Source organism: Alnus glutinosa, chromosome 12 (assembly GCF_958979055.1).
Source record: "Alnus glutinosa chromosome 12, dhAlnGlut1.1, whole genome shotgun sequence".
Classification (NCBI taxonomy): Eukaryota; Viridiplantae; Streptophyta; class Magnoliopsida; order Fagales; family Betulaceae; genus Alnus; species Alnus glutinosa.
The window spans coordinates 1023989-1084936 of record NC_084897.1 but is presented as its reverse complement, the minus strand read 5'-3'; the positions used below and the strand labels follow the sequence as shown (position 1 = coordinate 1084936).

Sequence of the window (60948 nt, the reverse complement as noted above, 5' to 3'; positions counted from 1 at the left end):
ATTTTCGATTTTAAAGGCTAAACTGCGATTTTATCAAATGCTTAATTGCGTTTTAAAAATCATTTTTTTTCAAATCATACGTTTTAAAACTGTTATTTTAAATCGCACTTTTTGAAATCGCAAACCCAAACGGACCCTCAAATAGATATGCAGGTTCGAAAAGGAAATTCTTTTGAGAAAAGAAGTGGCACTAATATTTTGCTCGCTATTAATCAGGTAACCACAGTAGAATTATATTGCACTACGGTTTCCAACAAAAGATAAAAACAATTCTATAGGGGTCATACCATGAGAAAGAAAAATTTGAAGAATTATTCTCAAACTACAGGTAACAAAGACAAAGTCTGCAAGGGAAACCATAAACATGGCAGAACAGGTTATACTAAACAGGGAAGCAAAATCCAGAACATCAGAAAAATGTTTCTGCAGTTGTTGCTACCTGAAACTCATAGCCAAGCACATCTATGCCTGCAATTACATAGATAAAAGAAACAGAAATGAACCAAAAAGAAAGAAACAAAAAAAAAAAAGGTCAAGGTATTTACAAAAGCTGAAATATGCTAAGGAAGCAATGTCATATACTAGAGCATGACTAACCTTGTTGGCAATATTGTTTGAGAGCCAGTCAAGTCCTTCATAGAGCCCTTCACCAGATGTGGCACATGTGCTCTGGATATACCTGAAATATATGGTGTACATGGTGAATCACTGCAGAGGAGGAGAGAGAGGGAGAGAGAAGCTAAAACATTTCTTACCAGTGGCGTTGACGGAGGGAGTGAAGGCCGAGCTTATCAGTTATCTCAGCAGCATTCATGGCGTTTGGAAGATCTTGCTTGTTTGCAAACACTAGCAGCACGGCATCCCTCAACTCATCCTGACAAAGCAACAAAGAATAATACTATCAGAGAAGACCATATAAAGCAACATTTGATGTCCATCTAAAAGGTGCAACTTCTCTTAAAGTTACTTTTACATCCTGCTCATAAGCACTGATGGTAAGAAATTCCAAAGCTTTCTCATACCTCATTTAACATCCTGTGCAGCTCATCCCTAGCTTCAGCTACACGGTCACGGTCGTTGCTATCAACCACAAATATGAGTCCTTGGGTATTTTGGAAGTAATGTCTCCACAAAGGACGGATCTGGAAGGACAAAACAAAAAATCACCCACTAGATTATTTGAGAACAACAAAGTTACACAGGAATTTAATCGATTATGATGGAATCTGATACATCTCAACATTCAGATTATGTGATCTAGAGAGGTCTGACTTCCATTATAGTATATCTGCATTTTTATGATTAGCAATATTAAATAAGAAAACAATACAAGGAAAGCAAGAAGGAGAGCAAACACCCTGCCTATTATTGATAAAAAGGCTTGCAAAGATGCATTGAAGTGTAAGCCAAATTATGTATCAGTTTCCACTTAAAAAGCCCAGAGAGAGAGGAACAATCCTACATTGTATCTTTTCTTATAGTTTAGCTCTTAGCAAAATGTCAAGTGCAAAAGTGTCCCAAATAATCAGCACCAGCCTGAAGGAAGTAATCAAACCAGCACTAGACCATACATAAGCACTCCTTTTTCAAGCTAATTAAACGATCATCTCTAAAAATGAGATATACTCAAAAAGTCACTGTCGATCTGTACACAGAAAAATTCTTTACAAAGAAAGAGAATGGGAAGTAATATGAAAAACCTCTTTATAAAGTCTACATACCTTGTCCTGGCCACCAACATCCCAGACAGTGAAGCTGATATTCTTATATTCCACAGTCTCCACATTAAATCCTGATAAATAATACATCACTTTTGCTTGTAAGAACAATGTAACACAGGAACTACTTTTAAAACGATCAAGTTAGATAAGTTATAAAATGCCTGCACGATAACAGTAGCAATCATGAAATTCAATATGCCAGCCAACAATTTAATGGGGACAGTAAAGACTTTGTAGAGCGTCATAATCAACTCAATGCAAAAAAGCATTATCCTTCCCCATAATAAGATTTTTTTTTTTTTTTCTTTTTCCGATAAGTAAAAACTTGCCTTCCCCAGAAAAAAGATTAATTTGCCGAAGAACACAGATTCATTTAAACAGGGAAAAAAAAAACCATCCCATCTCCGTTGCTAGATGTACTTTACCAAAAAAGTTATTACTACAATTGCAATACTGCTATTACTCACAAAACTAGTTTCCACCTCGAATGGCCTGAAATGAAGTTAAGTTTATGTTTGAAATCACAACCGCCATCAAAGTTCGACAAGAGAAAGCTCAAGTCCTTTCTGTATATGAAATCTTACAACCGAAATCACAATGAAAATCCCACGGTAGGCAGTTGAAAAAGAAAATTGAATTTAACTCCACTGATCAATAAATTCACCTCATTGATTTACTGATGTTCGAACTTACCAATGGTAGGAATTGTGGTGACTATCTCTCCCAGCTTGAGCTTGTAGAGAATGGTGGTCTTACCAGCGGCATCGAGACCCACCATGAGTATACGCATCTCTTTCTTAGCAAACAGACGACTGAAAAGCTTGGTGAAAGACAGCCCCATTTTTTTCTCCCGTTATTCTATATCCAGGCAACAAGAACCCAGAAAGCACATTGTTTAGAAAATGCAATACTTATCAGTTCTTAACCAAATAATGTACACCCATGAGCATGACTGATCAAGTGTAAACATTTGCGCGTGTGGTTAAATGTGATCACGAGAGTGGACGGTTGATATAGTATAATTGGATCAAGAGCTAAAGTACGAAGAGTGAAGATTGTGCATGGGAGATTTGGGCCTATTCAAGGGGGACGCGAGCCCCCCTCCCGCCCCCCTCTATCTCCGCCACTGGATCCAACGGCGGAGAAACTGAATCTCATGTAAATGACAGCTAGAATATCAAAATGGTACATAAATTTGAAAGAAAAAAGATGTATCAAACTGTATAATTCCAATCATGTAGCGAGAGATCCAAAGGGATTTACAGAAATTCAATTCACGAATAAATTATAGAAATAATAGATCGAGGAATTTTTTTTTTCAGAAAACAAAGCTACCATAAGACAATCACATCAATGGCGAAGATCTGAAAGAAAAATTTCTAGAAAGAAACGAATTTCAACGACTTGCCTGAGGACGGTAACAGAGATCTATCCCTCTCTCTTGCTGTAAAGGAAAGGAGGTGTCCTTCGCAACAATGCTGGCAGAGGAAACGAGCGACGTGTTTATTTATAGAAAACTGCGAGAGTGAGTTTCAAATTCGTTTCCACGCTGTTTTTTATTTATTTATTTATTATTATTATTTTGGGAGTTTAATGTCCCTTTTTGTTTACGATTTTAAGACGTGTAAGTTAAAAATAGCAATTTTAAAACTTTTTATTTGAAAATATAATTTTTAAAAATACAGTTAAATAATTGGTAAAATAGAGTTTAATTTTTAAAATTGTGTGTGAGTGTGTGTTTTTTTTTTTTTTTTTAATTTTTTAAATGTACAATTTGTCTGCGATTTGAAAATTCATATTTTTCTATATTTTTAAATTGCAATTTTTAAAATGTACACTCCCAAACATATATTTTTTGTGATTCGGTTTAAAATCGTAATTTTGATCAGCAAAATTGCGAGTAATTCTATAATAAGATGGCTTTAAAAATCACCATTAAGCGTGTGATTGATCAAATAGTGATTTTGATAAAATGATAATTTTAAAAATCACCTTATTTTTTTTATGGACACTTATATAACATTTAGAATTACTCTGTCAAATGCACTCTAATAAGCAACGATGTCATATTAGACTATCAGCTTTGATTGTTAACGTATTGGATATATATATAAAAATGTATAATAGCTTTTATTAAAAAAACAAAATTTGATGTGATATAAAAGTGAATATATTTTTTAATGGGTATTTATTTAATAGGATTTTAATTTGAAAATATATTTTGTATAAAGTGCACGTAAACTTTTACAATTTTTTTTTGTTTCACTCATGGACCATGGTTTGGACTTAAACCATTGGAATTAAGCATCACGGACAAAGATCCTCTCCATTTCATGTAATATTGAGGATATAATTGTCTTTTTACATTTTTATAAAATATGAGAAGACAACTACCCCTCACTTTTAAACTAAATGAAGAGAATCCTTTCCATTTGATCCAAATTCCGATTGACCGCCACTCGCTTTTCCTTCTGGACTCTTTCCGTACTCCTTTACAATTGCAAGATTTTCCAAATGAAGCTTGATAACAAAGCAAGCAATGGCTTACCGATTACTGTTCTTTTACTGAATGTTTAGTTGAGAGACAGAGAGAGAGAGGGAGAGAGAGAGAGAGAGAGAGGAAGACGAAAAGCAACAAGACTGGTCTTTCCTTTTAACTTTTATTCTTCACAAGAGAACGCTTAGAAACCAGAAGTAGCATTATCTTCTTAGCTCTGAAGGAGCAGGGAGGAATGGGTTGGGGTTGTTTAGAGCAGGTTGCAGGAGGAGGAGGGCTTAGATGCTAAATCTGCACTGCTCATTTCAACTCTAAAGATCATGCAGCCGGTGACATGTCGGCTAGCCCTCCGGCCATCCTCTCTGCCTTCTCTCCGCGCTCACCTGGAAATCACGTATACTAAGATTAGTATACAAATAAGGAAATATAATGTATTTCAAAAAATTTGGTCATCCAAAGTACAATGAGTTACCAGTTCGAACTCTTATCAGGTCCGAGACAGGCACCACTGCACATTCAATGGAAAACCATTACTAGTTTGATAAGAAAAGCTGAACCCAGAAAACACCTTCCACACCCCACCAAAAAAATAAAAGCAAATGGCCAACATTATGATTATAGTACATGAGCAACAAATAACTTGATTATATAAACGAAACTCAAGTACAGGTATCTGGGTTTTACTCTCTAGTAGTGGCCAGCCTCAAACAGCATGGCTTAATTGCCTACCACCCTGGACTGTACAAGTCACTTTTGATAAGTCTTTGATGAAGTAATTTGATTCAAAAGGTTTCAATTGATGAGATAATTCTGGTGCAGCTAAATTATCTGATAAGTAGGCATGTTAAAGTTCTACTACATTCCCCATTAGCCAACTGTCTGACTTTCATAAGTGTAAAATTAACCCAATTCTATTCATAAAAAAAAAAAAAAATAAAAAAAAAAATAAAAAAAATCACCCCACTTCTCACTGTTTTCACTTTTTGGTTCAAAGCATTTAGATCTTTCCTAAAAGCATATGTATCAACTTCACTAATTGAAGGAAACATGTTTCACCGAGCATTTAGATCTTTCCTTAGTAGTACTTTCTTTTTTTTTTCTTTTTTCTTTTTTTTCCATATTCATTCCTAGTTTATTTGTAGCTAGTGCAGTGCTCATGTCAAAAGTGGCACGGCTTCTGATTTCTGCAACAATGTTCGTTCCCACAAAGAATTGCAGAAATCCTCAGCAAGACAAGAAATCTAGCAATATCAATAAAATAATTTTATTTTGTCTGTCAATGTGTGTGCTTTCTTTCTCCAGTGGTTTAATAGAAGGCTTCAGATTAAGTGAAGCACTACCATGAGAGGTGTCCCTAAGAAAATGCAACTGTCATTCATCTGGAGAATTACAGTTCACCAAATCAGAACCAATTCCCTAAAGCTGCGAATGTGATCTAGTGTAATTTTGTACATCTGGTAATCCCTAACACCAAATAGAGGCAATGTACAATATTATGAAAATCCCTAAAATAACTTTATATTAATAACCTAACAAGAAAGAAAATAAAATAAAGCTGCATAAAAACCAACAAAGGTTTAATTTTCCATCAACCTGCTTGTATATTTAGACTCATATATTAGCCTTAAAGCTTAAAATAAATAAATAAATAAATAAATAAATAAAGGAGTCCAAATCTACTCACCAGAACTAACAAAGAAATTTGAAATCTTACCGAAAATTTTGCCATCGCCAATCTCTCCGGTCCTTGCCTCCTTTATTATCTTGTCTATTACTGCTTCAACCTAAGAGAGGATGGCATCCAGATACTAATTAGCAACATTATAGCGGCAAAATATACCATGAATTTTTTCCCTTACTGGGCAGCAATGTCGCAAATAGTTAACTTATTTGCTAGAGAAATAATGGTTTAGTTTCTAATTCATACAACAGACATACCACTTAGACTCCTCATACCTGATCTTTGCTCACCACAATTTCCATTTTAACTTTAGCAACAAAGTTGTCTTCAGAAAATTCAGAGCCTGCAAAGCAATAACAAGAAATGAAAAAGAGCAAAATACAACCTTCACAACTATATAAGAAAGAGCAGATAAAAAGGTAAGCACAACTAACTGCAAGAAAATTTTGTTTGGCACCAAGAGAGAGAGAGAGTGAAAAAACAACAACAAAAAGAATATTAAATGCGAAGGAAAAATCCATATCAAAGTATAACTAATCGGTTAATGAACCACATAACTGTTTTAAATCTGATGGATTGCAAGTATGCATTGCGAATGAAGGAGGGGGTGCAAAATTGAGAAAATGTATTTTCTTTGTAAGAGAAAAATCAAAATCAACTAATCTAATTAGTACATAATATTTAGCCATAGTAAATCAAGAGCTCAACATTTCTAAACAACACACTTACCGCCCTGCCTTTCTGCTGAACCACCTTGAGCACCAAAGCCCCGAACATCAGATACTGTAACACCACGAATTCCCATCTTCAACAGGGCCTTTATTTTTCAGAAGGAAAAAAAATGAATATTATTTCCACATCATCTAATTAAGTAGCTTAGTCAAATTCATGGTTTGGAGAAGTTCATTAAGTAGAGAAAAATTGTAAAGCAGAATATAGGCCAAAGCTGTGATAAAATGGTAAAGGCATCTCTCCTTTCATAACTTTAGCATTAATGCATATATGATAGTTTGAGGAATTTCAGAAATGAATGAAATAGTATACATCAAAATGGTGGCCAAAGGCATCAGTCTATAGCACTAGGGTTAGGGTAAGGTATCGTTGATGAAAATAAGATGTATATAGCAACAGGGTGGAAAGTCATTAATACTGTCCTTTACTTACCATTGAAATAACTATCACGTACGGATGTTATAGTTGACTACCAAATAGTTCTTGTCTTTTACCAACCGCTGCCTCCTTCAACCCTTTCATATATTGTTGTTACGTGTTACAATAACAAAGGGCAAAAATTTCGGGTGCATCATGTGAGGTCACAGTTATGAAACTTTTATGCAACTTCGAGAATAGACAAACTGATTCTGTTACAAAACAGGGATTAAATTGAGTTTGTCGTGACATAAACCGACATTATAGTTTGTTCGGCTGATATAGAATGTTTGGGAAAGTCCAAATTTCGTCACACTAAAGTAGGATGCAGTTCCCAAAAATGGTTAAGAAGATCCAAGGGAAGTAATCTGCCCCCTATATTTTTAATGATTTTGTCGTTGCGCCATTCTTGGCAGGCCAGATGGTGGTAATCTTGACTTAATCAGCATCCTGCCTCGACTCTAAGGCAGTGGCACTGAACTTGGCCTACAGCTTCAAAATCTGGACAAGGGTAACAACAGCCTATATTTGGTTCTTTTCACATGTTGTGACTTGGTTCTTTTCACATGTTGTGACAAGACAAGCTGGTAAATGACCACAAAATTTAGAGGGTCAATAAAACAAGGGTTTTGCCTGAGATGGAAGATGTCTTGATTAAGAAAATTATCCATAAATTCTCTTCATACTTTGGCACCCTTTATCTTGTGATCTCCAACTGACAACTTTCAACTCAATGCCGTCACTTCATTCTCTACTCATCTCATGGTGTCACAGTGACACCCCATTCAGGCCACAGTGTCCGGTGGACCCTCCCCTCACCATTTGCATGTAAGTTTTGTAGCTTGGGAATTTACTTTAACAAAAATTCATTAACACAAGGTACCACTGACCTTCACTACATAAGATTTTGGAGCTTTTAAAATTTATATTGCACAGAAATGCATATATGAAAACATTCATGAATCTCTAGTCTCTACTGAATTTGGTCATGGCAGTAATAAATTCCATACATGCAAATGCTATTGAGTATTTTAGAAATTGACTACAACCTAAGAAAAGAGTCTTGTAATTACTACTTAGAGGTTAAACATATCTCAGATATCAATTTCGCAACTAATGACGGATACCTTAATTGCATATTTTCTAAACTTTCCAACATAACCCAAAAAAAGCAACGCAAAATCTATCTCCAATCACACATAGTCATGGTCAAGTTTCATTAACTCTTACCGAAGAAACCTTCGGGATTCGCCAGGGCCTATTTCGTCCCAAATTCAGCAGCAAAACAAAGATAATGAAAACAGAGTTAGGCATGGCAAACTCAATGAGGTCATTTCAACAAAAAAAAAAAACAAAAAGAAAGAAGAAAAAACCATGACTATATTGATCTAGAAAACATTGCTAAAACATGCATGCAGGCTTACTAAGCCATACACACACAAAAAGCATATAATCAATCACATGCACGAAACAAAAAACACAGAAAATGAAGCGGGTTGAGAAATACACGCACCTCAGAATAGCTTCCACTTTGTAAAACTTCGAGTCGGGGAGATAATCTAAAAGCAAAGCAAGAGTAAAAATATCAACACTTTGAGACACCCAACTAATAATTCACTAAATTTGTAATCTTTATCCAACACCCATGAATATATTTCCCCAAAAAAGACGGCAAAGAGTGTCAGACACACCAGGAGAGCTCTGGGCTCTGATGATGGGCACAATTGAGGCATTCCTGGTGTGCTTCAGGGTCACATTGAGCTGAGAAGGGAGGTGGGAGCCTCCGAACTTGGGGCGAAGGATCGAGGAGGCGAAGTCCGTGAGAGGGAGGTCTTTGAAGTGGGCATGGAGGGGACCAAGCGCGCGAGGTTTCGCCATTGTAGCCATGGTTGTTGGTGAATCAGTAGCCAGCAGGAGCAAAAGGGGTCAGGTACTGCTCATGCGGCCTCGCAGTTAACGCTACGGGGCTTTTATTGGGAAAAAAAGTTTGGAGTATTGGATCAGCTTGGAAATCACGCATGGAGGACGCTTGGGAGTCTATGAGGGTGGGGGATCATGGCTGATTCAGCGCTGATCTGCTCCCTCCATGCTCAATTTGGCCCATCACACTGGGAAAAAGCCCAATTACAGCTTATATAGACGTAGACATGAAATTGAGAAAGAGTAATAATACAGCTTTTCATACTCATTTCAAATGGATTTTTTATATTAATAATTTTAAAAAAAATAAAATAAAAACCTCTTAGAACGCGTCACGTCAATTGATGTGAAATGAGTATAAAAAATGAGTATGAATAGTAATACTATTCATCGAGAAAATAGGAGAATTATCTTTACGAGTAATATTACTCTTCACGCTCATTTTACCTTGACTAATGTGTTTAAGTGATTTTTTTATGTCAGCTACCCAAAAAAAAAAAAAGAACTCACTTAAAATACGCAACGCCAACCAAATAATGATAAACACAAATTTTATTATATCTAAACCTACATGATTATTTATTTTATTTTATTTTTTAAAAAAAATGTTTTGCTTGTTTGACTATATGATTTTGATGCCTCATCAAACTTTATAATAAAAACAATGTTGGCTAAACATTGTAGTGAAAGGGCAAGGAGTCAAGGACCATATGCTATCATACATTCGACATTGGATTTTATTATAATCAGTTTATAATTTTTATTATAACATCTTATAAAACTAATGTGGTGGTCCATGTGACCCTTATGGCCTTATTATTTTAGTTACAATCAATTTTAATTGTTTAGTAACTAACATAATAAGTTTTATATTAATTTGTACAAAATTTCTAGAAAAAATTGTAGTCAAGTCTAAAACGCAATACAGTACAATTTCTAATAAATATGATCATGCAAATTATTAAGGATTTACCTTGGAGTGTTAAAATATCAAAGTATGTTAAGTTAAGAGTTTCTCATTTAATTTATCGTCGTCTTCTTTTCTTTTCTTTTTTTTAAAAAACAAAAAAAAATAAAAAATCTGAGTATTTCATTTATCAAAGATCAGGAGCATAAAACTCTTATATCACAAAGCATAAAGCTCTGCAAAATTATAGCCATACGCTATGAGGTTACATAATCATTAGATACAAACAAAATTCTTACAATAAAGTGTTATATATAGCTTTTATTTTCCGCTAACCGCTAACCTATGTACAAAAATAGTTAAAGAGCAAATTTGTTCCGAGCAAACTAAATCTAAGACAAGAGTAGTCAAATATCTTAAAAATTTAATTTAACGTGTAGTTAAACTTCTATTGCAGGGAATTTATGACACTCTTCGAAGAAAGTTGGCTATATTTTTTGAAGATATCATGGGCTAAAATTCTATTGGTTGACACGAATATGCCTAGGAAATTTTTTAACCAAAGATCCCATTTTTCTTTTTTAAAAAAATGAAATCGATCCTTATGATTTAGATCATTTTCAAATTGTTTCTTATAAATTAAATTTTATTTCATTGCTCGCTGCCTTTTGGATGGAAGAATCTATTTAACTGTCCAAAGTGTGAAGAGTAATGAAATAAGATTAAAATAACAAATAGCAATTTGAAAATGACATAAAATATAGGGACTAATTTAATTTTTTTTTAATCAAAAACTTTAAAAGAATATGTAGGATTAAAAAAAAAGAAGATCGAATAGAGCTAGGGCTGATAATTTTTTATTTGAGCTGCAAATTTAACATGAAATTAGTAAGTTAGAGTCGAGAGGTATAACCTGTTTAATTAAATGGGTCGGGTTAAGATTAACCTATATAGTTTTTATATTCATACTTTGACACAATCCGAACCCGACACATAATATTTAAAATTGATAATTTTTACCCGACCTGCAAATAATAATGGGCTTATGGGCCAAAAGCATGAAAATAATAATGGGTGTCCTCAAACGGGCCAAACCCAATCACTATGACAGAAAGAGGGAGTGTGTGAACAGGTGAAGCGGTAGAGTTGGTGTAAACGGAGCTGAAGAAAACAAGATCCGATATTTGCTGGAGAACTTGAACTTCTGGTTATCATTGAAAGATTATCAAACTGGGTTTCCCCACATCCAATCGGTAACACAAGAATGGCTTCAAAGGAGGGAGTGGGTGAAGCCGAAGAGTTCGTGTACAGAATCAGCACGGCGAAGGAGTGGGAAGAGTTGCAAAAGACTGGGTCTATCTTCGGTGGAGAACTTGACAAGTCTTCTCGTTTCATCCATCTCAGCAGTCTCCATCAGGTCCTTAGTTTTACACTCGGTTGTTGTCAATCTACATGTCTTTGCCTTCTTTGACATTTTTCTTCGACTACATTGAACAAAATTAACAAAACTTTCATTGAAAGTCCTATTTCATTTCATTTTTTCCTCAAAAGTGTATTGGGTCCTTTTTTTTTTTTCATTAACAATGGTGCTATTTAGAACAAATATATTTATTTTGAAACTGTCTTTTATGTATCTGTGCTTTTGGTTTGGTTATTTGAAAGGATAAGAGGAAAATGAAAGGAAAATTCTTTAATTACACTGTGGCTGGTTTATTCCCAGGAATCTGGGCGGTTAATTGCTGTATCATTTAATTAGTGGAATATTATTTATCCCAAAAGCTTAAGTTGATGAAAAATGTTGAATTTAATCATTCAATTATCTTATCTTTAATTGAGATAAGAGGTGAATTACAGAAACAAAGATGTTGTTCAAACTTAGGACCTCTTGTTAAATTATCACTCATCTTAAGAGTTTAAGCTGAAAAGATGAATTTAGTGATTAGTTTAAGCCCCTTTAGTGATTAGTTATAATGATTTTCTTGTATTGTTTTTCTCTTCTTCTTAGTTGTCGTTCTTGTATACTCCCTGTGTACTTAATCGCACTTTGCGTTTTTTATGAAATTTCTCTTACTTATAAAAAAGAAGAAGATGAATTTAATCATTTGATCAATATTTTAATACTATATTAATGCAATGTTTTTATTTGAGGGTAAAACTGATTCCATATAGTGGCTGATTTGCAGGTACATCCAACATTACAGAATTTTTTCTTGAACAACAAGGGGGATTTGTACTTGCTTCAAATCGAGGCTAAGAAGGTATGCTTGTAGACAGAAATTAGCTGTAGAGGCAACAGAAATTTCATGTTTGCTTTGAGTGATGTATAGAATACATGTGTATTGATGTGAAGGGATGACAAGCAGTAACAAGTTTGAAAAGGAAACCTTTGATTAGCCTATGTTGGAGTAAACATGTATGTTTCACGCTGTATAGTAATCATAAAAGTTAGTGGTTAACATAACATTGTTGAGTCCGAATCAATTTGATGATATCCCAAACAGGATATATCAAGGTATGACTTGAAGACTTTCTAGGAATTTATTTTCTGAACAGTCAAGCATGAGATGGAATGAGAGACCAATTGTTTTGCCCATACGTCGTCTGAGAATAGCATTTTAATCTGTTGATGAGTATTTCAATTTGTTTCTTATTTTAGTCTCTGCATTTGTTGAACCCAGATAATTTAAAATGGTTAAAGGGCTGAAGGCACCAACTGGAAAGGGTTGGGTCCAGATAACTTTCTTAATAGAGTGTCATTTTTAAAAATTTGCTCAACAGCTCAAGTATGTTTGAATAAATAGAATCTGAGTTACAATCATGTAGTACACGTAATTAGGACATCTTAAAAAAATGTCCCTGGAAGCATATATCCTTGTGGTAGATACACCCTTGAAGCTCAATCATTGTTGAGTTCCTGCAACTTGGGGGTGCCAACTTAAAGAGATGAAGGCCAAATATGGGATTTGAAGGATGGAATACTGAGCAAGAATATATTGTAGAACTTGAATTCTTGATTCTTGAGACTATATATGTTATATGAAAAGCTAATATTATCCTTTTTTTTGGGAAAAGTACACATAACCCCCTCAAACTACTATATTATTGTCAATGTACCTCCCAAACTACCAATTGTGTCAATCTCCCCCCTTAAACTACCAGAAAATGTCAATGTCCCCCTAATGACAAAAATGCCCTTCATAAAATTATTAAAATAAAATAAAAACTAAAAAAAAATTATTAAAAAAATATAAAATAACAAAAAATTATTCCAACAAAAAAATTAAAAATTAAAACTGTTTTTTTTTTTTTTTGAATAATAATTTTCAGTTTTTTTTTTTCTTTAAAAAAAAATTGTTCTTTTTCGTTTTTTTTAATTAAATAAAAACTGGTTTTTTTTTTTCATTTGTTTTTTTTTTTTAAATAAATAAATAAATTTCAGTTATTTTTTGTTTTTTCGTTTTTTTTTTCTTTAAAAAAAAATGTTCTTTTTTCGTTTTTTAATTTAATAAAAAATGGTTTTTTTTTCATTTGTTTTATTTTTTTTTAAATAAATAAATTTCTGTTATTTTTTGTTTAAAAATATTTGTTATTTTTCGTTTTTAATTTAATAAAAACTGGTTTTTCTTTTTTATTTTTTTCATTTGTTTTTTTTTTTAAAAAAAAAAAATCAGTCATTTTTTGTTTACTTTTTTTAAAAAAAAAAATTAAAAAATTTGTTCTTTTTTTTTAAAATATTTTTTTTTCATTTTTTATTTAATTTAATTTAATTTAATTTTTAATTTTTTTTAAGTTTTTTAGTTTTAGTTTTAATTTTTTTGAATTTATGAGAACATTTTTGTCTTATTCAAAAAAAATTAGGGTCATTTTTGTCTTTTTGTTGGTCTTAGGGGGGACATTGACATTTTCTGATAGTTTAAGGGGGGAGATTGACACAATTAGTAGTTTATGGGGTACATTGACAATTAAGTGGTAGTTTGAGGGGGTTATGTGTACTTTTTCCTTTTTTTTTTTTTTTATTGATTGTGTATTAACATAAAAAATTGGACTTTTAATTGGTTGCCTTTTTACGTGCATGTTGTTGTAGCTTGGTGACGGATTAGTATATGAAATTGTGGATGGTTCCAATAGCTTTCCCCATTTCTATGGCCCATCTGGAAGTTTTAGTCCTCTTCCCTTATCAGCGGTCACGAAAGCAGAGAAGCTGTCTCTATCTGGTGGCCAGTTCAAATGTAGTTTGCTAGATTAAGCAGTTATGTTAAGTTGCTTTGATTTCTTCACATCCCTTTTGTATTGTGGGCAGAAAGAGAGAGAGAGATTCATGTTGGAATTGTTATTATTACTGTGCTAAGATATGGAATAGGTGGTAAGACTTCATAGTAGTAGTTGGATCTGGTTGATATGCATAATAACATACGTAATATTCTATTGTGGGACTCAAAGTTCCACTGTTGTGCCATGTTTCGATCTTCCGTCTTTTTGTGATAGAATGGGTAATGCCCTAACGAGTGGTAGAGTTGTTGGTTTGTTGGAAATGTCAGTTTTGAAGTCGCTGCAATTTAGAAGTGTGGATGATGGTTCCTTGGTGCTAATGTGGTATATTTGGAGGGAACGTAATGCTCGAAACTTTGTGAGAAGGCAGTGATAGAGTTAAAAGCTATTATGTTCAAATTGCTTTATTCTTGGATGGTTGCTCACAATAGTTCATGCTTTTCTAATTTTCTAGAATTTTTGGATTTGTGTTCTTCTTCTCCCTAACTGAGTGTTTTTCTTGCATACTTGTGTATTTAGTTTGCTCTTCTCTGCGTGTTTTTTATAAGATTGAATTACTTATACTCTAGCTCCTATCTTTGGATAGGTGCTAGCTTGGATCTACACTGGACATGTTTCTTGGCCATGACCAATCCAAAGATCTAGACACTCCATATATTCAAATCATAATGTGAAGATGGAAAGAAAGAGAGTATCAATTCAATGCATCTTTATCTTAGGAAAATAAAATATATATACCAAGAAACATGTCCAGTGTAGATCCAAGCTATCCCCACCTGCCTGCTAATTCTACCTCACAAGAACTTTATATATATTCTAGAAATATATTAAATTTTTATTACAAATTGATACTCTAATGGAAATGAAATATATTATTGTTATTATTGCTACTAAGTAATATAGATATAGCTATATTATACAACTACACAAATTCGAGTAATAGACCTTCTCAATAAAACAGAACAACTGATTACTATCAAAATGATTTGAATTGTTTTCTGATAGGACTAATACGCTGATTTGCTCACCATTTTTTCCTCTTAAAACTAAAGAAATATCCTTTCATTTAGTTATATTGTGATTGATCATATATAGATTATAGGCTCGACCAATCCGGATTGGAAAACAGACTTTAAATATTATAGTATTGAAAAACAGACTTTCCATATTTGTGTTGCGGCAAAGTCAACATTGCAACAGTATTGCTAAAGGAAAATAAAAGAGGGTGATGGATAATGTGCATTTATTAAAATAATGTTATATATCATATTTTTATTTTACAATGTTGATATGGTAGTTCTATGAGAGAATCATATTTGGGTTACCGATCTGATAACCACCCCAAGTGGGCTTAGTTTGAGCGCCTTATGTGCGAACCTAGATCTGACAACTGGACCAAGTGGGCTCAATCCACACACGACATGTTTAACGATCTGATAACTGACTCAAGTTAGTCTGACCTCTTTTTCGACCCATGTCGGCTATGCTTCCCGACCATCGTCTTTGTTCACCTTACCATATCAAGATCACACTCGAATTTGGTTACGTGTCACACCTGATTTGGCCCTATTCGAGCTCACGTCCAAGTTTTGGTTCCCTTCGTACAGGATCATCATTATTTTAATCAACACATCACTTGGCTGAGCTCACGCTCAGGTCCTTATTCTTGTTGCATTAGATCTACTTCAGCAAAAAAAAAAAAAAAAAGAAGGGAAAATCAAGAAAAACAAATAATTTTTCTTTCCAAATTCAATTTCCCACCTTGAGTTTGAGAGGAGATGTTAGGATATATATATTTTTCATATTAGGTTGATACTAAAATATTTTCTATTTAGTATTCAAATCTTAGAAATTTGATTACCATACTTGTATTTTCTCACTTACCACAGTTTTCCTAGAAAATAAAGACAATTTGTATTGTAAATAAATCAAATCAATAAGAGCAGCATCTATCCCTTTAAACAATTCACAGTAGTGGACAACTGAACATAGGTGCCTAATATCGAACCACCCCAAATTTTTTTGCCTTTCTCTCTCTTCCGCTTATTTTATTATTCCTCATAAATTTCTATAGTGTCATTAGTGGATAGTTGTTGTTTCTAATAACGTCACGGGGCATGTGCAAGAGTTTGCATTTGTTATCATGTTTTTAAAGTAAAGAAGGACTAAGTTTTTCTCTAAACATGATCGGAAGAATTTTTTTTAACCCAATTTATTAAACTGAAATATATTCTTAATGCATGTAATTCTCATATATATTTTTAATAGATGTCTTCCATACAGTCAACCCATTCTCAAAAGCATTTTTAAATTAATATATTCTAAGAACATACGTCAATTTAATAGACTTAATTTGAAGAATTCCTCTAACCCAATTTGAATGAAAACTTTGTCCATTAAGTAGTTCAAATTTTGTTAGATTAATACTTGTCAACTTTTTTTTTTTTTTTTTTTTTAAAAAAAAAAAAAAAATCTTCATCTTTCTTTGATTTATTTTATCTAACTTAATAGTAAGGGCTGGTCATATGTCATAAGATCATTTCTTACAAGTACTTCAAATACATCATATCCCTATGAAGCAAGACAAAAATATCAATTGTTTAGTCAAAACAAATATGATTATGGTAGCTAGAAGTTTATCACACTATTAAGAAGAAAAAGAGAAAGAGATAAGAGGAATTTCTGGCGGCCAAGTTATTAGCCATCCATGCAAGAAAAGGTAAAACAAAGGGCTAGCTTGTGGGGTCAAATCGAACTAATCCCATGGAGGAAAGGTTCCAAGTCTATCAATGGTGAGATAAGAGCAGATCGATGTCAACAAACATATTGGGAACAGCAGTTGGCGGCATGGGAAAGAGTTTTCAACGAAAGCTTCTCAAAGGGAGGTCACTGCATACGTCGTCGTTGTTCATGATCGATATCATACTATATATATAAATAGTAGATAACATAGCCTTACAGAATCAGATATTCAGATCATAGGATCGATCTCTATCTCTGTCACAGTCACACTGTATTCTTGGTGATCGAGCCACCTCCTCCTTAATCTTCAAAAGAGATAATACACGGTACGTACGTACGAGTATTTTTTGATATCTAATATAAACTATATGAAATGAATTGTCTCCATTTGAAGCACGCGTTCTCTTCTTAGTACCGGGAGTTTCTTGAAATCTAATCCGGAGCATGAAAATGGATCCTCTTCATATCACGTGATCGTATCTTTTGTAAATGTTTAATTACCTTACATGCATGTGGTGTAGTAGTAAAAAATGAGCTCTGCAAGTACTGCAAATGAAGACTGCCTTGGATGGGCCGCAAGGGATGCATCTGGAGTTCTCTCACCTTACAAATTCACCCGAAGGTATGTTTAAATATTGGTTTTCTTCTTGTTCTTGATTACCCATTATATACGTGATTAATTGCCATACGACTTCAAAAACCATGATTAATTGCTGAACTGTTCTGCTGTATTGTAAATTAATATTCCAGTCAAAAGATTGATTAACTGGGTTGGAAATTTTTTATCCAGGGCTGTTGGAAGAGACGACGTTTCTATAAAAATCACTCACTGTGGAATCTGTTATGGCGATGTAGTTTGGACCAGGAACAAACATGGAGACTCCAAGTATCCTGTAGTGCCTGGGTATGTGCGCTGGTTTATTGATATGAGTAATTCTTATGATACAAACGTCAATATTCAATGTCTTAAGATTATGATTTTTTATAGTATCAAGACATGTTAATCCAACCTCTAAGTCGCCCTTCCATGACTCGACGAGCTACTCGTTTTGATACCAAATGATACAAAGATGATAACTCACTCTTGAAACCGGCATTCAATGATGTACTTAAACCATATATATATGGGACATTTGGGATTGTAACCATCTTACATTTCATTAAACTGATGTATCAATATTGATTATTTGCACGCCAGGCATGAGATTGCTGGGATTGTGAAAGAGGTTGGCACCAACGTCCATCGTTTCAAAGCAGGTGACCATGTTGGGGTGGGAACTTATGTTAACTCTTGCAGAGATTGTGAGTTCTGTAACAAAGAGCTAGAAGTTCATTGTGCAAAGGGAGCTGTTTTGACTTTTAACAGCATTGATGTGGATGGTAAAATTACCAAAGGAGGATTCTCCGACTACATTGTTGTCCACGAAAGGCAAGTATTTTATAATGTTCAAGACTGCAGAGAGTGATCCGGGTTATCAAAATAAAACTCTGGTCCCTCATTCATACTTTGGCCTTCCGAATGAAAAATCCCGGTTCCGTTCCCGACCAGGAAAACGAGATGAGTACCGTTGTGTTGCCAGGATTCAAGGGCATTCCACAAGAACTCATTAATTGTGTCTAGTTTAATTTGTTTTGGTGTTAAATTTGTAGGTACTGCTTTACTATTCCTGACAGCTATCCACTGGCTTCAGCAGCGCCATTGCTTTGTGCTGGAATTACTGTTTATGCTCCAATGATGCGCCATAAGATGAATGAACCTGGTAAATCTCTTGGAGTGATTGGCCTTGGTGGTCTCGGTCACATGGCAGTGAAGTTTGGGAAAGCTTTTGGTTTGAATGTTACGGTTTTCAGCACAAGCATATCCAAGAAAGAGGAAGCCTTGAGTCTTCTTGGTGCAGACAAATTTGTGGTTTCATCTGACCATGAGGAGATGGCGGTAAAACACGTAACTTTACTTGGGAGCACATTTGCAATGCTAAACTTAGGGCCGACAATTTTTCACCCAACTCACGAATCCAAGGTTAAGGCTAAAGGGTCTGACCCATGTCTCGACATGATCTGGATTTGACACGTGAATACAAATTGTCACCCCTAACTAAAGTTGATGACTTAATCATTTGGTTTTGTTGGATTGATGGTAATTGGTTTTTATTTTTTTGGTTTGCAGGCCTTGGTTAAGTCGCTTGACTTTATAATTGACACTGCGTCTGGTAAACACCCACTTGATCCATACATATCAATCTTAAAGACTACCGGTGTTCTGGTTGTAGTGTGCGCACCGAGTGAACTCAAGTTCAACCCTTTGGGCCTTTTAACAGGTAGGTAATGTCAGTTTTTTTTTTCTTTCTAATTTCAGTTGAAGGAAATTATTTCAACCTAGTCAATTAAACTGACATGCACATCCTTAATAGACCGTCCTATTAAAAATGCACATAAAAATCACACGTTGATTCTCAAGAGGTTCTTGAAAATTCAAAATAATTTAATTTTGAGTAAATAGTGGTAGGCTGGTCTGGTAGCTTGGGTGGGTTATATATAATTTGCAGGCTAATGAAGTCCATTCGTTGGCAGAAATGAGAAGCATTGCTGGTAGTGGAGTTGGAGGTACTAAAGACATACAGGAAATGTTGAATTTCTGTGGTGCTCACAAAATATATCCTCAGATCGAACAAGTTCCGATTCAATACGCAAATGAAGCTCTTGATAGGCTGATAAATAAAGATGTCAAGTACAGGTTCGTGATTGACATTGAAAACTCCCTCAAATGAGGTCGACACCCCATCCCATGAATGAAGAAAAAACATCTTGAAATAAAGCTGCAGGTGTCGGAATGATTTTGAAATAAGCAGCAAGTGGGTTGTGTCTATGGACTTTCTCTCTCTGTCGGTGATTAAAGTGTTTTTATTTTATGTAACTTTATTAATTGCATGGGAATTTCAGACAGTCGATCTTCTCATTTTTATTTTATGCATCTTTTATCAGTAGTGTGGAATTTCAGATACTCAATCTTCTCATTGTTTTTGTACTTGCTCCTGCTTATATGTTAGCATGCTTTATTTTGTTTTGTTTCGTTTACAGGAGATAATGGGCTTAATTTAATTTTATTATTTTTAATTGTTCAATTGACAACAAAGTATTATGGGACTGGCATGTCTTATATTTGTGCAATTTGTATGTTATGAGGATGCATACGCTGAAGTTGTACATCATGTGGTGATATTCCTAAAAAGTAGTCAAACTGCCCATTCTAGCCTTTCTTATTTGTAGGAAACTTTGACTTAGAAGACTAGATAAGACTGACAATTTTTAACATGATAGACAAATCTAACACGAATCCAACATAAAATTAGCGAGTCATGAATGAAAACTATAACCCGTCTAATTAAATGGGTCGGAATAAGGTTAACCTACATATTCTTATACCCATACCTCGATACGACCCGAATCCGACACGACATTTAAGGCCAGTAATTTGAGATGACTCGTAAACCCAACACAAACTCGACACAAAATTAACAAATTAGAGTTGAAAAGTTTGATCTATTTAATTAAATAAATTAAGTTAATTTTGACCTATATAGTTTCATACCGATACCTCAACACAACTTGAACCCGACTTATTCGTCATCCCTAGCTAAGACTAGGAAGGGAATTGAAATTTAGAATTTCAATCAATTCGCATTAGCCTGCAAACAAACATTGGAATGGTCCAACCAATTCCCACACTTGGGTTAACCGATTAATATTCTTGATCTCCTTTATTTTTCGGTCTTCCCAGTGATGTAGCAATAGCATCCCTTAGGTTTCCATTCACTTGGGATTTCCTTGAGAACATCCGTGGCTGCGAAGCTTAAGGAAACAAAATATGGGACTCAATCTGGCATCCTAGTTTCGAAATTAAAGTAAAATAGCTATAAACAAAACATCTTCATAAAATGCAAGAGCTAGCAACCAGATAACCAGAAAGAGTCCCATCTTTAATTAGAACCTTTTCAAGCTTTAACATTTCCAATGGGGGGGACTGAGCAGGGCAGAATGCTCTTTGTATATGTTAAGAAACGTTAATGGTGCTTAAACATCCACTCAAGCCTGCCATAATCTTTCAACAGCATTTGGAAGTGTTGTTACATTATTAGCATATTGTGCAGCATCCTAGAAATCCTGCAATAGAAGCTCCACAAGTCCACTCATCTAGTATGTATGCTAGTCCAAATCAAGCTCATATAACTTGGTCAAACATAGACGATTAAATAAAGGACCAATTATATGCCAGAGGAAAAATCCATAATTTGGTTTTACAACGTTAAACACAAACAGCAACTTGTGCCAATAAGTCCTGAAATTCATATCTAAACAAATATAGAAACGCAGGGTATACCTGAAATTCATGTCTCAGCAGCAGCAGGTTGGGTCATCCCCAACTTCACTAACAACTTGCTCAGGGTCTCTGCTGGGCATACCTGGTACTTAACTTTTCCAGAAGGCAGGAGGAAGACTTCAGCCAATTCTAGCTTATCTGAAGTAAGACTTGTGCTGTCCATTGTCTTACTGAGCACTTTCAGAGCAAGCTCAACTGCTTCTTCTCTTGTGATTTCATCCTTGTAATCCTGCTTAAGCATTGACTGTGCTGCCTGGTTGTTTGCCCCAATCGCTGCAGCCTTCCAACCACCATAGTTTCCACTAGGGTCACTCATGTAAAGCTGGAAACCAAAGTTTTTGTCCCAACCTGCAAAAAGAAATGAAACACCAAATGGACGGAGCCCACCAAATTGTGTGTAACCTTGTTTGGTGTCACAGAGAGATTGGACAAGCTGTTCAACAGGCATTGGCTCTTGATAAGCATACGTATAACGCTGGGCTTGAACTCTAGCCGTGTTGATAAGGATGTTGGCATCTGACATGATTCCAGCGACAGCACACGCTACATGGTCATCAATCTTATACATCTTTTCAGTTGATGTTGAGGTTTGGAGGAGTTTGGAAGTGACCTTCTTTTCACCAACCAAGACAACTCCATCCTGTGATAAAATCCCTATTGCACTTCCAGCATTTCCAATGGCTTCCATTGCATATTCAACTTGGTATAGACGACCTTCTGGGGAGAATATCGTTGTGCGGCTATCATACCTTCGAGACATTTTATATCACACTGACACAAAGAGAAAATTAGTCAAAAGAGAACAATCTTGCAATTACAAGAACGATAAATCTTAAGAATGGTACAAGGAAAAGAAAAAAGTGAGCATGTACAGAGCAGAAAGTATATTTTTTAGATTGGTAAGTAAAACACACATAGCCAGTGGAGTCCCTATCTCAAACTTGGAAAATCCAATGTCAAAATAAAATAATATCAGCCACTACAATGATGCTTTCTTGTTTTGTATGCACAAACCATTCAACATGTAGTTTGTAAATCTGTGTGATCCCACAATCTCAAAAACTGTTAAAATGATTCAATAAATTAACCTTCTTTTATTAGAAAAAACAGTAAATCAGACTAAAGTCACTAAAAAAATCTGGATATGTATTCAAGTTTCAAATGGAATCGTTTAGACTAACAGAAAAAGGGCAACAAAAGTCAGCAAGCAATCAGAGCCCGGGTCTATGACAATAACTCGGTAAAAACCAGATAATTTGCTCTCAAGCCTCCAGGTCTTAAAATATTTCAAGGTCGGTAGCTGAGACTGCCTTTTGTTGCCCTTTTGCTGTTAGTCTAAACGATCCATTCCTTGAATTTTTTTCGGAGATCAATTAATCTACTTGCTTTTCCAATGAATCTGATTCTCTCTTTGAATCTGATTAAGTTTGAACTTCCACACCCAAAACCAAAGCACGCCCATTGACAAACACAGCATGATTCAGGCATTGAGAGGAGAAAAAAGGAAAAAGAGAACAAGATCAAAGCACCCACTGAGAGAGCAAAGCTGAGAAGGAAGAAGAAGAAAGACATACCTTGGAGGAGAAGCTGTCGCGATGCGAAGAGTAGAATTGCCGAGGGATTGTGGGGAGGGGTATTTGTATTTGACAAAAAGGTGTTGGGCCTGTATTTATCAGTTCCGCCCAACAATGTTTAAGTAGCCCAAGAAAGAGGCCCAAATATTTAATCAAAAAGAGAAAGAGGCCCAAAAAGTATGAAATTTGTGGATATGGGACCATAATAGGACACAAATAATACATGTCTCAATCCTAACGAGTCTAATTCCAATTGAAATTATACTCGAACTGAATTTGATATATATATATATATGTATATATATATGCAAAACTTAGGGCATCATTTTCGTATTACATGTGTCCCATAACTAAAAACAAGGGAAACATGTCTTAATTCTAACGAGTTTAGTTTCAACTGAAATTAGATCCAAAATATATATTAAGCAAATACAAAAGGAAAAAAGGAAAAAGATACTAATCGACAAAAAAATTAGGGCATCATTTTTGTATTTAACAACCATAGATACACTATATCAAGCATATAATTTTCAATAAGGAATCACCATTAGCAATGTTCTATCAAAGGTAACTTTTGCTTTGTTTTGTTTTTTCTTTTTTTTTTTATTATTTTTATTATGTTTTTTCTCCTATCCGTGACCAACAAGTCATTTTGTGAATGGGTGCTTTACTTTTGGTTTTGAAAATTCATCCTTGACAAGATAGAAAGAGAGAATTGTTTTTTTATAAAACTCAAGAAGCGGGAAAGATTTAACCTTGTAAATTTTTTTCATGTTCAATAAAAAAAAAAAAAACTCAATTAGTAGAGCAATTCATCATGAGGAAACCACACTTGAAAGCACTAGTGTCCAAAAGAGTATTTTTTTAGTTTTAATTGAAAAACAAAATTGTGTTACTTAAGTCAAGTATAGTTATGTACAGATTACAACAACAAGCGGGGATAGCTCAGTTGGGAGAGCGTCAGACTGAAGATCTGAAGGTCACGTGTTCGATCCACGTTCACCGCAATTTGTTTTAGTTTTTCATCACTCATCAGCAACATGTTTTGTGTATAATCAAACTAAACAACATTGGACAGTGGACACCACATGCTGGGCCGAGCTAGTGGTCTTTCTATTATTTGGAGCCCATTTTCGGTCCTTTTCTTTTGTTTTACTCTTTTATTAATTTATTTTATATCTTCACATTTGAAGTAAATACTCTCTCTCTCTTGCAATACTCTCATTTGAAGGTGGCTGATTCCAACTGTAAATTAAATTTTGAAAATTTATTTAAGCTCTCAACATGTTTCTCCTTCAAATCTTCAATGGTAATTTTAAAAGACACGTGATATTTGAAAGGATATAAAGAATATAAGAGTCCTCCTTATAGCATTACTCAAAACAAAATGGATCAAAATTATCCATTCTGCATAATTCCACTCAAGTGAATCTACATTCTCTCCTAAAACAAATAAGGATGATTGTGATCAAGCTTGGGGGAAATATGATTAAGGGTACTAATGGAAGCCTCCTCCTCATATATCTTTGAAGGTAAATTTTGATGCGACGATTAGATCCAACTTTTATGTAGCTTCGACTGTTATCAGCATTGCAAAAGGCCAATTTGTTGCAGTTAACTCACAAAAACTAAGCTCTTCAGAGTTATTTCTTGGAAAGGAGTAAAAGTTTCAAGACAAGCCAATTAGAAAGGTTATCTAATTGCAAGATGGGCCGCATCTCATAATTCTTTTGGGTTTTATCCTAGTAACTATCATCGGCCGGTTTGGTATTCAATAATTAGAATAAATAATCCAAATGATTTTAACAAAAATCAATAATCAAAACAAACAATGAAACAAATTTTAGTCATAGAGTCACCCAACCCAAAAGTCATTATATTTAATAATATGAGATTTATTTTATTTTTTTTAATTCTGAGCAGGGTTTCTAGGTTTTCAATAGAAGACCTTTATTTATATCAAAGGTTAGAGTTTTTAGTTTTTTCCGTATTTAATTAGGAAAAAAAAAAGGTGTTTTTATTTTTCTTGTTGGGTTTTTACTTGTCAAGATAAAAATAATCCTTAAATTTTAAGTTGTGTTAGTTTCAACAAAGACATCAAAATCTCTACCAAAAGTTACCCAACCCAAAAGTGATGAATAAAGTTTTCCTCAAATCTAGTTTATTATTATTATTATTATTTTTAATTGATAGCGGAAAAAGGATTACAAAGGGAGAAATTTAGTTTATTAAATTGATATATAGTGCTAGAAAGATGTAATTTTCTTTCAAACATTTGAAAAAACCAATTGGAGGCAGTGGGAATTTGCAAGCAATAACAGTCCTCAATTTATTTCACTATTCTTTATTATTTTCTAAGTTTAAGACCTACGGAAATTGACCCTTAGAAACATCCTACGACACAAAATCATTTGGAGAAAGTAAAAGGCCGTTTGTTGGCTTCGTTTGAGCTGTAACTCTTGGAGAAAAGCTTTAGATTAATCACGATTTCCAAGAATAACTCATTCATGCTCATACATTAATGTTGTAGTTTTAATAACAACAATAATATAAACTATGGTCAAGATTTAGCCTAAAAAAATTGCTTTACTTTTAGCTTTTATTGGTCATCCTTGTTTAACCATGGTTCTAAATGACTTCTCGCCCTCCTTCTCCGTTTTCTCTCACCCATCTGGGACTTTTATTTTTAGATTGGATGCCGTTACTAATTCATGATCTGGCATGTACAGAATTAAAACTTTATTCCCGGTTCTGTTTTTGTTCCTCCTCTAAGTCTCACTCTCAAATCGATGGATCTTTCTTTTTTAGACCCACAATAAAAGGCTGAAATAAATAGGTGAGAAAGATAGCACCGAAGCAAATTTCGAACATGAACAATGTCAGTCTCTCTTTGAAAATGTTCGAGGCTTACTGTTGGCAAAAAACAACCATCGGAGAGAACCAGTCAAGTAAAACTAGAAGATTGACTATGCAAATACTGACATCTACATAATACATACATAAATTATAAACTGGATAATATGGGTAAAATGTGAAAGATACGAGTCAAAGTAGAGAAATAAAGATAGAAAGACAGTATGTTGAATTACACTCCATGAATGGGTTAAATCAAAAAGATATCCTGTGATGAATTGCCTATGATGCCAGGTACAGCCCCAACTTTGTTGATAATACCCTGAAATGAGAAATTTCAAGAAAAAACTATTTATATCATCCACAATTGATAGGCATTGAGAAAATGCCTCAAGATGACATGCATAGGCATTGAGAAAATAAAGGAAGAAAGAGTTTTTTCTTTTATTCCAAGTTTTGCTTTACTAGAAGAAGCGGTACTGTGCTTTACTAAAGATTGTCGATTTGAGAGAGAGAGAGAGAGAGAGGAGAAATTGAAACACATGGGAGAGAATACATGGAGATGGAGGCAAGAAGGTGTAGTGTCATTTTGAACTATGGTTAAACAAAGGTTACTAGTAAAAGTTACAAGTAAAGTTTAAATTATAGAAGATATGCTGCTATTAAAACTATAGCATAGAAGCCAGATCCTTGTTTTTGTATACACAAGACGTAAGTTGGAGTGTCACTTATTTTCAGTTATTAATGTGATATTACGAGGTGTTGTTTGTAAGTGAGTTTTTAACTCAAATTTGAATCCTAAATTTAAAAAATTTATTATGATATTTTAGGTGTTTGGAGTTTGTACAGAGTGTGAATTTTTTATTATTTTTTCCACATAACTAAATCCTAAAGTTACGTACAAATTTGTACAGAAAACAAAAACAAAAACAAAAACTCTTTATATAATCTAATTTTTTCTTTTTTATTATATTATTAATATATTTCATATTAAGTTAAGTAATAGCTAGATTTCAAGAATAATTTTGCTTCCAAGGCTTCAATTTGCGTATTGTGCGTACAAGACACACATAACACAAGCCTTACACGTAACCATTGGTCAATCATCACTTGTTGGACATCTATCACCTCCTTAATTATTTATTCCTTGGTATTTTTCCAAAGCTAGAGAAGAGCCTCAACCCTTAAGTAATTACTACATGTTGTACATTTTTCTTTACTAGGCCGGTTGTTACTAATTAGTGAACCTAATTAAAAAAAGAAATAAAAAACCTCAAAGGCATCATGGGTAGAGACGGGCGATATTTTAATAGGTAAATTAACGTCTCGGATGGCGAAAGAGCTGTCGTATGCTCTAAAGGATAGATTATTAAGAGCCATACTTTGGCATTCAGGAATCCACTTGTAAGGAAGAAATGGTTGCAATGGAAGGGAGGCTTCTTCTTTATCCCCTCCAGATGATAGTTGTTATAGTTGTTATGTCATTCTCCCCTCCCCTCCTTGTTCATTCTCAATGCAATAAAAATCCAGTCATCTTCAACTTTGGTGACTCTAATTCTGATTCTGGTGGTTTTGCTGCGGGGCTTGGACACGATTTTGGACCTCCCAATGGACGTACCTTCTTCCATCACCCATCAGGTCGAGTATGCGATGGACGATTAATAATCGATTTCCTTTGTAAGTATCTCTACACCACACAAGTAAATATTAATGTCACACCCCCCAAAAAAATTATCTATGTATTTGTATGTGGAAGTCGAAATCGATCGGATCATGAACTTGAGAGGAGTCGGTTTCTTAAAAAAAAGGGCGAAATTATTTAAAAAAGTGAAATGGCAATTTTGCTCCTTTTTTTAAGTAACCGACTCCTTTCCAGTTCAAATTCCGTTACGTGAAAGTCTATGCACCATGTATGCTGAGTTTGGGTTTGAGTTTGGTCCAGTTTCAGTTGGAATTAGATTGTTGAGATTAGAACATGCATCATGTGTCCTATAACAAGACCCAAGGGACACATGTCTCAATCCCAGCGAGTTAAAACTTAGGGGCGGACCTACCTTATAAGTTGGATGGTCTTTTGGCGACTCCAAAATTTCTGTTGATGATGACTTTTTAACCCCTAGATGGCTAGCTAGATTCAAGCCGAATCCATTGAGTTCTAATGTATGAATCCATGTAATTTACTTGATTTACAGGCGAAAGTTTGGAAACAGGTTATCTGACCCCGTACCTAGAATCTCTGGGGCCAGATTTCACAAATGGAGCTAACTTTGCTATAAGTGGTTCAGCTGTTCTATCTGGATTGATTCCTTTTAGCTTGAATGTTCAAGTTCTTCAGTTTCTTCGATTTCGAGCTCGATCCCCAGAGCTAATATCAAAAGGTAAAATATTTTCAAGTTCAATCATAACCCAAAAAATAAATAAATTATATTTATATCATTTTATTGTTTTCACATAAAATAATAATATAGTAGAATATGCAAGCCATATATATTTGCTTAATTAAGCGAAATAGAAAACCTCAACAACAGAAACCCGAAAAGAAAAATTTAGGAGAGCTGCCCAATAATGCTTTATAAATAAAATACGTACACTAGTTCTTCATTTATAGGCTAGGTTAAGGATCTAATTAATATTACCTTAATTATAATGAAATTCATTCTTCATTTGGTTATAATTATACAGCTTTTTGAGTTAATTGGTGATTAAAACTTTTTTAATTTCAAAACCAAATTAAAATTTCGTGTATTTTTCAGGGAACAAAATAGATATTTATCCTTAATTTTTTAATGAATTAATGGAATGTCTAATGCAAAATCTTCATTTAGGTTACAAAGGTCTGGTTAACGAGGAGGAATTGAAGCATGCAGTTTACATGATTGATATGGGACAAAATGATATAGCTGGTTCATTCTTTTTTTTCTCATATGCACAAGTTATCCAAAGAATTCCCTCCTTCATCAACGAAATAAAAAATGCTATGTGGGTGAGTTGAATTTTCACATTAATTAAAGGGCATATTTTCTTATGCTACTAATTTGTCACATTTTCAGCCCAGTTTGTTTCAGCGTGACATTTATTTATTTTTGTTGGGTAAAGTGGTTATTTTCCGCTGTTTGTTTGTAACCTTGAAAATAGTTTGAAAAACATTTTCTAGCATTTAGAAAATCGCCAAATATTTCTTATATTTTCGTACAATCAGAAAAGCTACGAGGAAGAGGAACAACGGAGAAAGAGAGTGTGTGAGAATAAAAGGCATTCAGGTGTAGGATTGAGATCAAGTTCAATTGCGCGCCTACCCATATTGCTTACAATTTGGGTATGCAATTATGAGAAAACCTTTGTAAGACCTACCTGCCTGGACAATTGTATGTTCGGGCACGTATATATGCCCAATAATGGGCCTTCTCACAACTGTCTTTTTGGGTTGTAAAGAGTGACAGAAAATGGTTTAAGCAAATGAGAAGCGTAAACCATTTTACGTCTCCTTAAGGTTATTTTCCTTGGTCAACTGAAAAACATTTTCAGGTTTTCCAATATTTTACGCCATGCTCAATACTTAAAAATAGAGACAACCTTTTCTAAAAAATATTTTATGGCGAAACAAACGGGGCCAATTAAGTTGAAGAAAATTCATTCAACTTAATTTATTAAATGGACGTGTTCTTTAAAGACATTATTAAATTAACATGTGTCCATGTTCTATATATTAAAAATACATGTGATTTGAAAATCACATGTTCTACGAACACTTGATTGAAATTCTCAAACAGCTTGTGTTGTGTTATATATTTCTTCTGAATCGAAATATAGAGTATATACCAACATGGGGGGAAGAATTTCTGGGTGCACAACACGGGGCCGCTGGGCTGTTTTCCCCAGCAGGTTGCAACCAGAGGCACAAACGCTACTGATTGTGATCACTATGGATGCCTTGAGTCCCTAAACAATGCTGCAAAAGCTTTTAACAAACAACTGCAAGCTCTTTGTGAAGACCTCAGATCTGAAATGAAGAATGCCACGATTGTGTATGTTGATATTTATGCCATCAAATACCATCTCATTGCCAATTCTGCTGATTATGGTATGATTATATATACCTCATTTTGAGTACCATAAAGTTTTTCTTTCTATTAAACTGGCATCTATCATTACGGTGTGTGATATATTTATGAAGAAACTTCATTTATTCCCTCTAAACTATCATGCATTTTTTAATGTCTTCCCTAAACTTAAAAAATTTTCAATGTAGGGTTTTGATCTTTCAACGCCTTTTAATTTCCCGCTACCGACGAATTATTTTCCCTTTTCTTTAACTTTAACAGCTAGCATATAAAATGTTCGTTCCACCCTTACCAATTTTTTTACTTCCTTAGTTAAAAAAAAAAAAAAAAAAAAAAAAAAAAAAAAAAAAAAAAAAAAAAAAAAAAAAAAAGGAAGACCTACAATCACATTTTCCTTTCCCACCCCCACATTTTTTTTATTTTTAATTTTTAATTTTTAATTTTATAAAGGGAAAATACTTTAGGAGCTAGGGGGTAATTGAAAAGGGCTGAAAGAGAACCCTACATTAAAAAAAGCTTAAAAGTTTAGGAGATAAGTGAAGTTTTTCATATATTTATTAAAAATGCATGTGAGAATTACATGCTTTAAGAATATATGTTTGTTTTGAGTTGGAGAAATTTTTTCCAATCTAGTTTAAAGCAAAATTTTGTCCATTCTGCTGCACATTATGAATTCCAAGTTTCATGTTCTCATATCGATTAATGGTTTTATTTTGAAGGCTTTGAGAATCCGTTAATGGCATGTTGTGGCTATGGAGGACCACCTTACAATTATAATCCCAATGTTACGTGCGGCCAAACAGGTTCCAATGTCTGCATTGAAGAATTAAAGTACGTAAGCTGGGATGGAGTTCACTACACAGAAGCTGCCAATGCAATCTTTGCATCCAAAATACTCTCTACTGAATACTCTACTCCTCCAATTCGTTTTAGCTACTTTTGTAATGCCTAGCCACTTTGAGACTTGAAAATCTTCAACTCTAAATGTTCTAAATAATGAATGCTAGTATTTATGCATGTGGGTCTTTTTCACTATTAATTCTTACAGACAAAAAAGAAAAAGAAAAAGAAAAAAAAATAAAGGAGAAGAGTTGAGAGTTGCTGTTGCATGTCTCCAATTATGGTTCAGTTTTATTTGAAATTGGAATAGTTGGATTGTTGAGTACTCTGTGTCAATATAAGTAGTAATTGACAATCACTCCATATTATTACGATTTGAGTTCTAGTTGAAATTGGACTCGTTGAGATTGGGAAGCATGTCTGTTGTGTCCTGTTATAAGAAAGCTAAAAGAGTGAAAGCAGAGTGATTCAAAAAGCAAGAGGGCGATGTGGATATTGTCTACCCTGAAGGCTGGATTTACATGCATAGTGCATTAAGATTGACTGTAGTGCAAACTACACTCCCATAAGCATTGCCATGTGAATATTATAAAGTTCTAATGCATGTGTCTCAAGGCACATGCAAGTCACAGTTCCCAAGAAAAGGTTTCTTACAAGATCTGCAATGTACACATGGCCATAGGATTATATATAACTAGACAGAAAGTCAAGGCCAGCAAATTCATTCAATATATATACTTGGGTCAAAATCTTTGCATAGCAGCATCTTGGACCATCTGTATTCTCAGCTTCCTAAAATGGATAGAAGTAAATGGTATGATCACCAAGTTGGGTATGTCAATCACTCCTGCTAAGTGAGTTTAGGGAGCTGAGAAAGAGAGATGGGTTACATGGGATTTTCCCAACATCTCATTTTGCTGGTATGGCTATGCATCTTCCTTGGTATGTTCACAAGCTCAAATTGCAGCCACATCAGGCCCATTTTAATCAACTTTGGTGATTCAAATTCTGACACTGGAGGGGTGCTAGCGGGCACTGGACTTCCAATTGGCCTTCCCCACGGCATTACGTTCTTCCACAGAGGCACCGGCTGGCTAGGCGATGGGCGGCTTGTGATTGAATTCTTCTGTGAGTCCAGGTTTTCTGTTCACCATAATGTCTTCAGGTCATGCTTTTATTTGCTTTTCTCTTTGGCTGAGGCCAGCAACAGCAGATATTATAAGAATTAAGAAGTACAGAAAACAGAAACCAAGAACTGACAAATAAATTGGACAAAGCTTTAGCAAGACACTAACAGCAGCATGTTAAACCCTCTGAGCCCAACCATCTTCAGGAAGATAATCAAGCAATGAATTCATGGAGATAATCCTTCTGAAGATGTGCTATAGAAGCAAGAAAGTCTTATCTCACATAGTTCTAATTTCAGTTTATATAGAGATTCATTGTCTTGTCACATCATTGTTGTAAAGGATGTGAAGCATATCATATAGTAATCATACCATTTTCCCTATTCATATATGTTTTTCATAGGAGTAATGCACTACCATCTTATCCTGAAAATCTTTTTATAACATTCCATCAGTAACGTTGACCGTAGTTTGTGATTATATATGAATTGAAAGTCTTGCCTTGCATGCTAAGTGCTTTTATGTGGCATGCACTAGATAATTAATTACAGGAGGGGCAAGTTTTTGGTTCTAGCTCTGTTCATTTTATTTCAACTCTAACATCCCATTCCCACATTGGAAAGATGAGGAGTAACTCACATAAATTAGGTAGTTTATAAAGATAGTCATAAATGCTAAGTTTCACATTGCTTATTTATTAAGTAAAATTGTATCTTATAAGGAATTTAGTGAAATTTCAAATTGACTAATTCTTTTTAGATAATAGTGCAGATGTTCCCCGTTAAGGGTTTAAGGGGGGTGAGTTTGTAACACCCCAATCCCATATTGGGAAGATGAGGAGTAGTCCCACATAGAGTGGGTAGTTTATAAAAATAGTTATAAATGCTAAGTCCTACATTGCTTAGTTACTAGGTAAAACTGAGCTTTACAATGGATTTTTGGTGTTGGCAAATTGCCGAACCACGTTAAAATATGTGTTTTACTTCTCTCTTATTTTTTCTCTTTCGATTTCATATTATTCATCATTGTTGTGAACAGTAACAACACTAGGGAAGTTCAAAATTGACTTGTCTTTAATTTTGGGGTGATACCATAGATATGGCTAGCGTTTTTCTTTGGGTCGTTACATCAACTTTCACGGCTAGCTGCAATATCAAAAAAGATTAAGATAAAAATAGAAGGCAACAAATGCAGGAAATTGAAAATTTGATAGAATTAAGTTTCATATCGTACTGTAATTCTTCTATTCAATCTATCCTGATTTAACACCAAAAGCTACTATATATCTAAACTTATTATATACTTAATTCTGAAGGTGAACACTTGAACCTGAGTTATTTGAGCCCATATTTAGACTCATTGGCACCAAATTTCACGAGTGGAGTAAACTTCGCAGTAGCTGGAGCAACCTTGCTCCCACAATTTGTGCCTTTTGCACTAGATGTTCAAGTTCGCCAGTTCATTCGCTTCAAAAACCGCTCACTTGAACTTCTATCACTGGGTACGTACGCTCACTCACTTCTTTTGAAACTTCACATCACAAACCGTTTTCTATTGCTAACTCACCTGTTCTTAATCTTACCGTTCAAGAAACTTGAAATCTTCTTCCCCATTTTCTTTTTTGGTGCAAAAAATATCACGCAGGTTCGAGAAATTCATTTGGTGAAGATGGTTTCCGTAGTGCAGTTTATATGATTGACATTGGACAGAATGATCTTTTGCTAGCCTTGTATGCATCAAACTTAACATATGCACCGGTTCTCGAAAAGATCCCTTCATTTCTTGCAGAAATCAAACTAGCCCTTCAAGTGAGTATGATATTGTTTGTTAGAATCTTAATTAAAAGATCAAAATTTACCATTTCTTTATTAACTTAAGCTTTTGAGATAACTAGTTAGTGATTTAACATAGTATCGAAGTTGAATATGTCTCCATAATCTTCTTTATGATTATGTGAGTGTAGAGTATATATCTATATGGTGGCAGAAAATTTTGGATACACAACACTGGACCATTGGGTTGTGCTCCAAAAGAACTCGCATTACATCCCCATAACAGTGCTGATCTCGATCGAATTGGATGCCTTCGTGTCCATAATGATGCTGCAAAAGCTTTTAACGAAGGACTTCAAAAAGTCTGTAAAGAAATGAGATCGGTATTCAAGGATGCAACCATTGTCTACGTAGACATATACAAGATCAAGTACAATCTCTTTGCCAAGTATAAAAAATATGGTAAGCATAATCTCTTATGATGCAAGTTACTTCTAGTTCTTCAAGTTGACATATGTTGTTAGAGCACATAATTCTCACGTCCATTTTTTAAATGCACGTGAGAATCATATGCTATAAGACAGATTGATGTCAGTTTGATAAAAACGGTCCATCTATACATATATCTTAATGATTTTGATCATTCTTGTAGGTTTCGAGGATCCATTCATGGCTTGTTGTGGTTATGGTGGTCCTCCAAATAATTACAATGTCAAAGCAACATGCGGCCAGCCTGGTTACATGATCTGCAGAAATATATCAGGATCCATAGTCTGGGATGGAGTTCACTACACAGAAGCTGCCAATCGTGTTGTTGCAACAAGTATTTTATCTATGCGTTATACCACACCTCGAGCACAGCTTGACCAATTTTGGCCGCCCAACTAAGTTGATGTGTGAGGTAGCAAAAGACTTGGGTAACAACAATTAGAAACGTCTACGTCTTTTGACCTAGAAGATAAACAAGTCGTAAGGCTTAGAAGAGTAATAAACTCCGCAGAGTGTTTGAGAAATTTTCAGATTCGATACTAATTTAATGGTTTCTATATACATGCTACTACCTTCGATATTTATACTAAAATAATACTTACAGAGAAAGTAGACCTACTAGTAGAACTAAACTTAATCCTAATAAGGAAATGAAATAATTATAATCTTAGAAAGGAAATATAGTCTTAATTATTAGACATAATAAAATGAAATAAAATCTCCAGCTTAGCAGTCACATCTACTCCTACTTAGATTCTCACCATTAATGCGCCAGCTGTTCACCAAAAATTTCAAGAATTGAAACCGTCCAAAAATTGCAAAAACCTGTCTAGAAAAATGTCCAGACCCTTTTTTCTAGACGGTTTCAAACCGTCTAGGAAAATGTGTCATTAATCCAGGTAATGGACGGTTTGGGAAAAATTGTCCAAATTTTTTTTTAAAAAAAATATATTTTTAATTATATTCATTATTATTTTTTAATATAATAATAATAATTATTATTATTATTATTTGTCCAGTGATCAAAGCTTCGTTACCTTTTCTTTCATAGCATCTCGCCGGCTAAAGGGACCATCAGAAGGTTGTCACAGTCACATATCTCCACCATGAATCCATCAGGATTGTGAAAGAATATCTGATCAACGTGGATCTCGCCTTCCTCTACCATCGCCCACACATAGGTGATCTCCATTTCCACCGCATCCATGCTCTCGCACTACCCGTCAAACATTAATTTCAAACCCAAAACAAACACAATCCAAACCCCCCCAAAAAAAAAAACAAAGATTCGTTCGGTGGTTTGAAAGAGAGTGGTGACGAGGAGGCCGGAAGGGGGAGAGAAAGAGAGAGGAAAAGAGAACCGGTTGAAAATCCACGTATTCCGGCTGGATCTCTCTCTGTATTCCGACCATAGATCTGGCCGAGCGTGGGTTTCGGCCAGATCTGTCAAACCCACACACGTACACCGGCGTAGGTTTGATAGATCCGGCCGGATACGGTCGAAAACCAACTATCTACAGTCGCAAGATCCTGTCGTGCGTCCCGTTCCCACCGACCATCCAAATCCCATTGCCCGTCTTCAATCGCCGGCCGGAGAGAGGAAGAAGTACGATGGTTTTGTTTTAAAAAGAAAGAAACAGGGAAACAAAAAAAGAAAACAGAAAAGAAAAAAAAAATGTTACAGACGGTTTCAAAAAAACCATCTCTAAATTTATATGAATATTAATTTCTATACGATTTTATTAAAACCGTCTGTAAATTTACATACGGTTTTAATAAAATCATCTGAAAATTAAAATATACAAACGGTTTTAATAAAACTGTCTGTAAAACTATAATTATAGACGATTTTGATAAAAACCGTCAAGAAAATGTGATTTTTTTGTAGTGTTCTATCCGCACCTTCTTTCTTGGTCTCGATCAACTTTCGGGATCACTACTCGGCGATCACCTCTTGATTGAGCTTTAGGATATCGCTTCTCAACCACGGCTTGTTGCATGATTGCTACTCAGGTGGACATTGGACACCACTCGGAAATAGACTATCGGATTGACGATCTAGCGATCACTTTTTGGAAGCGTCCTACACCACTGGGATAAGAACTCAAAAGGATTTTTATAGACAGATTAACCCCACCCCCACCCTCCCCTTTTTTTTTCCTCTTTTTTTTTTTTTTTTTTTTAATTTTCAATTGATAGAGGCTGTGTCCATGAATTCTTCTTGATCTTGCAAGATTTCAAGATCCATTCATTAGTGACAGAAAGTACTCAGAAATTGATGTTAAGTACTGTTTGTGTAAAAGTATGATTAGAATTCCTTTGGGTGGCTGAATCACAAAGAGATATCAATCATGTTTAGGAATTATAAAATTGGATGTTCCAACCATATTTGGTCACTTCAATTGATGGGCATCGCGATCGATGTCTAGGGTCTGTTAATTGCTCCTCTTTAAATCTGAATGAATCTTTGAAAGTTATAGCTAGCTATTGAGTGCAATTATGAGAGTTAAAGTGAGTGGAATAAATGCCTGATAATTAATTGACCTGTGGAGTTATTTTTAAAGTGATGTTTTCCACTATTTTTTATTATTATGTTTTAGGAATAGTATTTTTTTTTTCTTCTTCTAATTGAATAAAGAAAATGGATACAGGATAAGATTATTCGCACTCCTGATCCAAAAAAAAGAAGAAGTGGATGATTCTATGAACAAAAAAGATGTGGGCTTTCCAACAATAAACTCAAAACAAACTATAACAGTGCTGAAATAATTACAAATAGTAGGAAATTGGTTAAACAAGTAACCGGCTTAGCTAGTCCTTTCAAAGAACCGCATAAGACGGTTACAGAAGCTAAAGAGGCACAGAATAAGGCAAGCTTATCTGTACCCCCACATGGAAACAACGACGACCACAAAAGGAGGTTGAAGCGGTAAAAGCATTGTTAAAGTCCGAAATTAGGATTGCAGAATAGAGAGGCACCAACACTATTTTTTATTTTTCCACTACACTTAGCTAACGTGGCATGCTCAATCTACTATTCATTGTTTTTCATTTTTAATTAAAATTAATTTGAGGGTGAATTGAACATGTCAAATCAATTGAGTATGCTGAGAGAATGTAAAATAACATTTCTAAAATAAAAATAAAAATTAGAGTTAAGAAAATTCCCTAGAATTGCAAGAGACAATCTTGAAAGGAAAATTAACATTGTGATTAATGATAATGTAATTAATGGGTCTAATAGATTAAGAAAAATCTGTAAAAATCTGTAGCAGTATTATCTCCAAAAATTCTATCTTCTTTCCCATTACTTGGAGCTGACGACCTCGAATTCCATCAATCTTTTTCATCCCAACATCTTCATTACATTTTCATCTCAATTCATATTCATCAAATCTATTTTCCATTCCATACATCCCATCGCTCAAAATAAGCTAAAAAATATAGGTACAAAACAATAAATGGACATCTCCAGTTAAAAAATGGGCAATCCACATTCTATCCTCGATTGCACTATCACTCCAAAAAGTCTAGTTAAGTTGCAATTATAACTATTTAAAATCACTTATAAAGTCCAATTTAACCTAAGGGTGTACAAGCGGAAGGTTATTAACTGCCTAATAATAGCCGGTAATCGCATAACCACTTTTGTAAGCAGTTGAAAAAAAATCGTTAACCGCTATATATATATATATATATATATATATATATATATATATATATATATATATATATATATATATATATATATATATATATATATATATATATATATATTAAGCTTTGTTACATTTTGAAGCCTTTTAATTATTTAAAAAAGGCCCAAAATCATCTAAAATAGGCCCTAAAAGGAGGTCAATGAAGGTCCAAAACACCAAAATATGTCATTTCTAAAAAACAGTTATGTGGTGTGGTTATGAGTTTCAATAACCGCTAACCGACGATTATTATAATACCACTAACTGCCTAAGGCAAAGCGGTTGCGGTTATGGTTACGATTTACGAAAATTCAATAAACGCCTAAGTCGGTTGTAATTGGTAGTTAGAAGCAATAACCGTTAACTATAACCGCTTATACACCCCTAAGACTCTAATCTAGTAAGGAACTAAAGTGGAACTTAGCACCAATGAGCTTCTTTATAATTCATGCATTCTATGTGGGTTAATAATCATCATTAACCATCACAGTGTGAGATTGGGGTGTTACAATCTTCTCTTCTCAAATCTCTAATGTCATCTCCAAGGTCCCATTACGCAATGCTCCAATACCACATGGTATTGCTAAGTTGCTCTGATTCCATTTGTAACGATTAAGAAGCGTTAGCCACATCTGTACTATCACTCCAAAATGACTAGTCAAGTTGTACTTTGAGCTCCCTAGAATCGCTAATCACACGTAGTCTCACCTAGTAAGAAATCAATGTGGGACTTATCACACATGAGCTCCTTTATAATTCCGTCATTGTATGTGGGCTAATTATCTTCCCAGTGTAAGACTGTAGTGTTACATTAGTTGTATCCTCATTAGCTTTCTTTTTCTTATCTTTCTTATCTTCACTAGTAGCATGCAAGAGCCTCCCTTGCTACTTCCCTAGTCCGAGATAGCTCCTCTGCTTTTCTCTTCTTTGCAATTGTTTCTTCCTCATTACGGATTACCAGCAACAATATTTGTAGTTTGCCTAAGAACCAAATCTGTCAAAGGATTATATGTCTACATAACACTGTAGCCAAATAGCACAGTGCTTAAGGGCTCAAGAGTGAGGAGATTGAAAGAAGACAATGAGCAGGTTTGGAAGGAAATGAAGCAAGTTTGGATTATACTTAACACCATTGATGGCTTCTCTCACTGACTCTCTAGTACGACATCACTCTCACCCCTCACTTGTGGATGCCATTGAATAGAGAAAGAGAGACTTAAAATTGGTTAGGGAGTGCTGGGTTTTGTGGGTCATCAATGGAGGGTGTATTAATGGTTCATGGTGGCGGTCGGTTGTGTAAGGTACACAGTAAAGGAAAAGCTTGCAAGCTGCAGAAATGGTAGAAAATAGGAAGAATAAGATGGAAAAACAAGTAGGGGTGGGAGTTAAGTATATCAGTGTCGGAAACACCATTTTCGACTCCCAACCGAAATTGTTGATAAAGTCGGGTAATTACCCTACTTTTTTCCGTGCAACAATATTTTCGAAAATTTTAGATAATTCAAAAAATTCGGATAAATCGGTAATTATCGATTGAGTAAATCGGTAAACAAATACATCTCAAATTCTAAATAATAGGGATCATATTGTACAAGTGTTGTTTGCTTGTGGAATCAGAACAACTTGATATCAGAAGCTCAAATCATATTATACATGGATTCAAAAGTTGAAGAACTTGAACTACAAACCTCATATCAAAAGCTCAAACCCACAAAGATGAAAAAAAATAAACAAAAACAAAGAAAACCCCAATATTTGCAGTGGAATACAAAACAAACGGAATCCTTAAAACAAACCTTCAATGACTTTGAGTGAGGGTCTGAGAGTCCAGACTTTGAGAGAAAGAGAGACGACGAGAGGTGAATTTGAGTGAGGGTCTGGACTCTGGGGCAGTGGGGTTTCTTCACCATCGCTTTGAAGCGCTTCAGCCTTCATCTACTTTAGTTAGAGAGAGAGAGAGAGAGAGAGAGAGAGGCAGGGGCGACGGTTAGGGTTTAGAGAAGAAAATTGAGAAAGGGGAAAAAATGTTAAAAATGAATATATATAGTAGGTTTGTAGGAGCAAAACGATGTCGTTTAGATATTGTCGGGTCGGGTCGGTACCTGGCAGAAAACATATTTCCCTGATTATCGACCCAACATTAATTTCGAAAAAATATTTCTTTCGATTTTTTATTTTTTTATTAAACGGCAGGCGGTAGGTGGTCGAAGGCGGTTCGGTAGTGCTCGGTAGGTTTTTGGTGGGCGATAATCGGATAATTTGCCCACCCCTAAAAACAGGGATAGGAGCTCTTCGAGAGGCTCTGCTCTCCAGGTATTTTACTAAACACTGATACTCATTTCTTGCATTTCTCTATTACAACTTCCCCTTAAATAATTGATTCAGTTATGACATATTCTAACAGAATGCCTCTAGCTGGCAGATTCCCTAAAAGCAACAATAATGTAGCATGGGGCAGATGCTTTACAAGATACCAAACACCCAATTCTATACCCTAATTCCAACAGAAATTAACTACAAAATGCAATAAAGGAAATAATACTTCACACCAAAAATTCCTTCTAGAAGCTTCTTACACCTTCTGGTAGTGATGACTACCATAGACCCTTCATTGTGCCCATAATAAGGTTCCCCCCTTCAAAGCACCTTGTCCGCAAAGTGGGGGTACTGCTGCTTAAGTTTCTAGAGAAGCTCCCAAGAGTCATCCTTAGCCAGAGCACATTTCCAACGAATAAGGACTTCAGTAACGGCCTGACCATTTCGTTGAGCCAAGCGGCGAGAAATGATAGTTTCAAGTTTCGGCTTCAACTCACCATGTTGGTCAACATGAGGCAAGGTTGACAAAGGGGTGCTGTGAAGACCTAATTTCTGTTTCAAACAAGAAACATGAAAAACCGTGTGTATACAGGCAGAGGCAGGAATGTCCAGCTTGTATAACACAAGACCAATGCGTTACAAAATTTGAAATGGACCGAAGAACCGAGGGATAACTTCAAATTCTTATGCATGGCGACAGATTTCTGACGGTAGGGCTGTAACCGAAGGTACACCCAATCACCCTCTTGAAACTCACGCTCAGTACAATGCTTATCCCCGTGAGATTTCCTCCAGTGTTGGGCCCGATGCAAGTGTTCCTTTAAAAGGTTAATCATAGAGTTCTGATCCTTTAATTGGGAGTCAACTACCATGTTGGCAGAGGTGCCGGGTACATAAGATAAAAGAGTGGGAGGGGCGTAGCCATATACGGTTTCAAATGGAGTTAACCCTATAGATGAGTGGTGGTTGGTGTTATACCACCGTTCAGCTAAAGGTAACCAAGAGCTCTAAGCCTTCGGTTTAGAATTAGTGTAGCAACGAAGATAAGTCTCCAAACACTTGTTGAGGGCCTCGGTTTGGCCATCCGATTGGGGATGATATGTCGAACTAAAAGCCAATGAAATGCCCTGGAGCTGAAATAGTTCATGCCAGAAAGTGTTGGTGAAGATGGGATCACGGTCGAATACAATTGTTTAGGGCATACCGTGTAGCTTGAATACGTGTGGGAGAAAAACTTGGGCCACGGTGGAGGCTGTATATGGGTGAGACAGGGGAAGGAAGTGGACATACTTGGAGAATCGGTCGACCACAACCAAAATAACAGTGCCACCGTGGGATTGAGATAATCCCTCGATGAAGTCCATGTAAATGTTGAACCAAATCAGAGATGGAATGGGGAGAGGTTGAAGTAAGCCGGCAGGGGAAGTGGTCTCATGCTTGTTAACTTCACACTCACGAACAAACTTATTTAAGTCCTTGCGCATGCCTTTCCAATAAACATTAGCCTTCGTGTGTTGAACCGTCTTGTGAAACCTTAAATGGCCAGCAGTGGGATTGGAGTGGATAAAGGCCAGCAATTGGAGCTAAAATGACGACCCTTTGACAATCCATAAGCGACCTTTCCATAAGAGAAGGTCTTGTGTTAAAGAGTAGCCCTTAGGAGAAGATTGACATGGTTGGAAAGACTGTAAGATAGCCACGGTTTTAGGATCTAAACTCACGGCCGGGGGGGGGGGGGGGGGGGGGCAAGTATTCTGAGGACTTACGGGAGAGACCTAAACTTATAAATAAAAAGAAAGAAAGAGAAAAATGTTAGGGCACGTTTAGTACATAGAATGGTAATTCTTTTAGGAAGATGAATGACTATTGCTATGAATACAATGAGTAGGAATAGAGTGATCATTCATATTCTCTAGTATTGTGGCAACATATGATTTTCTCACTGGAATTGAATCAAAATTTCTAAAATATCTAAGATTTATAAGAATAATAATAGTTTTAATAATTTTTTTTTAAAAAAAAAAATTGCAAAACATTCTTTGGTGTCCCTTGGTAGAATAACTATGATGGTCGCACCACTCCCAAATGTAACGCCCCCAAAATTAATTAACTGGTAATTAACTTGGTGCGCCTCTCCAACTTTATTTGCCAAGTAAATAAGACAAAATGATAACTAGGACCCTCATCAGACGACCAGCAGCTGAAGACTTAAGTCACTTATACTATACGATAACTATCATTACACCACATTATATTAATGATGAGAGCAATAACTAAAACATCATATCATAACTTAGCATATGAATAATGTCAAGTATCTCGATCGAACACTGGTCACCAAGTTAAAAATTAAAATATTATAAACCGAATATAATAGTCAGGATCACCAATGCCAACGAATGTCCAGTCCAACTAATCCTTGTGACAAAACACATTGTATCACATCCATGATCAAACTAATCCCTAAGGAAAAAACAAGATCCCAATGGCAAGTCGATCTCGTCCACAAGGAAACTGTAAGAACACATAATCTAGAGAAGAGTTGAGAATAAGAAAGAGAGATACATAAAATTAAGGTGGTTCGGCCTATGGCCTACGCCCACACGTAAAAGCTAACCTTTTTTTTTTTTTGCTACATTTTTCATTGATTTATTTGATTGTATACAAGACTCTATTTATAAAGAAAGAGTTTGAACGTTATAAGTCTCTTCTACTTCTACACTAATAATAATAAATCTAATTTATCATCTTGTAACTCTTGTCTCTTTTTTACTTTTTGGCTTCAACTCTTTTCTAACATACATCATTTATGTCCGGCCTTCACCTTCGAAATGTCGAAAGCTAAATTGGGCGGAAGTGTTAAAAGGGATCTAATGAAGACGCCTCGTCTTTGTCCAAGATCTGGGACGAAAACCCTTCATCTTTAGTGAGGTAGAGACAAAGAGCGACATGTAAATGCAAATGGACTCGGGTGTAGGGGAAGAAATATGGCGAAACTCATATGCAAATGGAAGAAAGTGAAATGCAAACGAATGAGAAGAAATATATATATATATATATATATATATATATATATATATATATATATATATATATATATATATATATATATATATATATATATATATAATAATAATAATAATAATAATAATTGCACCGTTAGTCCTTGGTATTGACCATAATTATTTTTCACTCACTGTGATTCAAAAAGTTTTATGGGAGGTCGTGTTAGAAGATATGAAGGGTTAGAATATATAGAAAATATAATATACTTTCCATATATTCCATATTTGGTTGATATTGTAATATTCTCTATTTATGGTGTGTCGTAATCAAATCATGGGGATTTAATTACCATATTTGATAAGGATTTGATTACCATATTTGTATTCACTTAAACCCTATAAATATGGACCTTTGTATTGTAGACAATCAAGCAATAAAGAAGCACAATGTAGTCTATTATATGGTTCCACTTTCTCTCTTCCTCCCTCTCTTTCTCTCTCTCTCTCTTACATAAAATTCTTTTCTCTATTCTATTATTCTGCTATTTGTCTTTAAGTTTTCCATCCTGTTATATTTTCTTTCAAGTTCTCATGATAAACAATAATTACGAATCACTCTCTGGACCAATTTTCCATCAACTAAGTTAATAGATTATGTTAGTTAGCCACGGCACACCCAATAGGAAGCTGACACGTGTCAATTACAATAATAATAATAAAAATATTAATAAATAAAATATAAATATTTGCTTTTTAAAAAAAATAAAAAATAAAAAATATATATATACAAAAGGGTGGCTGCCGATGGCCACCCCCAGATGCTGGGGATGGCCAAAACCGGGGGGGCGGGTGCGCCATATTGGCCGGGGGTGGCTAGTTGGGCAACCCCCCCTTTTGTATTTTTTTAATTTTTTTTAAACTAATATTTTTATTAGATTTTATATTTTTTTTATTGTAATGGACACATGTCGGCTTCCTATTGGGTGTCACGTGGCTGACTAACAGAATTTGTTAACTTTTGAATTGAAAATGTGTTCAAAGATTGATTTGTAATTATAGTGTACCACGAGAACTTCTCATGAATTTTTTGAACACCCTAAAAGGAAATTCATATGAAAAAAAACAAGAACACCTTAAAAGGAAAAAAAAATACCACTCCTATCATCAATGGACCTACCACTTAGTCAATGGCTGAGATTTAATATGTAACATCTACTTTTTCTTGACAGGTGGTTTAATCTTTGCCTCACAATCCCTAATAATAAGGAAGAAAAAAAAGTCTTGTGCTAGACAAAATCATTTGAATGAACCCCAATAATTAAGCATAAAGAAAAAGGCAGAAGAAATTCTCCAACAACTATTTATGAAGTAAACCCTTCCTCGATTGTGCTACTCTAGATCTTTCAATTTCTTATGACACGTGGGCATTTAGTGGGCAATTCTACTACTTTTCTTTAATCCTGACAATGACGATGATGAAAACTCCTTTTAAAGCATCAATCGGTAGGTTTGGAAAGGCCTAAAACTGAAAATTGTATATCAACTCTTTTGATTGTGGAGGTCCCATGAATATGTGAGCATCAAAAGAGCATCTTATTTTATTGTTTTTTTTTATCAACAAAAGAGCATTTTCTGGTCTACAACTTGGAGTGGGAGGCCATACACACAAATAGAATAGATTAATATTGTTCACTTTAATCATATGTCTTCCTACGCTTTCACTTTGTGATTGCTGAAGCACGTTATTAGAGCGATCGCCCATAAAATTTACGGTCGAAGCGCCTTGCTACACTCTTAAAAACAAGATTTAAAGAGATTTTTAGCTCGTCGATATATCTATCACGAGCAAAATACCAAGATCTCATTTTTTACAAAACATCAACGACCATGATCGAGTTATTAGCAGTGCAGGATGCATATTTCAATTGACCAACTTGTGTTCATTCTCTGATGAGTGATGATGGAATAATTGACGACATCGCACATTCTCGCACTCAGCTGGCTTAAAGTTTCGTAGCATTTAAGGAATATATGTGTGGCCAAAAGTTTTTTGTTTTTAGTGCTTTTACAGGTTCATTAGTTTTTACTACCAACTCCTCACAAATTTATGCAATAGTTTACGTAATACTTAAAACGTCGGCCACCGGTTACCGGTTACTAAAATGTAGGGAGTTACGTGAATTTATAATAAAAACGGTTAAATTATTACTTATTTTAAAATTTTAACCGGTACTTGTGGGCTCAATTAAACTTTTCAGCGAGACTCAACATATAAATGATGAAAATAAAGTTCAAACTCGCGACTTTCATTGTCATGATATTATATTAAGCTAATAGAAATAGATAAATTTAATCATTTAATTAATATTTTAACATCAAGTAAGTATGTAAAGGTATTATAATAAAAACTAGACTTAAATACCCTTCCAGTAAGTGTGGTAAGGGTCTTTATCAAATGGCTACCTCGGCTTTAAAAAGTATCACATGTGGTATATGTCGTTAATCGAAATACTCATTTGGTAATTCTGTTCAAATTCCGTCCCAATTTTTTATGAAGATCTGGTTTGGCCATGCCCAGATTGGCCAGTTTAGGGTGGTCGAAACCACTCTCAAGCTAAACGGGAATGGTCCAGCTAACTCCATTTTGAAAGTTCGGGTGGCCGAACCATCCCTGGATGGCCATAGGGTGTGATTCAGCCACTCCCTAGCTGGCCATAGGAGGTGGCTCGAGCCACCCCTTGACCAAAATTGGACTAAACTTAGACAGAAGTATCTAGGCGGTATTTCGCTTACCGATATATATCACCAGTGATACTTTTTAAAACTGAGATGGTCATTTGATAATGACACTTACCATAAGTATCAAAAATATATTTAAACATAAATATTATTAAATTACTATTTATTTCAAAAACTTAAACGGTACTTGTGGGCTCAAATGTTTTAGTGAGGTTCAACACGTGAATAATATAGACAATGTTTAAACTTTTGATATTTTCTTTAATACTATGTTAAATTACCGTTTATCTAAGAAGTATATTTATTTATTTTTATTTTAGTGGTGATGACGGTGATAATTATATGGTAAAGCTGTTGGTCGATGTTTTTAAATCAAAAGTGAATCTGTTTGGCAACAGTGATTTAAAGATGGTGCATGACAAACACTTTTTTGAAGTAAATGATAACAAATGTGAACGGGATTTCTTTAGTTCTTGGTATTCGGGTTGGTTGCGTATGATAAGAAAAGTCTTTTTCATTATTCTAATGGTTTTCCATCTTTTTCTCGACAAAGTTGTTCCAGTACTACGTGGTTACCGGATGGCCGTGTGATAAGAAAATGATGAGAATTGAGTTTTCTTTTTCAAAAAAGTGTTACACATTTGTTGTGCCAAATTATACTTCTCTTTCTTTTTAAAGGAAATCTTTTGGATTCCGATCTATGTAAAGTGATAGTGAGGATTCACTGTCTGATTATTTACTTGCTAAACTCAAAAATTGTGTTCGTATAATGCAAGGATGGAGCCAGAAGTTCTTATGGACAGGAGTTCCGTCCCTAGCAGAATGTTCCAATGGCACCAGAGTACTTACGTAGTAGTATACATGCGAATGCGGATTTATTTGCAATGTTTGCAGTTGCATCTACAAAATGCAGATATCACTTTTTAAATATCTGTATCCGCATCATATTTTTACTAATTACATAGTTATTAAATGTGGCTATCATTTGCTAATAAAACTTTTGGGCCTATATTAATCTTCTGGGCCTTCTTTATATCTCTATTATAGCATATTTTAAACGATTTTGAAAATAATTTTAGCCGATTTTTAGTGTTTTGAGCTTGTTTTTTTTTTTTTTTTAAGTCCTAATTTTTTAAAAATATATTGATTTCACATTACTTTTTCTTTTTTACTTAAGTGCTACACTAGAAAGCAACCAATATAAACATAACCTATACCTAATTGAAAACGACGTCAATTTGTTATTAAACACCAAAATGACGTTGTTTTGGTGAATTTATTAAATATAATATATATTATATGTAAAGGATATGCAAATGCAGTTATCCAACTTATCTGCATACTCTAAAACCGTTATTCGCATCTGCATATGTAGATAATAGTTTTTACTAATCGCATCTGCAGGTGTAAATAGCGGATGTGGTCAGTTAATATCTGCCAACATGTACTGTGACGTCCCATATCGCCTGGGAATGAGGATGTGCTTATATGTATAAATGCATCATTTATGACACAACGCGTTTTAAAGCCGTGATGATTATGAACCTATCAGAACTCCGCAGTTAAGCGTGCTTCTGCGAGAGCAATCCCAGGATGACTGACCTCCTACGAAGTCTAGTTTGGGGAGCCAAAAGCGGACAATATTGTGTCATTGGGGGTGGGTCGTTACATGTACACCCCTAGACATGAGACCTATGTTTGTCTTTTGAACTTTTGATTTCTATATTCACATATGAAAGCCCCTTCTATCCGGTCATGGCAGAAAACATGGGTTTTTTGCCCACCAATAACCAGTAGACACGTAAGCTAAAAATAATAAAAACCAAAAAACTGAAATGATACTGATATACTGAATCCCTCTTACATCTTCCCATTTTTCTCTTCTATTCGTTCTTTCTTCTTCTGTTCTTTTTCTTTCCTTTTACTGCGACACGATGAGGTAGAAGGAGAGAGTGGGTTCGAGAGGGGGAGGTCGGGAGAGTGAGATCAGGGGAGAGAGTGAAACAGAGAGAGAGATGATGTGGGAGAGAGAAAGAGAGATGCCGAGAGAAAGACGAACAGAGAGAGGATCCGATCGATAGTGGGCCAACGCCGAAGGAGCAGGAGGCGACATCTGGTTCTGGGTTGTCGGCCGGTGGCCGAAGGTGCGATTTTCGGTGGCCAGAACCGACTTCCGGCGAGGCAGGGACAGTCTGGACTGAGGCAGGGACTCTCTTCGTTCTTTCTTCTTCTGTTCTTTTTCTTTCCTTTCACCGGGACAAGATGAGGCAGAGGGAGAGAGTGGGTTCGAGAGGGGGAGATCGGGAGAATGAGATCGAGAGAGAGAGAGAGAGAGAGAGAGAGAGAGAGAGAGAGAGAGAGAGAGAGAGAGACGAACAGAGAGAGGATTCGATCAACGGTGGGCCAGTGCCGGAGGAGCAGGAGGCGACGTTCGGTTCTGGTTCGTCGACCGGTGGCCGGAGGTGCGATTTTCGATGGCCAGAACAAACTTCCGGCTAGGCAAGGACGGTCCGGCTTGCTGATTGATTTGAGAAATGGAGGTTTTGCTCGTGTGTGTTCTGCATAATTTCATCTGGTGTAATATGCTAATATTTATGTTTTCTATTAGCGAGCCTACATCAACCATTATGAATTGCCCTAAATGTTACATTTTACTCTTATTCAACTTATGATTTACAATAAAATATGACTCTATTTATAAGAAAAATGAGGTAGGTGGGGATAAAAGAATAAAAGTAATCATACTACAAAAATTTCAAGAATTTTGGATGGTTTGAAACTGTCCAAAACTTGCAAAAAACCGTCTAGAAAGAGGTCCAGACGGTTTTTTCTGGACGGTTTCAAACCGTCCAGGAAAATGTGTCACTAACAGTTTCTAAACGGTTTGGGCAAAATCGTCCAGAATTTGTTATTGTTTTAAAATTTTTTTTATAATTATAATCATTATTATTTTTTAATATAATAATTATTATTATTATTTTTTGTCCAGCGGTCAAAGCTTCTACGTTCTATCGGAGTTCCCACAGATCTGGCCGAAAACCAACCCTTGAAAGGCCATCGCATAAGGAAGGCTCAGAAGCACCGGTGCCGCAATAGATGTCATCAAATGGTACCCACAGTGCAGCCATGACCTTAATCACAATCCAAACCCAAAACAAACACAAAATGTTTAAAAAAAAAAAAAAAAAACACAATCCAAACCCAAAAAGAAAAAAAACAAAGATTCGTCCAGTGGTTTGGAGGAGAGTGGTGACGAGGAGGGCGGTGGGGGGAGAGAAAGAGAGAGGAAGAGAGAACCGGCTGGAAATCCACGTATTCCGGCCAGATCTCTCTCTGTATTCCTGCCACAGATCCAGTCGAGCGTGGGTTTTGGCCGGATCTGTCAAACCCATGCATGTACACCGGCATAGGTTTGACAGATCTGGCCTGATTCGGCCGAAAACCAACTCTCTACAGTCGCGAGATCCTGTTGTCCCGTTCCCGCCGACCGTCCAGATTTCGTCACCCGTCTTCAATCGCCGGCCGGAGAAAGGAAGAAAAGAAAGAGAGAGAGCTCTAAGAGAAAGATGGCTTTTGATTTAAAAAGAGAATTAATGGTTTTGTTTTAAAAAGAAAGAAACAGGAAAACAAATAAATAAATAAAAGAAAAAAAATGTTGAAGATAGTTTCAAAAGAAACTATCAACCGTCTATAAATTTACAGACGATTTTATAAAACCGAATGTAAAACTAAATTTCTAGACAATTTTCAAAACCATCTAAAAAAAACCGTCAAGAAAATGTGATTTTTTTGTGGTGTCAAATCTCTAAGACTTGATTATAATAAAACATAAATGGAGTTCAAATCAGGAAAAAAGAAAAAACTATCAACCTAATATAGAAATCATATATTCTAACATATACAATGAAAGTGTGACATTTCTAGGACCATATAAGAAATAAAAATTGGTAGTTTCTTGCGAAAAATGAATTCATAAAGAAGAGAAAGGTTTCCCTTTCCCTAATCTGAAAAGAATAAATTGAAATACTGCCAGGCATGATTTTTGTCTTTGAAGTGTCTAATGAACATTGAATATGCCCAGGATAACATAAAAGAGGTGTTGGTAGATACCTTTGAATCTTTATGCTGAAGACCTTTTTTTTTTTTTTTTCAAGTTTATGATATAAAACGTTAATGGGATCTCTTTTCTTTGTAGTTTTCTTCATATAATTCATCTTATTTGTCGTCTTTGACATTCTTAATTGTGTTCATTGTTGGAGTGATTATGACAAACGAATAATGAGAGGGTCTAGCATATATATATTCTAAAGCACTCTTTTTCCGGTGGGGTTGGGAGAGATTATGGCTTACAATATTAAGATTAATGGCGGGCAACCCCTTTTTATATTAGCTAGTGACAGTAACAGAACAGAATTCACTAGAATTTTCTGTTCGAATTGCATGAGGGAAGAGGTTACGGGGCCTAGATGCTCGGAGAAGCTCGGGGTGTGGAGCCTATTTTCTTAGGACACTCTTATTAATTCTTTACTTAAATTGCTTGTAATTCGAGCAAATAATTTCAAGGGATTCTCATCCGACCGTCACTCCGCTTGTTTAATATTAAGGCTAGGTACCTATAATTACAATACAAATACCAAAGTCTTTGGCTCAAATGATATGATGTTAGTGATTTTCAAAATAAGGCAAACAAATTTTGAATTGGATTGATTTCAAAACTTAGAATATACAAGAACGAAAGTCAGAGGAAAAATCTTTTACGAAGTCTCACATTTGAAATGGTAATTAATAAATAAGGTGGCTTGAAAAATATCTGTCTATGATTTGTCTAAAATAAGTGTAGTCCTCATCAGTAATATATTATTTATTTCACAAATCTTGTCGTATATATATATATATATATATATATATTTTTTTTTTTGAGAAGTCGTATATCTTATATTAATATATAATAGGCTAAATTAGTAGCAGAATGAAAGAGATTGTAATACTAAAAATGCCTACAAAATTGACTATAGAGATTTTAGATGGGTTAAAATAGGAATAGAACTGAAAATATCTTTATTGTTATGGTATTACAAAACTACCATTTCCCATGGTTTATAATACTGTTTCATAAATGACCCTTGCTATGTGAAGCGGTCTAAGATTTTAGATGGACACAGAAATAAGGAAAAATACACTTTATTTATTTCTGAAGTATTAGAAATTTGACACTTAGTACCTCCAAAGTTTAAAACATTTTCCTCGAACTTAAGAGTGGCAGAAAGTCTCTCCTCTTTATCACCTATGGGTGGTCACTCAGGGTGTGACTAATCATTCCTGAAGAAGTTTATGGGAGATGGCCCGAAAACATATTTAAGAGTGGCCAAACCTCCAACCCTAGGTGAGGGGGTGGTTAGACGGGAAATGCTAAAGATGCACCACTCATCCCCCCTCATCACCCTCTTTTCCTTAAAAAAAAGTGATTTTTATTATAAAAGGATGATGAGTGGGGATGTGTAGAAGGGCTTTGGCTAGACCACCGCCAAAGTTAAGTAGTTTGTGGGGTCTGAGCATCATTTTTAAACTTTAGAGGTACAAGTGTCAAAGTGGTGATACTTCGGATTAAGGCTGTAATCGAGCTGAATATTGAATATTCAAACTCAGTTCGGTTAATTTTTTTTGGAACACGAACCAAACTCAAGTTTATCACCGAACTAGATAATCAGTTCAAGCTCTATTCATTTATTTTTTGAATGAGCTCAAACTCGTTCATAAACTACTCAATTAACGTATTCATTCCATATATAAAATAAATGTAATGATTATTTTTTTTTTATTTTTTTTTTGTAAATTCATACTAATTATTAATTATTGAATTATGGTTAAGATGTATTGTTTAAGTAATTATAAAAATTAACTTAAATCTTAAACAATCTAATCTCCAATTTATATGTTTATCTTATAGTAAGTATATACATTCGTTACACACACATACACAAACCCACTTTGATACACACAAATACACATATATTTATATCTAGACTAACAATTATAATAATTCAATTTATATCTATTACATTACAAAATAAAAATAAAAATCATTTTTTATCTTTTTAAATACTTAACATGTTCTCAATATATATTTAAAAATAATACAATAAATAATAAAAATGAAATTATACGAGTTCATCTTGTTTAATAAATAAGCTTAAATTTTTGTTCAAGTTCTATTCGTTTAATAAATGAATCAAGCCTGAGCTGAGCAAATTCAAGTGGAGCCCGAGCCTCTTCGTGAGCTAGCGGCTTTGTTCATTTACATTAATAATCCTTTAATTTTGTATTGAGTTCTTCATATTAAAAATTGTCATTTATTATGCCACGTGTCGAATTTGAGTCGTTTTGAAGCATACATATTTATAAGACTATATAAGTCAACTCAACCTATCTTTTCAATTTTGTTTTAAATTCGCATCAAATCCACGTATATGCTCAAAAGAGTAGACGTAATACTGTCTACATAATATATATGAATGAGTGATGAGATCGATCGTAAGCCGCAAACCATGGTCATATATAAGAAACAGATAATTAAAGTCATAATGGATGTATAGATCAAGATATATATAGTAAAGTGTTCAGTACGTACGTACGTAGCATGATGTAACATCTTTTATATTGCTTTACCGTACAGGTACGTAATAATTTCTATTAGAAAATGAAAAAGATGTCTCTTTCAACTTTAACGTAAAGCTATGAAAATCTTTATAATATAGAGATTCAACGTTGGTATTGCAATAAAAAAAAATCAACGTGCTACTCATCAAACTCTCACATCACATAAAAGTTCTAAGATTACAAGCTATCCTCCACGTACCGGCCGGCCAAACACTAAACTAATTAAGCTTCAATTTTCATTTTGATAATTCATATTCTGATAAAAAAAAAAAAAAAAAAAAAAAAAAAAGGACCTAGATATAACCTAGATATCTAGGCAGTTCTAACTAATATTTTTAGATAAGTTATTATTTAAAAAAATAAATAATTTTAAGGGTTGGTTAAGACTATTACGTAAAAATCACTTTCGCCAGGTACTAATGTAGGACAAAAGGTACCGCATGCCCTTACCATCGGGTCGATAGCAAGTTAGGATTTAGAGTAATGTATTTTCTACAATTTTTATGTAATTCTAACATTTTTTTTTTAAAAAAAAAAAAATCAATCATTAAATATTTAAGACCCACATAATTTATTTTCAAAATGAAAAAAATGAGAGAAAGATCGAAATATACTAAACAGCAAGTCTTGTCGGTGGTTCATTATTAACGTGTGTGTTGATTTGTGTATTAAAAACATGGCTTTTCAATCACGAGTATGGCTTCTACACTACGTCGTCAGATATTGATTTGTTTCCCTTTATAGTTTGATATTATATTCTACATTCATTATCTAATTTCTTTCTAATTGTATTTCTTATTCTGACCGGTCTCATTCAACTATAAATAAGCATGGTTTGTTTGTACAGTTAAATTGCCACATAAATATAAGTTCAATTCGATCTATATACTTTTCTTAAGTTTTTTTGAAAAGAAAAAAAATGTAACAATAAGTCTTCGATTAAATGATTAAATTTACACATTTTAATTAACTTAAATTTTTAGAAAAAGTGGTAATTATAGCATAATATCAAAGCGGAAGCCTCGAGTTCAAACCATATCTCTGTTCTTCACCTTCGGTTACAATCAAACACTTGTGGGAGGGAGAGTTCCATAAAACTTTGGGTCGGATAGGAGTAGCTAAACTTGTATATATATATATAAATCATGCTGCTGCAAAAACTATTAAATTACAAAGTAAAAGTGGATATAAAGCAATTTCGGAGATGGAATTAATATTGCATGGCTAGCTGTTCGTAGAAATAAACCTAGGTTGAATTGGCTACGGAGGATGATGTTGGAGTCTGGAAGGCAGCTAAAATGAGCTGTTCGAAGCACATGGGCAACAGTTCGATATCACTACTAAATTGGAACCACTCTCTTGCCTCAACTAAGAATATTTGAGTCTACCAGGCCCCAGAGGCTTTTCCCGGCCAATTGGTTGGCCTACGAAATGCTAAGGATATTTTATAATTAGATGCAAGAGTCGACATGCAATTGAAAGTAGGCTTGGCAATATTTGACACTATCTACGAACCCGACACGAACACGACACTAAAAAAATCGGATTTGGGTTTGTTATTATCGGGTTCGGGTCGTAATCGATTATAATCGTGTTTGGCGGGTCAACCCGCGGGTTGACCCACTAACACGATTACAACCCCTTTTTTTTAAAAAAAAAACCTGGAAACTTCAAGAAAGAAAGGCCCAAAGGGAAACGCTGAAACTTGAAAGCCTGAAAATATGAAATGTGAAATCCGGCTGAAGCAAACCCTAGGTCCCTCTCCCTAGCCAGAAACTGCTAAAGGCTTAACCGGAGCCGGAGGGACATCCAGGGCCACCGGAGGCAGCAAAACCGGAACTGGCAAGGGAGGAGAACTGAAAACAAACCCACGATCGCCGGAAGAGTTTCCGTCTGATTCAAAACCGGAATCGACAAGGGAGGAGAACGGAAGACAGACCCACGACCACCGAAAGACCCACGACTCGCATCTCTTTTCTTTTCAATTTTTTGTTCTCACTTTCACGCCTCCTTCGACGAATCAACCTTCACATAGTCTCATAACCACACGAATCGACCTGTTTTCTGAGCTTAATCGTGCCGATTTAGGTGAATTTTCCATTAGATCTGTTAGCGCTTGTATTGGTTTTGTTTTGATAAACATTGGGTTCTCTACTTCTCAGTCTTCTCTAAACAATCGGGGTTTGGTTGAAAGTAAACGTGTTACCTGGGTCGTGTTCAGGTAACACCTTTTGCAGGTGGCTCGTGTTCGGTTTCAAATTTTCAACCCAATTAATAATCGGGTCGGGTTCGTGTTAGACCCGATTATATAATCGGGTCAGTCGGGTTGACACGAATCCGACCCGCCGACCCGAATTGCTAAGCCTAACTGAAAGTCAATTGGAAAAATGATCACAGAAAAAAAAAGAAAAAGAAAAAGAAACTCAATTGGAACATGAACCAATTGGATGGAACAATGTGGTCAACTTGTTTTTTTGTCATTTGCGTAAGCTCCTATGCCAAGTCCCGAGGACACCGTTTCAGAAAGCCTATTTTCTAGACAAAGATGCTTTGAATTTATCTTATTTTAGGTTCACTAATTGAAGGCATGGGAGAGAAAAAATGACACCCATTGGAGCAGTGGAGATGTATTTATGGAAGTACAAAGAAAATGAACCCGCTTAACCAGCTGTGTACTTCAACTTGCAACAGCCAGCAATGCCATTAAAGCAGCTGATCTTCTTCTCTCGGAAGTTAATATTTAAAAAATGAAATTGACTTCTAAAAATAAAGTGTGTGCATAAGTGTCAACAAAAATTAAAGCACAGCGGAAAGTAAATGACACATAGATTTTTGTTGACGAAGTGGAAACTCAGTTAAGAGAAAAACCACTCCGGGGCAGCCAAACCCAGAAATTCTACTATTGAGAAGACATAGCTAGATACAAGACAGTAACACTCACATATACCCGATGCAGTGGTCGTATCTTGATCTCTGACTTGTAACCCAACATGAACGCTTCCCAACTAGGTTCTCCTACCTGAAGTGGTCTTCAATGGAACTCCTTACCTTAGAGCCGACCTCTAAGATAGACTTCAGTTGTAGCACAGCAACATCACACTTGAAAAGGGCTTCAGAGGAAATATCACGTCTCTGAGCAGTTGTGGAATTCAATACTGAATTCTTGCAGTTCTCAATGCCCAGGGGCCTCTATTTATAGGCTGGGGGCTCAAATGAGCGTCAGGCAAAATATACATGGACGCCGTCCGGACGGTGGACATGGGTCGTCCAGACGGACAACTGTGCGACAAGATTTTCTGAAAATTTCACGGGAAAATCTTTCCTGTTTAAGAGCTTTGTCCAGAGTGCGACCGCTGCAAGTAATTTCCTTATAAGGCTTTAGAGCGTCCGGACCATGGGGGCTGAACGTCCAGACGGCAATTCTTCAATACCCAATTTCCATATCTGCAATGCGCGCGTCCGGACCATGAAGAGCAGTCTTCCGGACTGTTGAAGTCAAATCGGCAATTTCATTATTTGATGAACGCGCGTCCGGACCACAGTTGTCAGACGTCCGGACGGAGATATTTGAATTGCGATTCTTGCCTTAAGGAGACGCGCGTCCAGACGGGATACCACATCGTCCGGACGATTGATTGATCTTCCCTTTCTTGAAACTTGGAAAGAAATCGAAAACTGATCGAGTACTGAGAGGCGTCCGGACGGATGCAAGCTGGCACAGAAACTTTTCGATATAGTATGGGGTCCGGACGGAATGAACACTTCGTCCGGACGGATGATGCTAATCTGTCTTGGAGGTCCGGACGGAATGACACGTCGTCCGGACGGATGGAACAATGGACAGATGGGCGTCTGGACGGGATGGCTCGATCGTCCGGACGGCTGACAGGGAACTTGAATTCTTCTGACTTGCAGACTCTGAAAAGTGGAATCCCTATTTACAGCATCTTTACACTTAAGTGATTTTGTCTAAACACAGAATGAGGCCAAAATACTAACAATATTCTAACAGGAAGCCACACTGCCACAGTGTCTATTGGGTCCAGCGAATTATGTGATGCTGACGTGGGAAAGAGTCGGCAGTGGTGTATGCAGCTAAAATTTACCTCCCCTTTGCTCCACTGTCAACACCTTTTGAAGCTTATATATATATTTGGAGCTTCCTGCTCTTCTCTGGGCCCACACATTGATTGCCAGGAAGCACTTCAAAAGGAAGGAGTGCTCTAGTTGGTGATAATCAAGTGTTTTCTTCTGTTTGAAGTTTCATAGTTGTCACTGCTTGCCTTTTTTTTTTGGCTCTTTGAAAGGCATTGGACCATGTATTTTGGAGTCACTACAAAAAAATGTTGCAATTCACCGAGTGTCTATAGTAGCAGTTGTTGGGTGATCCCTCCTACGTGAGGGACCAACCCAGGCCAAAGAAACAAGAGAGACAACCCTTGTTTCTGCTGACAGAAAGCAAGTCACGCACTGTGCATGACTTGCGCCCAAATGAAGAAGAAAAAGAAAAAATAAAATAAAAGGAAGGCTTGCAGTTTTTGAAGCCTTAGATAGAGAGGGAAGTTCAGTTTTGAAACAGAGTCTCGAGCAAACAGTGAGGGAGGAGAGAAAAAAAGGGTGTCGATCTCCACTTCTGCCTCTGCCTTTTGAACACCTTAAAAGGAAATTCAGACGAAAAAAAACAAGAGCACCTTAAAAGGAAAAAATACCACTCCTATCATCAATGGACCTACCACTTAGTCAATGGCTGAGATTTAATATATATGTAACATCTACTTTTTCTTGACAGGTGGTTTAATCTTTGCCTCACAATCCCTAATAATAAGTAAGAAAAAAAAAAAAAAAGTCTTGTGCTAGACAAAATCATTTGAATGAACTCCAATAATTAAGCATAAAGAAAAGAGCAGAAGAAATTCTCCAACAACTACTTATCAATTAAGTAAACCCTTCCTCGATTGTCCTACTCTAGATCTTTCAATTTCTTATGACACGTGGGCATTTAGTGGGCAATTTTTAATACTTTGCTTTAATCCTGATCGACAATGACGATGATGACAACTCTTTTCAAAGCATCAATCGTAGGTTTGGAAAGGCCTAATTGTGTATCAACTCCATTGATTGTGGATGTCCCATGAATATGTGAGCATCAAAAGAGCATCTTATTTTATTTTATTTTATCAACAAAAGAGCATTTTCTGGACTACAACTTGGAGTGGGAGGCCATACACACAAATAGAATAGATTAATATTGTTCACTTTAATCATATGTCCTCCTACGCTTTCGCTACACTATTACAGCGATCGCCCATAAAATTTATAGTTTAAGCGCCTCGCTACATGCACTCTTAAAAACAAGATTTAAAGAGATTCTTAGCTCATCGATATATCTATCACGAGCAAAATACCAAGATCTCATTTTTTACAAAACATCAACGACCATGATCGAGTTATTTTTTGCTTCTCAATATACGTAATTATCACATGTTTTTTTTTAATATAAATTGATATATGTTTGATTCTGATCTGCATTTTTTAAAATTCATGGCAGAATCAATGTTTAATCTAAATGCAATCGACAATTTGAAGTGACAAACCCATAGTCGTACTGCCATTATATATAGCAACAAAACAAATACTACAATAAAAATGCTAATATTAAATATAAAGTCTACAATTTATTATATATATGCTAATATTAAACATAAAGTATACAAGTTATTAAACATAAAGTATACAATTTATTAAACAGTGAAATAATTAGAGACATCTCCCGTTCCCTAATTTTGCGGGATTAGCAGTGCAGGATGCATATTTCAATTGGCCAACTTGTGTTCATTCTCTGATGAGTGATGATGGAATAATTGACGACATCGCACATTCTCGCACTCAGCTGGGCTTAAAGTTTCGTAGCATTTAAGGAATATATGTGTGGCCAAAAGTTTTTTGTTTTTAGTGCTTTTACAGGTACATTGGTTTTTACTACCAATTCTTCACAAATTAATGCAATAGTTTATGAGATACTTACGACGACGTCGATTACTAAAATGTAGAGTATTATGTGAATTTGTAAAAAATTTATAATAAAAATTGTTAAATTATTATTTATTTTAAGATTTTAGCAGTATGTGTAGGCTCAAACTTCTCACTGAAACTCAACATGTAAATGATGGAAACAAAGTTTAAATTCGCGACCTTAATTGTTATGATACCATGTTAAATCACCATTTATCTTAAAAGTTTAAGCTAATAGAAATAGGTAAATTTAATCATTTAATCAATACTTTAACATCAAGTGAGTTTGTAAGGGTTTTATAATAAAAACTGGAGTTAAATGCCTTTCCGATAAGTGTGGTAAGGGTCTTTGTCAAACGGCTGCCTCGGTTTTAAAAAGTATCACAGATGATATATGTCATTAATCGAAATACTCACTTTGTAATTCTGTTCAAATTATGTCCCAATTTTTAACGGAGATCAACGTCACCTCCCTTAAAAGTGTGACATGTGTCCCGTTTGCCACATATGAGAGACAACTCAACATATCCTATGACGTGTCACTATATCACAAGTGGTACCTATGGTATTTATGTCGCATCAAATGTCGAAAATAATAAAAAAGAAATTAACTAAACTTTTTTAAAAAAAATTAAAATTAAAAAATTGGGGTGGTTGACGATCTAGGGTGAGCTGAACCACCCCCAAGAGGCCAACCCTCAATTTGTTGTTTTTTTCTTTGGCTTCTTAGGGGTGGCTAAACCAACCCCAAGGGCCATGGGGGCCAGGCTAAAAGAAGGCGGTCGAGCCACCCTTATTTTGCAAGTTGGGGTGGCCGAATGGACCATCCCCTAGATGGCCATAGGGAGTAATTCGGCCACTCCTGGCTGGTCATAGGGGTGGCTCCTTAGCCAAAATTTGATTAAATTTGAATAAGAGTACTAAGTGGGTATTTCGATTACCGATAGATATCACCTATGATACTTTTTAAAATTGAGATGGTTGTTTGATAATGACACTTAACATAGGTGCCAAAAAGATATTTAAACCTAAATATTATTAAATTACTACTTATTTCAAAAACTTAAATAGTACTTGTGGGCTCAAAGTTTTCGGTGAAGCTCAAGACGTGAATAATGTAGACAATGTTTAAACTTATGATATTTTCTTTAGTATTATATTAAATCACCGTTTATCTAAAAAATTTATTTATTTATTTATTTTTTTTTATTTTAGAGGTGATGACGGTGATAATTATATGGAAAAGCTGTTGGTCGATGTTTTTAAATCCAAAGTGAACCTGTTTGGCAACAGTGATTTAAAGATGGTGCATGACAAACACTTTTTTTTGAAGTAAATGATAACAAATGTGAACGGGATTTCTTTAGTTCTTGGTATTCGTGTTGGTTGCGTATGATAAGAAAAGTCTTTTTCATTATTCTAATGGTTTTCCGTCTTTTTCTCGACAAAGTTGTTCCAGTACTACGTGGTTACCGGATGGCCGTGTGATAAGAAAATGATGAGAATTGAGTTTTCTTTTTCAAAAAAGTGTTACACATTTGTTGTGCCAAATTATACTTCTCTTTCTTTTTAAAGGAAATCTTTTGGATTCCGATCTATGTAAAGTATACTGAGGATTCACTGTCTGATTATTTACTTGCTAAACTCAAAAATTGTGTTCGTACAATGCAAGGACGGAGGCAGAAGCTCTTATGGACAGGAGTTAGGGGTCAAAAAAATTTGTTAGTAGGGATCAATAGGTTATTTTTTTTTAAAAAAAAATAATTGAGGGGGAGCCATGGCCGTGCCGGCCCCCTAGTTCCGTCCCTAGCAGAATGTTCCAATGGCGCCAAAGGACTTAAGTAGTGGTATACATGCGAATGCGGATTTATTTGCAATGTTTGCAGCTGCATCTACAAAATGCAGATTTCACTTTTTAAATATCCGTATCTGCATCATATTTTTACTAACTGCACAATTATTAAATGTGGTTATTATCTTCTAATAAAACTTTTGGCATATTTTAGTCTTTTGAGCCTTCTTTGTATCTCTATTATAGCATATTTTAAACGATTTTGAAAATAATTTTAGCCGATTTTTAGTATTTGGGGCTTGTTTTATTTATTTTTTTAAGCCCTAATCTTTTAAAAATATATTGATTTCACATTACTTTTTTTTTTTTTTTTTCTCAAGTATTACACCAGAAAGCAATACATCCAACCAAACCAATATAAACATAACCTATACCTAATTGAAAACGACGTTGTTTTGGTGAATTTATTAAATATAATATATATTATGTGTAAAAGGTATGTGGATACAGTTATTCGCATACTCTAAAACCGTTATCTGCATCCGCATATGTGGATAGTAGTTTTTGCTAATCGCATATGCAGGTATAGATAGCAGATGCGGTCATTTAATATCTGCCAACATGTACACCCCTAGACATGAGACCTATGTTTGTCTTCTGAACTTTTGATTTCTATATTCACATATTCAAGAAGAAACAATGGTTGAACGACTGTGGGGAATGTTGGGAGGGAGGTATCGCTGGGAAGA

At 35.1% G+C, this 60948-nt stretch overlaps 6 protein-coding genes and 1 non-coding gene across 8 annotated transcripts; 4 read left to right on the top strand and 3 right to left on the bottom strand.

Annotated features, from left to right (window-relative positions):
* Window positions 1–247: 247 nt before the first annotated feature.
* On the bottom strand, window positions 248–3286 carry LOC133852307 (ADP-ribosylation factor-like). The gene is made up of 7 exons (XM_062289039.1): window positions 3130–3286; window positions 2415–2579; window positions 1722–1792; window positions 1023–1142; window positions 756–874; window positions 598–679; window positions 248–468 (listed from the first exon to the last, which is right to left on the bottom strand). Exons 2-7 carry the CDS (start codon window positions 2560–2562, stop codon window positions 463–465), a joined length of 546 nt encoding a protein of 181 aa, XP_062145023.1. The 5' UTR covers window positions 2563–2579; window positions 3130–3286; the 3' UTR covers window positions 248–462.
* A 941-nt stretch (window positions 3287–4227) lies between these two features.
* LOC133851945 (nitrogen regulatory protein P-II homolog) lies at window positions 4228–9140 on the bottom strand. Its single transcript, XM_062288581.1, has 8 exons — window positions 8740–9140; window positions 8562–8607; window positions 8279–8306; window positions 6629–6716; window positions 6175–6242; window positions 5933–6002; window positions 4691–4726; window positions 4228–4601 (listed from the first exon to the last, which is right to left on the bottom strand). The coding sequence occupies exons 1-8, from the start codon at window positions 8933–8935 to the stop codon at window positions 4537–4539; spliced, it is 597 nt and encodes a 198-aa protein (XP_062144565.1). The 5' UTR covers window positions 8936–9140; the 3' UTR covers window positions 4228–4536.
* Window positions 9141–10975: 1835 nt separating this feature from the next.
* LOC133851736 (uncharacterized) lies at window positions 10976–14331 on the top strand. The gene is made up of 3 exons (XM_062288291.1): window positions 10976–11292; window positions 12059–12133; window positions 13960–14331. Exons 1-3 carry the CDS (start codon window positions 11140–11142, stop codon window positions 14119–14121), a joined length of 390 nt encoding a protein of 129 aa, XP_062144275.1. The 5' UTR covers window positions 10976–11139; the 3' UTR covers window positions 14122–14331.
* Window positions 14332–16911: 2580 nt separating this feature from the next.
* Window positions 16912–19887, top strand: LOC133851983 (probable cinnamyl alcohol dehydrogenase 1). Of its 2 annotated transcripts, none has more exons than XM_062288624.1 (7): window positions 16912–17212; window positions 17411–17508; window positions 17677–17790; window positions 18085–18315; window positions 18537–18822; window positions 19054–19204; window positions 19458–19887. In XM_062288624.1, the coding sequence occupies exons 2-7, from the start codon at window positions 17417–17419 to the stop codon at window positions 19652–19654; spliced, it is 1071 nt and encodes a 356-aa protein (XP_062144608.1). In that variant the 5' UTR covers window positions 16912–17212; window positions 17411–17416; the 3' UTR covers window positions 19655–19887. The 2 variants fall into 2 exon arrangements, with proteins under 2 accessions (XP_062144608.1, XP_062144607.1); XM_062288623.1 differs by having other exon boundaries at window positions 17408–17508.
* A 1227-nt stretch (window positions 19888–21114) lies between these two features.
* On the bottom strand, window positions 21115–22896 carry LOC133852173 (proteasome subunit alpha type-4-like). The gene is made up of 2 exons (XM_062288866.1): window positions 22839–22896; window positions 21115–22035 (listed from the first exon to the last, which is right to left on the bottom strand). The coding sequence occupies exon 2, from the start codon at window positions 22022–22024 to the stop codon at window positions 21272–21274; it is 753 nt and encodes a 250-aa protein (XP_062144850.1). The 5' UTR covers window positions 22025–22035; window positions 22839–22896; the 3' UTR covers window positions 21115–21271.
* An 876-nt stretch (window positions 22897–23772) lies between these two features.
* On the top strand, window positions 23773–23845 carry TRNAF-GAA (transfer RNA phenylalanine (anticodon GAA)). The gene has a single exon. It is a non-coding gene; the product is annotated as a tRNA-Phe (tRNA).
* A 3224-nt stretch (window positions 23846–27069) lies between these two features.
* Window positions 27070–34541, top strand: LOC133851468 (uncharacterized). The gene is made up of 11 exons (XM_062287905.1): window positions 27070–27368; window positions 27884–28069; window positions 28517–28674; window positions 29502–29772; window positions 30472–30703; window positions 31353–31424; window positions 31470–31720; window positions 33035–33220; window positions 33364–33527; window positions 33683–33953; window positions 34144–34541. Exons 1-11 carry the CDS (start codon window positions 27107–27109, stop codon window positions 34377–34379), a joined length of 2289 nt encoding a protein of 762 aa, XP_062143889.1. The 5' UTR covers window positions 27070–27106; the 3' UTR covers window positions 34380–34541.
* Window positions 34542–60948: the final 26407 nt, after the last annotated feature.

Bases quoted from the DNA above. Each gene is read 5' to 3' on its own strand.
- LOC133851736 (XM_062288291.1), top strand. From the start codon at position 11,140: ATGGCTTCAAAGGAGGGAGTGGGTGAAGCCGAAGAGTTCGTGTACAGA. The intron at 11,293-12,058 runs GTCCTTAGTTTT...GCTGATTTGCAG, and splicing joins ATCTCAGCAGTCTCCATCAG to GTACATCCAACATTACAGAA. The intron at 12,134-13,959 runs GTATGCTTGTAG...ATGTTGTTGTAG, and splicing joins TTCAAATCGAGGCTAAGAAG to CTTGGTGACGGATTAGTATA.
- LOC133852173 (XM_062288866.1), bottom strand. From the start codon at position 22,024: ATGTCTCGAAGGTATGATAGCCGCACAACGATATTCTCCCCAGAAGGT.
- LOC133851468 (XM_062287905.1), top strand. From the start codon at position 27,107: ATGGTTGCAATGGAAGGGAGGCTTCTTCTTTATCCCCTCCAGATGATA. The intron at 30,704-31,352 runs GCCACTTTGAGA...ATCTTTGCATAG, and splicing joins AGCTACTTTTGTAATGCCTA to CAGCATCTTGGACCATCTGT. The intron at 33,528-33,682 runs GTGAGTATGATA...ATGTGAGTGTAG, and splicing joins AAATCAAACTAGCCCTTCAA to AGTATATATCTATATGGTGG.
- LOC133851983 (XM_062288624.1), top strand. From the start codon at position 17,417: ATGAGCTCTGCAAGTACTGCAAATGAAGACTGCCTTGGATGGGCCGCA. The intron at 18,823-19,053 runs GTAAAACACGTA...TTTGGTTTGCAG, and splicing joins CTGACCATGAGGAGATGGCG to GCCTTGGTTAAGTCGCTTGA. The intron at 19,205-19,457 runs GTAGGTAATGTC...ATTCGTTGGCAG, and splicing joins CCCTTTGGGCCTTTTAACAG to AAATGAGAAGCATTGCTGGT.
- LOC133852307 (XM_062289039.1), bottom strand. From the start codon at position 2,562: ATGGGGCTGTCTTTCACCAAGCTTTTCAGTCGTCTGTTTGCTAAGAAA. The intron at 1,143-1,721 runs GTATGTAGACTT...TTGTCCTTCCAG, and splicing joins ATGTTGGTGGCCAGGACAAG to ATCCGTCCTTTGTGGAGACA. The intron at 680-755 runs GTAAGAAATGTT...CATATATTTCAG, and splicing joins TCCCTCCGTCAACGCCACTG to GTATATCCAGAGCACATGTG.
- LOC133851945 (XM_062288581.1), bottom strand. From the start codon at position 8,935: ATGGCTACAATGGCGAAACCTCGCGCGCTTGGTCCCCTCCATGCCCAC. The intron at 8,608-8,739 runs GTGTGTCTGACA...CTTTGCTTTTAG, and splicing joins CAGAGCCCAGAGCTCTCCTG to ATTATCTCCCCGACTCGAAG. The intron at 6,003-6,174 runs GTATGAGGAGTC...ATCCTCTCTTAG, and splicing joins TTGTGGTGAGCAAAGATCAG to GTTGAAGCAGTAATAGACAA.